The 72,089-nt window shown below is 41.0% G+C and overlaps 2 protein-coding genes across 2 annotated transcripts; both read right to left on the reverse strand.

Moving 5' to 3' along the window:
• Nucleotides 1-10,954: 10,954 nt before the first annotated feature.
• Nucleotides 10,955-11,635, reverse strand: LOC147447145 (uncharacterized). Its single transcript, XM_086524255.1, has one exon. The coding sequence runs from the start codon at nucleotides 11,633-11,635 to the stop codon at nucleotides 11,294-11,296; it is 342 nt and encodes a 113-aa protein (XP_086380381.1). The 3' UTR covers nucleotides 10,955-11,293.
• An 8-nt stretch (nucleotides 11,636-11,643) lies between these two features.
• Nucleotides 11,644-13,681, reverse strand: LOC147447146 (uncharacterized). The gene is made up of 5 exons (XM_086524256.1): nucleotides 12,445-13,681; nucleotides 12,321-12,361; nucleotides 12,161-12,243; nucleotides 11,901-12,020; nucleotides 11,644-11,779 (listed from the first exon to the last, which is right to left on the reverse strand). Exons 1-5 carry the CDS (start codon nucleotides 12,552-12,554, stop codon nucleotides 11,654-11,656), a joined length of 480 nt encoding a protein of 159 aa, XP_086380382.1. The 5' UTR covers nucleotides 12,555-13,681; the 3' UTR covers nucleotides 11,644-11,653.
• Between the last annotated feature and the right edge of the window lie 58,408 nt (nucleotides 13,682-72,089).

Here is a 72,089-nt window from a genome sequence, read left to right on the forward strand (position 1 = left end):
CTGTAAGCGGTTTTCAGGCCCTAAAATCGCTTCACAACCCTAATTGGAAAATTGGCAAGCCATAGAACTTTCCGACATTGCATATGCATTGTGGACAATTTGTATGGCTTGTTGTTTTGCCAAACGCCTCACCATTGTGTTGTTTTTATGTTAGGCTAGGCTAGGTTAGGTTTAGGTTATAGGTTAGGTTAGAGCTAGTGACAAATTAATAGTAGAAAAAATGCAAACGGACTTCGAAGATGACTTGTGTACTTCTAAAAATGCAAACGGACTTTGGTTAGTTTAGGTTTAGGTTATAAGTTAGGTTACATTAAGTTAGGTTAGGTTTAGGTTATAGGTTAGGTTAGATTATAGGTTTTGCAAATTGTGCATGGTGATGTTTGTGGGCCTATAAAAACTCCATCCTTAGGAAATTACCTGTACTTCGTGACTTTCATTGATGATTACTCCAAACATGCATGGGCATATTCGTTTAAAGCTAAGTTTGAAGTTTGTATTTGCTTCAAGCAATTTTTGGCTATGGTAAAAGAACTATGAATACCCTCTATTCAGATTGAGGGGGGTAGTATACATCTCATGAGTTTAATGCAATTCTCACTAGTCGTGGGATAAAACTCCAATGTAGAAGAGTGCCATATACACCTCAACAGAGTGGTGTTGTGGAAAGGAAAACTAGGTCTCTTACGGAGATGACATGATGTATGGTCAAGGGTCAAGCTTTGCCACATTTTTTTGGCTTGACGCTATCATGTGTGCTACTTATGTACTTAACATGTGTCCTATGAAATCTTTCAATCTATGACTCCTTATAAAGAATGGCATAGAACTAAAAAATTCTCTAATTGTCTGCAGTCTTTTACTGTATTTTGTAGAGAAAAGGTTCAAAATTAGCTGGAGAGGGAAGGGAGAGGGGGGTGCATTTCAAATATTACCGTGACTATTACGGTGATAGTTACCTCTATTATTACAACGTTTATTCTCAAAGTGCAATTTAGAGCCTAAACATTCAAATTTTGGCTTAAATATCCTCCCCCCCCCCCCCCCCCCCCCCCCCCAATTTTTGGTGTTTCCCTCCTCTTAATAAAAATTAAAGAACATTATATGAAATTTTCAAGTGAAAAAAAAAGATATGAAAGTTAGCTATGTGGGATTACCCTTGGTTATAGCTAAACTAATCACTACAACTTGATTAACATAATTTAGCACGCTTCACCAAATTACAGAGAGGAAGAGGGGGGGGAGAGAGATGAATGCATGACACGACCAAAAAATTTCATAACTTAAAGTATAAAAAATGTTTATGAATCATCTTCCATGGCCAAAAGATCCCTACAAGTAGCATCATTCAATTCTAAGCCCATGGCTCCTAGATCAATAAAGAGAGAAATAGAATTGTCGTTTGTGGATGTGTTGGCTTCATCATTTTTGAATTCGTCATCCTTCATCTCATCATCTTCAAAGGATAGTTAATGAAGGATGACGTTGGTATAGTTAATGTTACAAGCAAATAAGAATAAAAAAGGTAGTCACTCACCTACTCACAATTGCATGGCAAAAATAAATTGTTATATCTACATGTGTGATGCACATTCCATGTAGAGGACATTCTCATGTTGTCTAGACACATTTGCAAACCACTTGCACTCAAAGATGAAGATATGAAAGGTTCTAAAATTAACCTTTAGTATCCTTTCAATAGTTCCACAATACTTGGCTTCAAAGTTGCCCATGATGCCACAATCCATGGTGGTTCTACGCTTGTCAATGTGGCCGTACAAAAGGGATGACCCTTTGACCACACAATGTTAAAGGAAAGAAACTACAAAATAGAAAAATATCTTCTATCAATTACAAAGATAAAATCAAGAAAAGGCTATACAATATGGTTTAGGTATATGAGACTCTACCTTTGGTATGCAGCCTCGTGCATATTCCCATTCTTTGTCGGTGGTCTTCTCCATGCGCTTTTGCTTCGGTCATTCTCTCATGAATCCACTCCACACTAATGAGATTTGGGAAACATGCAAGGTGTCTAGGCACTGAGGGTGCCCTCCTTCCTCCATGTACTTGTTTCCATGCTTCTCTCTCTTGTAAACGCCTTGCCTTTGCCATTGTCCACAAGTCCACCCACTTGGTCATAACCTTTGTATTGAGAAGACAAAAGTTATTGAACACTCGAGATAGATTCATATCCATGTTAAATAATTTTCCCTTTCCATTTATCAAGTGTGAAGTCATCCTTGCATCCTCCTCGTCTAAACACGTGAGGCATTGAAGGATCAACTTGTGCCAAATACTCTGAGATGTAAACAAATGCCTCTTGCATGATCCACCTTTTGGCCATACATGCCTCTGGTTGAGACCATAGCGGCACTACTCCACATATAGCGATCTCCTCCACCAGGTGAACCAAGAGGTGGATTTGACTAAGAAGGATCGATCAAGGAATAATGTATCCTCAATGGCACACACAGTTTTCTTTGCAAGTGTTTGAGCAGCAGGGATAGCATGTATTTCAATTTCCTTGGAGCTCACAAATCTGCAAGAAAAAACACAAGAATACACTAAGTGCTAGTCGACCTTGGGGTAAGAAACGATGGTTGTTTGAATAGATTACCTTGCGCAAGGCATCCGGCCTCTCTATCACCAATGATGGATTGCAAGTAGGGCGTGCATTGTGGATCGATGTGGACAACCCTGCATACATATCATATCATTAGAGAGAAGCTTCAAACTAAAGGGGGAGAGAATAGAGAGAGAAGGACATGAGAGATACCAAAAATCTCTCCAAGCCCAGGATAGTCGTACATAGTCCACATAAGTATTCCCCTAACAATGGCTTCTCTCCCCCCTTTGCAAGTGAGACATCTACAATAGGGATGCCTCTTCATAACTCCCCAAACTCCTTGATTAGGGGCTCAAGGTAGATGTCAATATTTGACACTTTGTACTTCCCTGGAACAAGCAAGGAAAGAAGTATATTTCCCTTCTCCCACAGTGAAATATTCTAGTTGACGATCACCACAGACCAAGTGCTCCATGAAGTAGACTTAGTGTCAAAGGGGTTGACATCATCACTTGCTAACCCAAGCCTCAAGTGTCGAGTCTCCAACCCAAACTCTAGCCATTGAGTTTTGATTTGCCTCCATGTAGGTGAATCGGCATGGCCAACCATCATTCCATCATTTGAGTGGTGGTTGGAGTGCCATGTGAGAAGCTCCACGGTAAACCTACTTTTAAACATGTGTTGAATGTGAGGGATTAATGGAAATTATCTCAATACCTTGTGGGGAGAGAGAGAGAGAGAGAGAGAGAGAGAGAGAGAGAGAGAGAGAAAGAGAGGGAGATAGAGGATTGAGAGAGAGAGAGAGAGAGAGAGAGAGAGAGAGAGAGAGAGAGAGAGAGAGAGAATTTTGTTTGCGTATGTGAGCTTGCAAGTAAGTAAAGAGCAATGATTGTAAGTGAAGCCACCGTTTTGTGGGGTGCGTCATGCGAGAGTGCCGAGGCTTCCGTAGAGTACATCCTCAAGATGGGGTTCAAAAATGACTTTATACGCTGTTCTCTCTGCCTTATCTATCTTTCCCTCACTCTTTGTCCCTCTCTTTCTCTCTACGGATATGGAATTAGGTTAGAAAGATTTCAGCGGCACAGTACCTCAGGATGGATGCAGGTAGTACCTTAGTAGCTACTATGAAGAGATCTTGCACAAGAAGCACAATAAAGAAGCTCTTCTTCAAAGCACTCTATAGAGAAAGAAGCACTCTTGCACTGCGGCACAACACAAAACGATGGCTACATTTACAACACTAGCTCTTTATCTGTACTCAAAATGATGGCTACATTTACGTAATTGTATATACTTAAATTATACTTAATTGTAGAGAGTATGTAAAAGTTGTATATACTTAAAATATAAGGGGGGTATATGTATATATTTGTTTACGCATGTATGTAGGAATGACGTGTAGGAGCATAGCATCTGAAGGTTAGACGCTTGGTCTAAAAATACACTTTTTTGGAATTATATAAAATCCATTTATGTCTTCTACAATACATTACAAGTACTTTTGGTCAGAAAAATTCACATTTGCATGCATACATCACTAAAGAGATAATAATCTCTTCTTTACTCAGATGTTAAAATTTTCTTCAAAAGATTTTTCTTTTTTTTTTGGGTCTCTTGAGTTCACCTTACAAGTGTTGAACTTAAAAACTCTCACATTTCTTAAATCAATTCACTAATGATAATTCAAAGGGTGAGATAGATTGGAAATCCACCTTGGTATCTACTTATACTATTCCTAGTCAAATCAACAAAAGGTAGTGGAAAGTGTCCATAGACAATGTTTTTTTTTCTTTTCTCTTAAAAAGAAATGATTTTTTTTCTTTTCTCTTAAAAAGAAATGACTATCAACTCTCAGGCTCTCACATAGCTTAAATCACCATCCAGTCAAAAAGAACCTAATCTAATCTTAAAAGATCCATGATAAGTATGACTACTCCCGAGGAACATCCACACAGTTGAAGTCACAAAATACCTCAACAATGTCGTTTCTAAAAGATAATGTTTGACTCTAGGTGAATCTACAAAAAGTTTTGGATAATAATACCTGTGTACTAAGGTTTTGTTAGTTTAGGTCACCTTGTCCTAAAAAAGGATGCCAAAATGTAAGCTCATTGGTTGGTGAGCCTCGCTATCTTATTGTAAATATAGTGAGAACGACATACATAAATTTCATGCCGTGGGATGGAATTGACGCGACTCGTGAGAACCACGTACATAAATGTCATACCGTGGGATGAAACTAGTGCATGGAGGCTATAAGATATCAAGCTCTTGGAAAACATGCTTGATCTTTATCTACCCAAATGTACACATGTCAGGCAGCAAAAACTAGCCAAAACATGTGCATAAAAAAAGTCTCATTGATTATCCAAGCATACAAAGTCCAAACAAAACCAAACTTATAGAACGAATATAAAATGACTAAAGACACATGCCTATGGCCTCAAATTTTTCTTTTGACCACTTTCAAAATCACGCTTATTATCTACAAGGTAGATTTGACCTAACTATTTTCTATCTTGAATGTAGTCTATAGCTTAGCAATGTTGTCCTTATAACCCTTAAATGCATAAAATGCAATTAGATGTGTAAAACTTGAGTTATAAGAAAATTAAGAAGATGATTAGATAGAAAAAAATTATAGATTTATCACAAGAAAATTACAATGCCACGTAAAGCTTTCACCTATAAACACAATGGAACAGACGATGCTCCAAATAGACCATTTGTGAGAGAGTTAAGAGCTTGATAATAAATAGGAGAGTGCACGTTGCTTAGTAATCACTTTTAATGATTACTATCCAAATTTTCTTCTATACCATGGCCGTAAGGTTTTAAAATGTGAAATCTGCTCAAATTTGGGTAAGTAGAAGCTAGAGATATCATGGAATAAGTACAAACTAGAATCTCTTGGCCTCACCTCCCAATTTTACATTCTCAAAATCATAAGCAAAATCAAAACTCTAGACATGATGGGATTTTTTATAGAAAAATGATAGCAGTTACAAAATTGGGCTCAAAAAATGCTCAAAAATGTGTTACCTGGTTAGCCTACTACTAACATGACGAGATTGTTGTCTTTTGTCAAATAAATCTAGGTCACACGTGTGTCAAATTTTGTTGTGGTGGTTGGCAAAGGTCCAGCTGGATACAACAATATTGTCGACTCATTTCATGATAATGTGATGTCACACTATACAAGGGTTTTGATTGCAAACTCTCATTTATTTTCAGCCAAAGTTTGTGCTTGTCGTATAGTTGACATGTAATCCATTTGATTCTAATTTCATCAAAGCACAATTGTATGGAGTAACCTCAAACTAGAATATGCATTAAAAAAATATTGTGGGTTCTCTGCATGGTCATGGTTATGATGGAGATACTCAATGAAGAAAGTTGTTGAGAGAGAAGATTATACTTCTCAATAGGTAGTCGATTATCCATTCCTTGTAAGGGGAATATCTCAAGATTGCATAATTCAAAATTTTATTCAAAATGGGAAAAAGCTGATCAATCCTCTAAATAATGGTTATACAAGACTTGTCTTAGGCAATGATATTACCACTTTGAATCATGTCTATCTCTTTTGTATATGGGTTGTAGGAAGGAGGTGTGGAGAGAGAGGACAAATAGAATTGGAGATCCGCACAAAGATTAGCTAGATGGAAGTTGCAAACATATTTGAAGGAAGTGCACATTGAAAAAGGATGCCAACAAGAAATAACACTTGAAACATAGGTGTTGTTATTTGAGAAAATGAAATTTGTCAGCAAGGTTTTCTTCTTTTTCAAGTATTCATGGTTCTAAGACAAGATATCTTTTAATTAAAATGTTTCTTATGAAATGATCTACATGAAGCATCTTTTGTTGTATTCTTGGGATATTGTGCATATGGATTATGAAGGGAGCAACAGAAACTCTGAAATGATAACTTTATGAGCAAAGAAGCCTTTGACAATATACAACTCTCTTGCCAATTTACAACCCTCCCTGTAAGGCGTTGACAAAGGAGTTATTTTAAAATTTCTTTTTTCTTCAACTGTGTGAGACACTTGTGGGACCTTCTTTAGCAAGGCTAGTTGTATGACTAGGAATGAGAGAAGTTATGATGGAGGTGATGTTTTGAGTAGTGAAAAGACACTAAATAGAATTTCACAACTCTAGTCCACCAACTCATTGCTTGGTTTACTAACAACTCACTCTAAGCAAGAAAGCATATGGTGGTGATTTGTTGAGTAGTGCAAAGGCGCTTAATAAAATTGCACAGATCCAACCCAACTCATTGTTTCTTTTGACAGCAACTCATTTTAATCAAGGAAGCAAGTGGACTATCATGAACCATGCACATGGAATTCTAGTAGCTAACCTTGGTGGACTATCATGAACCATGCACATGGAATCCTAGTAGCTAACCTTGGTGACTACGAGTCCATGGCTAGTGATGAGGAAATAATAAGAGGTTTAAGAGATGTCTTTAGTGCAAGGACAACCCATCATCCTAGTGTTTTCCTCCTCAGATGTTTTGGTTCTGTGATCAATAGGCAAGACTCCTTGCTCCCTCCGACTATAACAACATCTCTTCTCTCTCTCTCTCTCTCTCTCTCTCTCTCTCTCCTTGTTTACTTAAATGCTAGATGCTTGATGTCAATCTATACATGTTGTGTTTTGTTCTTTAGATGCTCAATAGCAATGCCCACCAAGCAAGGCTAGTTTTTTCCTAGATGTCAACTGAGGCACAACGTGAGAACGATAGCTCTTGACAAAAAAAACAAAGTCGGTTTGGGGTTTCTCTTGCTCATCAACTTTCTAATCACCAAAGCTCATCTCTCTACAGATCACCAACCAATGTGCTTCTTCAATTGTTGACCCTCCTACTTTTTCTCTTTTATCTCCTGCAGGTGGACTCGCCAATCTTCTCCTTTAGTGGCCCTCTTTGTTCTCCAATTAGCCTGTGTGGTGCTTCTATTTTCTCAATTGTTATGCTCCTATGTCCCTTACTTCTACAATTAGCTCCTGAATCCTCAACTTCGCTCGCTCTATGCACTGGCAAATAGGACTTCAAGTCCTAAAATGTTGGTCCCTTCTTAACTGTACGTCCTCCCCTCCTCCTTTGGTCACCGTTTTTTTCAACAATGCTACCCTCTTTTCTTGTAACAGGGCTTCTTTCTCCTCTTCTTCTTCAAAACGCTGCCCTTTTGTTGGCACTTCCTACTTGCAAGGAGTGATATAGGGGTGGTGCCTATGAAATGTTGTACACAACTTTTAGGCTTTTTGAAGCTATTTCAAGATGCTATTTTTCAACATTTCTTTGGAGCCATGCTTGAAATGAAAATAGCGCTAGGAGTTCAATGTATGCTTCTCTCTCTCTCTCTCTCTCTCTCTCTCTCTCTCTCTCTCTCTCTCTCTCTCTCTCTCTCTCTCTCTCTCTCTCTCTCTCTCTCTCTCTCTCTCTCTCTCTCTCTCTCTCTCTCTCTCTGATCAAGCAGTGCCGCCGTCTGCGAATTAGTGACGGCCTGTTTTTGGTTGCTACCCTCTTTTCTTGTAACAGGGCTTCTTTCTCCTCTTCTTCTTCAAAACGCTACCCTTTTGTTGGCACTGCCTACTTGCAGGGAGTGATATAGGTGTGGTGCCTATGAAATGTTGTACACAACTTGTAGGCTGTTTGAAGCTATTTCAAGATGATATTTTTCAAATTTCTTTGGAGCCATGCTTGCAATAAAAATAGCGCTAGGAGTTCAAGGTATGATGCTCTCTCTCTCTCTCTCTCTCTCTCTGATCAGGCAGTGCCGCCGTCCGCGAGTTAGTGACGGCCTTGTTTTTGGTTAGCGCCTCTTTTCTTCATTCCTCCTATCTTTGCACCGCCTCAACCCTCAGCACTGTCCATCGCCTCCTTGCTTGCAGATGGCGCTCTTTTTAACCTGTAGCTCATCGCCTTTCTTTCAGTTCTGTCAAGGCTCTTTTATCTTGGTAGCGCTACCTTAATTTTATTTTTAGCTCGATAGCTTAAGCAACCATTCACATGCCACCCAATTTAGCATACATTTTGACCAATGACATTGTTGAGCATGTTCTTACAATCAATATACTCCAAGACTTAACAATTGGAGCCTCCAACTCATCAAGCACCTATTTTTCTTTCTACAATGTTGTTAAATTGACTTACATATCAACCAAAGCATTTCCAAGCACATATTGGCCGAAGCATCCGAGCATATATTGGCTGGCCATTTATTGAGTAAACGATTTCTAATTCAAAAAAATCCTTACCACTTATGTGCTGCTTCATATGCCTACCCAAGATTTGACAAATAAGTAAAATAGATACCTAAAGCCAAAATAAATATTGGGATCACATTAGGCTATTCACTTGAGATGCTATAACTTTAACAAGGTGGTTCGAGAAGAAAGGCGAAAGGCCAAGCTCTCCTACTCGTACACCTTGCTTTCACTCTCCATAAAATCCTGTCCCTTTTGGGCACATGCTCCCCTTTGATCTCAACTTCTCTTTTCACTACCCGATGTTTTGAGCTCCCAATGAGTCCTCCCCCTTCTAGGGGAGGCAACATGAATCTCCTAGATGCATTGCTCAATGAGCTGGTCATGTTTTCTAGGCCTACTAGTTTTGGTTTGCTAGTCCCTAACCCCCAGCAATAGATGTAGAGCAATAGTCCCTTGATGCGAGGTTCTAACCCTAGACAAATTGCCTTTTCAACTTGATGCATAATAGCAACATGAAAACTCTATTGTTACAAGGCCTATTTTCTATGCCAATGCAATTTAGTCCACACCTCCAAAGCACACTGGATTGATGGGGGACTCCTATTATTGGAAAGCGAAGTGAAGACCAATTTAATCCTCAAGCTCAGATCATGTCTAGAAATATTTAAATTTTATGAGTGTGACGTGAGCTAAAAGGGAACAAGAGGGGGCACTCATAGTATAGGCTTTGATAAATCATGCTCAAACAGGGTATAAAGTATCAAATGGAGTTTTTCTTGTAGTTATTACTGAAGTTGGATGTAAGCCTATTGAAAATGGCTAAATTTTCATATTGTTAAGTATGGGCTTCATTGTTTTCTTCAATCAAATATGGAATTGGATTTTGCACAAATTTGGCAAAAAGGCTCTATACTTGGCAAAATCATCCATTTGAAAGAGCATAAAGCCTCGAGAGATCTATCATCATCTGAAATTTTGGTTTCTAATGCTAATGTTGTTCCAAAGGGTTTTGATCTTATTTGGAGGCTTTGGAATGCTTGGAACATAAAAAAAGCTTCAGGATCTCCTTTCACTCTGAGCTTTTGGTTGCAAGACTCTATATTGTTTGGATGCCACACCCAATTCAGGGTCTGGGCCCTCTCACAAGGAGATCCCACATGTGTTAGAAAGAAAGTATCAAAACCTGGTAGGATGTGTATAAAATTTGAGATTGACGTACTCACTAAACCAGAGCTTTAATGGCTCTACTAGGTTACACAAAGTTGTGTTGACTTTGTCGTAGAGAAAATTGATCTCATGAAACCTACATTGCAAAGATGTTTCAAAGGTAATTTTTCTCCCTTGACAAACTGTCCAAATACAACTCTGAACAATGACCATACATGTTTAAATGCATATGGGCTTATCCTCTATCAAACAATCTAGCTATCTTATGTGGCTAATAGACTATAGTTCAAGGGAATCTAGACAGGTCGAAAGGCCAAGTAGATTGGAGTATGTAATGGAATGCGTTGCATATGGTAATTTTAAGAAGAAATTACATTACCTCATCTCCGTTTTACAGCTCAATGTAAAAAGAAGCTTCAAAAAGCCTTGCTTGTAATTCTTTATAGATTTCTCAAGGGAATTTATTGCTTGGTGGATGCAAATTTATGGATATCCCTCTCTGGATTGCTGTCAGAGGAGCATACTTGTGGAATGTTTGACGTGAGAGGTAATTGGTCTGCCTCACTCAACTAATGCTCATGTCTCCCTTAGCTTCGTTATTCTAATGAGAGAAGTAAAGGATCTTGTTAAAGATGCTATAGAAGGAGATATAAAGGAAATCCAAAATCTTCAAGACGACAAAGATGGAGACTAATTATCGTGGCTTTGTATAAAGCCACTAGACTATCTATCATCAAGATCTCCGCAGATAGTCTAATCAACGCAGCTTTTCTATTTAAAAAGAACTTTCCATGTGGCATTAACATAGGTGAATTTTGAAATTTGTTTTCCTAGTGGGTTCCTAATTATGATAATTTTTGTAGGCCATTGCGACTTTCACCATGTTAACAAGCAAATTCATTGTACGCACACGCACAAATTTCTTCATAACTTTAAAACATTTGTACGTACTGTAATGTACATTAAATTCATTATAACATGAGGCAACCACCTGTAAAACTAGATCCACTCTTGATATTTAGCTGGCAAAAGTGAGTTGCATACAAATTTAGTTGGCTCTCTCTCTCTCTCTCTCTCTCTCTCCCAAATGCAGTTTTTCCCCAATGAACCCTAGCTTGTCTCCTTGTTTACCACCACGTGACTTACAATTAGATCACTAAAACAGTCGCACCAAAATTTCGAATGGGTGATCACAATGCGAGAAGGAAAATGGCCACAAGGAATGCTTAACAATACTTTGTTTCGATTGCCTGGTGATTCGATGTCTGGCTTTGATAGCGCTTTTCAGCGTACTGTAATTCATCCCACTGTTTCAAAACATTCAAACAAATCGTACCATTGCTAGCTCCTTCGCTCCATGAATTCTCTCCGCTCCTCAGCATACCTTTCGTATAAAGGATCATACCGCAGAAGCGATGGTCCAGCAGAGAACTCTAACCTCATCCGTCTTTCTGCCTCTTCTATATCCCGCATTCGCCGAAAGTATGGCCCCATTTCGTCTCGCGACCATGGTGCTGACGGCTGACGAAGATGATATCGATCTTCATGTGCATGCGTTAGCAGGTAGCGAGCTCCGGGCGCAGAATACAACTCCCTTAAAGGATATTCAGGTGCTGGGGGACGACGCTGAGGAGATTCCATCGTAAAGTCCCAATTCTCACGCTCATCCTCGTCCTCCTCCATCTCCTGATCTTCGTCTTCCTATTGTGCAGCTCTACTCCAGTGTCGATCAGCTGTCCTCCTCCTGTAAGGGATGTTCCTCGGTTGACGTCTCCGTGGAAGATCTCTAGAACCAACAGGGCAAAATATACCCTCCAACGTGGCAACCTACTCAATATAATATAAGCACAGACAGCAACAACACGAAGTTAAAAGCAGGTCCGGCCCATTCGGAGAATGATTGCAATCAAAGGGCGGCAGCTTATTCATGAGCAGTATATTGATCGACCTGCTCAGCAGACAAATCGTTCCTGAATTCATGACGTCGCGTGGTGTAGTTCTCTTCGATTGCATGTCTGAATTCATTTTGTTGCAATGGAATACACGCCTTGTGAACTTCAAACAGAACCTGGACATACGGGAAAAGAAACATAAATGCATTGTTTCAACTATAAATTGCTCACCCAATTCACTAGCTGCGCGTGCATAATCTGGTCACAAAGGAAAATTGAACAGTACTGCAATTGACGCAAACCATAAATATTTCACCTGCGCTGGAAATTCACGTATGCTGCCTTGGAAAGCGTCAGGTACAAGATTCATGCCACCATCCGAGGTTGTCTTATAAATTCCTGAATTTATGCACGACTCGGCTGAAGCAGAAGTTCAACTCGCTGGTGTGATCTTTCTGTGCAACAATATATGCTACGTCCAAGCGGGACTGCTTTACGTATCATGTCTTCGGTTTGCCTGAGACAAAGAAAGGCGTAGTGGAGAAAGTGAGGAAAGGGATGAAACTTTTCTTGTATAACGTTGATCAGAAGCGCTTCCACCTGGCCCCAGAACGTTGCAGTCCACTGAGCCCTTTTATTGCTAATACTGCTTTGCCCTCTGCAGATTCTTCCTCATCTTCTTTCCTAATATCTGATTGCTCTATGGACATTCGATCAGCATCGTTAGCTGCAGAATGGTTTAAAAGCTCTTGATCACTATCAGCTTGCTCAAATGATGTAAAAGCTTGATCAGTCGCTCCTCAGACCTCGGCCTCAGCTTTTTTGCGTTCCACCATATCTGAGTGTAAGCGATGGAAAAACGGGTGGGGATTGTGAGAAGGTAGTGCTCACTGAGAAGGTGAGAGAGTGAGAGAGAGAGAGAGAGAGAGAGAGAAGGGACAGAGAGATACGCAAAGCGTGGCCAAGGCGATGATTGTATTCAAGAGAAGGTGTAGTTATATACACGTGAATACAGCTACAGCGTTCGTGTGATTCTGGAGTTGCACGCCTCTTGGCATCTCATGACGTGTATGATGACTATGATGTGGATTATTATTTCCCACACGCCCCCCGTAAGACCCATCATCTATACAGAGGCATGCATATGTAAAGTGTGAGATTCAATCTACATGCTTTGGAAAAATACAATATGCATATGCAATTATTCTTGGTGTGACTTCCGAGGTCTTCAACCTGGATCAAGGTCCGACTTCGTAATGAAGAAGACTAGCAGCTCTGATTGCTACTTTGGTCGAGCTTTGAAGTACTTTAACAGGTACGTAGCATGAATGATTTCACGAGCTTGGACATTGCACATTCGCTCTGATACCATGTGAGAAGGTAGTGCTCAATGAGAAGGTGAGAGAGAGAGAGAGAAGGGACAGAGAGATATGCAGAGCGTGGCCAAGGCGATGATTGTATTCAAGAGAAGGTGTAGTTATATACACGTGAATACAGTTACAACGTTCGTGTGATTCTTGGAGTTGCACGCCTCTTGGCATCTCATGACGTGTATGATGACTATGATGATGATGTGGATTATTATTTCCCACAGGGATGTCAGTTAGATTTATCAGATTAGTCATCGACACACAATGACGTTGCAGGAATTATACACAGTAATTGCAACTTATACTTTGGAAGAGAAAGCACTAATTAATGTACTACAGACAAGAAACTACTGCATAGCAACGTTTATACAAATTTTAACGGCATTCCTCCCATTTGAATCAACAGCATGGATTACTGATTAAGGCATAGCAATTATTTGACTTAATTGTACGCTTCAACAAAAATAAATAAGCCGTATTCGTCTTCAGTAGGCAAAACCTGTAGCTACTAGAATGCCGTTGCAGTAATGTCTTCATTAACCTATATATTACTGCAGTTGGGATTTGTATAGGAGTAGACGAAACTCTCATGCATTGAATTTAGCTAGCAGCGCCTGCAGATCATAACCTGGAGCGAAAGTTCTGACATCATTATGATGAAATTAATTTAGCAGGGTTATTATAACGGCTGCAGATCATAACCTGGAGCGAAAGCTCTCCAGCGTTCTGATCAGTTGTCAGCAAATTTGCACTGGCAGAGGGGGTCATGTAGACGGGGTTGAGAGAGAAATGGCTAAGGCATGAGTCGAGTTGGCAAAACAGAAAAATGGCTATGGCAGAGAAATTAGCAACCGAAGATTATTTGAGAACAATGTGTACCTGCAGTACGTCGATCAGCGATACCGAATAACAGATGGTAACGTCAAGACAGCAGTGGCAGAGCGGAGAAATCTTAAGTGCTCCTCCCGCTCGAGTTTGAAGGAAGAACTGACACGTCAGCCTTTATAGGCTTTCTACACTCTACCACTCTTTCTTCCCTTTACCAGGGTTTGCAACTGGCTAATGATACCGGCTTAAAGTTAAGCTGAGGCTAACCTTTCCCAAACACTACTTGTACCTACTTCTTGTGCCACGGGGTGCAAACCATGGAATCAATGACCCATACTCAAATCAGGGTTGTCGCTAAATCTCCATCGTGGATCTGTGAAAACTAATCTCAAGGTGTGGATATCAACGTGAGAAAAAACTAATCTCGAGATGCAATGCTTAATCTCAAGATGCGCGGGGAAATCCAAACACCGAGCAACTTTTTTCGAGCAATGCAAAGACCGAGCAAGATATAGGCTGCTATCCAAACTAACATCATTGAGCCAACAATGTCTTTGATTAATTGGAGTATTTGTTAATAGAACCATATATAGTTTTTTGACAACTTATACCTACTCATTAGGTACTTACCATATACATGTTCAAGGAAAAAGTTGATTTGAGGATGTGGAAAGACAGATTGCATTGCATTAAGTAGTTCTAGAAATGAATTTAAGCTAAACACATCATTGAATGAAGGAACTTGGGAGTGAGCTTCTAACATTTATTTTTGAGTGATGAGGTTTACTCAAAGCTCTATCTCACCTTGTTTTCTTTGATTTTGTAATATTGACAATTATACATAACTCAAAGACAAAGTGAAGTATCTTAAAGATAGTATACATTTAATGAAGTTGAATATGATCCAAAGCATTCTTTGAAGTATTTGAAGAGTTAACCAAATCATTCCATTGAGCCTTTGAGGTTATCTTTGTATGTAACAGGAGTGATGTACCTCCTTACAAGCGGCTAGAGGGGTTTGAAGCAACATAAGCATGGGGAGTCCCGGTCTCACCTAGTGGTTATAAAACATGGAGGGGGATAATAGAGGTGCTCTAGTCCCTCCAAACGGGTGCCCAATTCCCAAATTGTATTTCAGAAACATCACACAACAGGTTGTTGCACGTCAAAGCTGCTTAAAATAGGATTGGGGAAATATTGCAAGCGGTGGATCATCTTAGTATAACGGATGGCTCCCTTTTTTCTTATGAGAGTGAGGGGCTCCCTCCAACCCCCCAATACACTCATTGGGACGGGGCTCTCATTTCTAGAGATCATAGGCTTGGTTTGAATGTGATGGACAACCACATAAAGAAATGCGGGTTCCTATTTCAAGGCAAGAGTCTCTAGGACAAATTACATGTGCCTCTTATTAGCCTTGCCCAATAGCTTGCAATTTGTGACAAAAGCTTCAACGTCTTGCCAGGTCTAAGAAGGCCCAAAACATTGAATCATGCCTTTCAAAAAAGATATAATAAAAAAAAAGTCACTTTCTTTTAATGTTGCAACCAAATTTTTCCACATTAATTTTGTCTAAGCCTTTCCATCTCCACAATTCATGGAAAAAATTCCTTGTAACAACCCGCGGCGGCGCAGACTGTTTGAACGAGTGGAGATGCGAACATCGTCTCTAATGGTTAATCTCCAAAAAAAAATCCCTATAACAACCCGTGGGAACGGTGTCGTAGTGTTTAAGGGATTTTTTTAATCTCCCTAATTTGGCAAACATGGAGATGCGAGCGTCGCCTAATAGAGAAGCTTGGGCACAGTTAATTGGAAGTAATGATCTGGAAATCTGTCAACCTTGGATTATTCACCAGTCTTACCATTCTAAAGCAAGAACCTATTCTGCGCATGGGCATGGAAGTTTGATGTCCACCAGAATGTGTTTGTAGCAGTGGCCGAGCTCTTGATCAGACCAATATAATCGCTGTCCAGAATGAGGAGATTTTGGGGCAAGCTTGCGCAAAGGCCATTGATTGGGTGCACCTTCTCCAGTTCCTTGCTTAACACAATGCACCCTACTTCCTCAATGTATACCCATCCTTTGCCTAGACGTCTGTCAGCATGCAACAGATACAGTCTCTTCCAATATGTTAAGCAAGCTTCTTCTTTTATCATATTCATCGGCTAGTTTCATGGCTAAGCGCACCACTCAACTTCATAACGTGCAGGAGATTGAGTGATCATTGATCATGAGACTGGGTGGTCATCCAAAAATATTGCAGTAGCTGTGGGCCAAGAACTTGTTGCGTTATACCATAAACACCTCAGCAAAGAACTCTCTTCTCCCCCACAAGGCCTGATCTGACCTGATCTCCCCATGAAACTGCTTGTAGCCATCCACGCCGGCATGGATGGCCACAGGAAATTGCGTTTCTGTCTTGCGAAGCATCTAGTAGATATTGGCTTTAGTGTGATTCTTAGAATATACTTGCAGGACTCAATCTGATGATCAGTTATATTCGTGCGATCATGTGTGTCTGTGGTGAGAGAGAGTGTGTGTAGCTATGGTATTAATTGAAAGGAGCGAGGTATTAAAAGCAGCAGTAGTAACCCGTATTGAAAGGCGACTGAGTCCCTTGGCCATCGCATGTGCATATACATCACAACTGCATCCCTTCGTGCTTCCATGCTCAATGATTTTGTGACCACGTTCTCAGCGCAGACACAAAGAAAGAAAGAGAGAGAGATGACAGAGCTAAGAGACAGTAGCTATGGTATTAATTGGAAGGAGAGAGGTATTAAAGGCAGCAGCAGTAACCACCATATAAGAGTTGCAGTTGAAGCAGAAGCAGGTTAGAGATGGTGCGTATTGGAAGGTTACTGAGTGGCTTGGCCATCACGTGTGCATATACATCACAGCAGGTAAAAACATCACAGCTGCATCCCTTCGTGCTTCCATGCTCAATGATTTTGTGACCACGTTCTCAGGGCAGATAGAGAGAGAGAGAGAGAGAGAGAGAGAGAGAGAGAGAGAGAGAGAGAGAGAGAGAGAGAGAGAGAGAGAGAGAGAGAGAGAGAGAGAGAGAGAGAGAGAAAGAGAGAGAGATTTATCTACCTTTGAACCACATGTAGCCATCCATGCCGCCGAGGATGGCTACAAATAGTACCTGAACCCTTAGAAACTTACTTGATTTGATAGTAATTGAATTGCATGTAGCCATCCGCGCCGGCGCGGATGGCTACAGATAGTAACTCAACCTCACAAGCTTACTTAATTATTATGAATTTGTTATCTCTTCGGATTTGATTTTTCCTTGGGTGTTAAAACCTTTTCTAATATGTATTGGGCATGCCTCTTCGCCTGAAGAAATTAACAAGGAAACTGGAGTAACGTTTGTATCACCCAAGTGTAATCGATTGCTATCTAAATTTCCTCTTGCATCACATATCTTGAGTTCAGGTTTTTTAATATATCTTTTGGGTCTCTTGGGATTGTTCCTCCAACATAAAAACTTCTCTTCTCATGATGTGCACACAGAGAGAGAGAGAGAGAGAGAGAGAGAGAGAGAGAGAGAGAGAGAGAGAGAGAGAGAGAGAGAGAGAGAGAGAGAGAGAGAGAGAGAGAGAGAGAGAGAGAGAGAGAGAGAGAGAGAGAGAGGTATAATTTTTATTCAAATGCCCTCTTGAATAGCAAGTCTTCACAACTCTTCAATAGATCCTTAGTCTCTTGACTCGAGTATTCCTACTACTCTTGGGAGAGCTCACAAATCTTTGGGTAGATCTTTAAGGTCAGTTCAAATAGACCTTTGGAATTGTTTCTACTACATCAACTTCTTAATTTCTCATGTGTGTGTGTGTGTGTGTGTGTGTGTGTGTGAGAGAGAGAGAGAGAGAGAGAGAGAGAGAGAGAGAGAGAGAGAGAGAGAGAGAGAGAGAGAGAGAGAGAGAGAGAAGAGGAAACTATAGTAATATGTGTATCAGCCAAGTATATATGGTATCTCTTGAGTTTCTTTCTTGTGATATAGATCTTTTGAGTCTCTTGGGATTGTTCCTATGGAGTTTCTATGTCATTAAAACTTCTCTTCTCACATGTTTGTGTTTGAAGAAAAGAAAAGGACAACTAAATAGCTTTCGTATCACTCAAGTGCGGCAAATTTGTTATCCAATGCCCTCTTGAATAAATAGTCTTGAGTTGAAGACTCCTTAAATGGAACATTGAGGTCTCTTGGAAACTTTTGTATAGGTGTTAATCTCTCTCTCTCTCTCCAAAATTAATATGCCATTTTCTATGATGTTACCTTTTAGTGTTGCAAATATTAGCATGTCATGTTTTTGGGAGCACATTCTGCATGTTTCTCCTTTAGATTATTCCTACAGAGTTGAACTTGGGTCTTTATGCACCCACTTAAACACTCACAATGATCAAGCTACTAGCTCTTTATGCACCGACTTAAACATTCACACTACCACTTTATGTTGAACTTGGGTCTTTATGCATCCACTTAGACACTCACACTGATCAGGCTAGACCTTTTACTGTAATAGCCCTATCTTCTAAAATGTCAATCAAATTCTTTGCAGCTAGTGCACAGTTACTATGCAAAGCATACTTCACTTCAATGCCTCTACATGGAAGACCTTCTACCTTGACAAGTTTTTCCTTAATTTGGATAGGAATTTGCTTATGTTTTATACAATTTACATAGGCATGCTTTTACTCTTGTTTTGGAATGGATCGAGACTATGCATCAAAAAATGTTGGCTGCAAGGTGCTTTGTGGATATAGCATAGAGTTTTCTGTTGTTCTGAGGTGTCACTACGTACTTACAATCAAGTAAGGGTTCATGTATACTTGACGTGGTTCTTTTATGTAAGTTGATGACATGATAGCATGTGTGCCTATGGAATTTGTCGTATCACCAGCTCTTTTATATCTTACTTCATGTCTCTCTCCTCAATGTGTGTGATCTCAAGCCATGCACACTTTATCTCTCCCCCTCTTTTTCTTTCTTTGTAGCAAGGCATAATAGTTCAAAAACTCCATTGTGTGTGTGTGTGTGTGAAACACACACACACACACACACACACACACACACACACACACACACACACACACACACACACACACACACACACACACACACACACACACACACACACACACACACACATAGCTCTATGTTTGAAAGAAAGTCGCTCGTTTTTTTCCTTGCTCGAAAATATTTGCTCGCCATTTGGTAAGACTCAAGATGAGCCACCCCATCGGATCCATAATTTGAACCCTTGCCAATGGGGTGCAAGCCCAATGCCCTTTCAGGGCTGTCATAATAACTAATATCTAATTTCCCTAAATGATTTCTCATGTTAAACTGATCATTTAATATGGGGAAGTGCCAGGGGAGAAAACACTAGAATATTGGTTATGCTGGCAGACCGGCCACAATAGGGATCCAAAGGAGGGAAAATAGGGATCCAAGGGGGGGGGGGGGGGGGGGGGGGGAGGGGGGGGCATCTGCAAAAGGGCAATGTGCAACAATGGGCTTTAAAGACCCTAAGGTTCAGCCCATTAAGACTTCCAAAATGCTAGGGTTCCAAAATTCAAAGGTTGTGTCCAATGGTCAAGCTTAATAAAATTGGATGCTTTGTGAGTGTGCCAAAAAGTCTTCAAGACTCCTACATAGGAGGGGGCGAGCCCTGTAAGTAGGGGATGAGAGAGAAACACACACACACACACACACACACACACACACACACACACACACACACACACACACACACAATCACTCACAGGCTCCCTTTACACAAAGGGAATAGGGGACACATGTAAGCTCCCTAGGCCAATTGCCACAAGGTGCACTCAAATCCTATTGGATGGGCATGGAGGTGGACCAAATGAGAATTAGGCTAGAGTAAATCTAGTTTAATTCATCTAAAAACACTTAATAAAAGAACCAATAAGAATTAATCTCTCTAGAAGATTATTGGACAGTCTCCCAAGGGATCCAATGAGCATTCAGAAGCCCAAAGGCTTGCCTGATTCCTATTGGCTAGAAGACAAAGGGGTCCAATGAGAGTTTAGTTGCATTATTTAATTACCCAAAGCTCTCACAAAAGGGGAAAGGGGGACACATGTCACAAGGCTATCACTTATGCCTCTCAATTTTCATTGGCTAAGCTTGGAGAGGTCCAATGAGGTGCCAGCAAGAGGGGTCGACCAAGAGAGAGAGGGGGCTGATTTTGGCAAGGCATTATCACACACACACTCACACAATCTCATGTGTGAAGCAAGAAGACTCTCTCTCTCTCTCTCTCTCTCTCTCTCTCTCTCTCTCTCTCTCTCTCTCTCTCTCTCCTTCTCAAGCTTTAATGGAAAGCTCATCATCTACTCCAAGCTTGTGAGAAGGGAGGTCTACACCAACAACTCTTGGCTTTGTGATGCAAAGCCAACCAAGATCCAAGATTCAATGCATGCTCACATCCTCTACCATGCTAATTAATAAGCTATGTCTAGCTTTTATGAGTGATTATGTGAGGAGATATACTTCTTTCTCGTAAGACTACTCCTTCTTCCTCTCAATCTACTCTCATACCCCGCTAGCTCTCACCATCTTTGAAGGTGTGTGAGGTCTTGGATTTGAGACATTGAGGGAATTGATGTTGTGTTTTATGAGTGTTTGCTTAGTGCTTGAAGCTTCCCTCTTCATTGCACTAGCTAGTTTCGAAGGAACACAAAGGATTGTATTGTAAAATGTCTCCCTTGATGGGGGGAACCTATAATACAAAGCCTTTTGGAGGGGGGACCGGCTCCATGTAAATCCGGTCCTCAACTATTGTCAATAGCTTAATTTCTCTCTCTTTTGAAGTATTGTTCATGCCTATCTAACTAGGTATTGTTATGCTTTTTGTTGCTCTCTCCACACAAGCACTCTTGTGATGCTCATTAGAAATCTATTCTAATGAAATGCTCACTATGTTCATGCTACGTTTCCACTACACACAAGTTACAAGGCCATTAAATGTTACATTGGTATCAGAGCACAAGGTTTCTCTTTTCTTGCTCAAGAAAGGAGGTCCTCAAGCTAGCTATAAATGGTTGGTATTATTAATTACAATTGAGTAAGTAGAATAGGGATTTTTTAGCCTTGCAGTCCATCTGCCTTTGTACAGATAATGGGGCATCATTGTCGAGAGCTATGGTCTTAATATTGGACTCCTATGGGGCTTGCCTACGGCTTAACCACTATTGAGCTATTAGAAGCTTGAAAGGAGCCGGTGCTGTTTTGGTGTTGAAAGACCCTCTCTTCTATTCCTTGCTATTAATGGTATTTGAGCCACGGGTACAGTAGCTTGAGTGATTTTTGAAAGGGGTGAAGAGGAGTAGCAACTAGGGCTTGAAGTGCCAAAGTACACCTAAAAAAAATTTATACCTAAAAGTTGTTAGAGTGGCTGACAATAGTAAAGAGAATGAAATTAATGTTGATAGCTTTGATTTTGCTAATGAGCAGGCTACTAATGATGCCCCTATGCTTGTAAACTACCTTGTTTATAGGCTTCAACAAGCTAAGGGCAACCCATCCCTCCAAATTGAAGTGCAACGACAGCTTCGTGCTCATGGGATTCTCCAAGCTCCCCACCATGATGAGAGAGTACCTAGGAAGACTCCTTGTGAGACTTCCAAAAGAGGCCTCTCTCCGATTCGGAACGAAGAAGAGAATCTATACGAAGGGCTCAAAAATTTGCTTCTTGATGACGCATCTCCTTCCCAAACGAGAACTCAAGAGCTCCTACCAAAGGAACAAGAAAGAAGCAAGTCTCCTGCCACCTCGGTGAAGATGGCTCCACGAAGACGGCAGGCAAAATGCTCTCCATCACCTCCTAAACGGAGAAGACCATCACACATTTCTCCAAACCATAATTCAAAGAGGGATGACAGAAAACAAGAGAAGAAAAAGGTGAGAAAGAGGTCACCCTCTTCTCCATCTTCTTCATCCTCTTCCTCTTATGAATAAAGTGATGGTGTAGACAAAGAGGATCAAGGCAAGAAAAAGGCGAGAAAGAGGTCACCCTCTTCTCCATCTTCCTCAAATTCTTCATCTTCTGAAGAAAGCGATGGTGCAACTTTTGAACCATAAAAAAGAAGAGGCCATAGGAAATCCTATGCCGCATGGAAGAGGTCGTCCAAGCTCAAGAAGTTCAAAGAGAGAGGAAAGAGCATCTCTTTCCTTACCTACGATGGCACCTTTGGTGCTACAGACAAAGTCTTGGTCTTCATCCAACAATTCGATGTGGCGTTTGGAGATGAGGAATTCACGGAGTCCTCTAAGCTACACCGGTCATGTAGCTATGCACTTTCAAAAGTCCGCCAGGTAATGGTGGTCTAGCCTACGGGCTAACGGTAAAGCTCCACAAACATGGAAGGCTTTAAGAGATTCCATCATGAAGCAGCTAATGGCCACCGATGCCAAAGACAAAGTACTCACCGAATGGTGAAGCTTGAAGTTCTTTCCCTACGAATCCATTCACAAATATGTAGACAAGGACATACATCTCAAAGCCACTGTCTTCAAAAAGATGGATTTTGGAGAGCAAAAACAACAATTTTGTGCGGCCTTAACTGAAGAAATGGTGAATTATGTCAACTCCCAAAGGCCACGCACCATATCTGCAGTCATACGCCATACTATATTGGTGGCTTCTCGAATCAATTTCCAAAAAGGGACTAAGAGAAATCTTAATCCCACGGAAAACAAGGGTTCTAATGAGACTAAGGGAAAGGACAATGTCCAAAAGTCTACTAAGGGAAATTCCAATAGAAAAAAAGCTAAGGAGAAGGGATTCTACAAAGGCAAAAACAAACTCTCTCGTGAAGATCTTGAGCGTTATCGCAAGGATAACCGTTGTTTCAAGTGCGGTGAGCAAGGGCATGCGTACTGCGCTTACCCCCAAAAGAACACCCGCCATGAGCCTCCTAGAGCTACCTTGGTTGAAATTCAAGAAGAGGAAGCTCACCACAAAGAATCTCCTCTATGCCATGCTTGGGGAAATGTAAGAGAACATGATTCTTTTATTCTCTTTGACCCTGGTTCTACTCACAATTTCATATCCACAGAGTTGGCCACCAAGCTAGGCATCCAATCCTATGAGATGGGACCCGCAAATGGTGCTTTCAAGGGGCAAGAAGCTTCAGTAACTCCCTTGATTGGGAAATTGAGGCTCCATGTCCAAAGCTATGTGGACAAAGATGACTTCTTTATCTCTCCTCTCAAGCACGAGGATGTAATCCTAGGGGCACCATGTTTTGATCACATGTCTACCAATGTTAAATTTCCTGAAAGGAAAATCTACTTTAAGTACAGGGAAAAGATATGTACATAGATGCCAAAGAGATGGGTAACACCATACCCATTGTACATACACAAGCTTTCAATAAGTCAATAAAGAGCTCTATTTCCATGTACATGATTTTTGTTAAAGATTCTCAAAATGAACCTAATGCTTTAGCAAAAGAAAAATATATACAATCGCAAGGAACTAGAGTTATCCAATTTTCTCAAGGGATTTCAAGATGTTTTTATTGACGACATCCCTTGTGAACTACCTCCTAAACGAGGCAATGATGACCATGCAATTGAACTTCTTCCAGGAAGTTCACCGCCTAATAAACCTCCTTATAGAGTTTCTCAAGCTCAACAAGAGGAGATTATGCGGCAAGTGCATGAGTTAGTTGAGAAGGGCATGGTTAGGCCTAGCTCATCTCCATTTTGCTCACCCGTGTTATTAGTGCAAAAGAAAGACGGCACATATCGTATGTGTGTTGACTATAGAGCACTAAATAGGATCACTATCAAGAATAGGTTTCCCGTTCCACACATAGAAGACCTATTTGATAAGCTACAAGGGTCGACCTATTTCAATAGGATTGACCTAAAAAGTGGCTACCATCAAATAAGGATAGTTGATTAAGACATTGTAAAGACGGCCACATTTCGCACTATGTTTGTTCTTTACAAATACATTGTCATGCCTTTTGGCTTGACCAATGCACTAGCCACATTCAACCGCTTGATGGAGAAGCTATTCAGGCCTCACCGAACCTTTATTGGAGTGTTCCTTGATGATATTATCATCTACTCTAATTTACTAGACGAACACAAACAACACCTCCAGGTAATATTTCAAGTCTTAAGAGAGAATAAACTTTATGTTAATCGAAAGAAAAGTGAGCTTTTCTTACAAGAGATTCAGTATTTAGGTCACACTATCTCTCAAGATGGTATCCAAATGGATCCATCAAAGTTAGAGGTAATAAAAGGATGGCCTAAACCAAGTAATCTTCATGAACTAAGAAGCTTTATAGGTATGTGTGAATACTATAGGCACTTCATAGAAAAGTTCTCACAAATCACGGACCATTACATGACCTAACAAAGAAAAACGTTAGGTATACATGGTCTTCCAAGGAGAACAATGCTTTCAAAAGGCTTAAAGATAATCTTATCTCTCAAGCTGTACATACACGGTCGGATCTCTCAAAGCCATTTGAGGTCCAATGTGACACTTGTGGTGATTGCCTTCGAGTTGTTTTGCTCCAAGAAAGGCACGCCATAGCCTATGAAAGTCGAAGTCTCGACCCTGTTGAGCAAGCTCTAGGCATATATGAAAAGGAACTCCTCGCAGTTCTACATGCCTTAGACTCATGGAAGCACTATTTATTGGGGACTCCTTTCATTCTGCGGACGAATCGCCAAAGACTTAAGTACTTCATGACGCAGACCAAGCTCTCTGACAAACGAATGAGTTGGGCAAATTTCCTTTTGCAATTTCATTTTCATATTGCTCACATTACTGGAAAGCATAATCAAGTAGCTGATGCACTCTCAAGACGGCCGAGAGTGAATGCGGTTTCCATAGCAACTCACAATGATCTATCTTCTATGATAGATGAGTATGCTATTGATCCTGATTTTAGAGATGTGATTTCAGCCCTTGCACTAGGGAAAAAAGAGGAACCATTTACTTTACAAGATGGTTATCTTCTCTATGGCAATAGACTATGCGTTACTAACTCACTACGTGAGACAGTAATGTATGAATCTCATGCTGCTCCTTATGCGGGGCATAGAGGGATACAGTCTACCCTAAAAAAGATTGAAACATATTTCTATTGGCCTACCGTGAAAGCAACCATACAAGAGTATGTTTCTAAATGTGTGGTATGCCAAAAGGCGAAGTTTGATAGAGGGAAGCAATCTGGATTGCTTCAACCTTTTCTGATCCCTAATTCACCATGGGAGATCATATCCATGGATTTTATCTTTGGATTGCCTAAGTCTATCCATGGGAATACGGGAATATGGACGATAGTAGACAGGTTCAGCAAACAAGCTCATTTTATACCTGTCAAAAATACTATCAAAGCCCATCAAATGGCAACCCTCTTCATATCACAAATCTTCAAGTACCATGGCTTGCCAATGTCCATAGTGTCGGATAGAGATCCTAGAATGACCAGTAATTTCTGGAAGGGTCTCTTTGAGAATTTAGGGACAAGGCCAAACTTCTCTTCGGCCTATCATCTACAAACGGATGGCCAAAGTGAAATAGCTAACCTAACAATCCTTGATCTACTAAAAGCCTATGTAACGGGAGTAGATCAAAGATCCCAATGGGAGAAGTAACGACCCTTAGTGGAGTATGCCTACAATAACACTGTACATACTTTCACGAGAAAAGCACCCACTACAACATAACATGAAGATATCGACGCATCATATATCGACGGCCATGCCTTTCCACGCGTATATCGACGTAATTAGAGCACGTCGATATATGCGTCGATATACGTGTCGCAATGCGCATCGATATACGCGTGGAAAGGCATTATTTGCCATGCGTATATCGACGCATCTTGCGACACAAAAAAATTTGGGGGAAAAAAGGGAAACTCGCACGCGCGTAGGGGCCATTTTTGCCTGCTCAAATCTTGGCCGAAACCTGCTGCGCAGGTATTATGTCACTCCCCCCCCCCAACCCCTCTCCTCTCTCTCTCTCTCTCTCTACATCGTGTGTGTGTGTGTGTGTGTATAGGAAAGAGAGAGAGCGGTGTGTGTGTGTGTGTGTGTGTAGAGAGAGAGAGAGAGAGAGAGAGAGAGAGAGAGAGAGAGAGAGAGAGAGAGAGAGAGAGAGAGAGAGAGAGAGAGAATTAATGTATGCGTAGAAATTAAAATTAAAGAGAGAAATGAAATGAAATGTTATATTAACGTCTTCGAAAGGCCAAAGTGACCTATGAGACAAGAAAGTTACAATGTGGTGGATCTGATACAAAGTCAGAGTAAAAAGATGACAAAATGACAAAATAAAATATTATGGAATCCTAAACTACTGGGTGTGGACTAAACGGCTAAAACAGCTAGCTGGGATAGGTAGATCATAGGAGATCCAGCATTTGTCATTGGCGGATCTCATCAATCTCCTCCATGGTCAGTAGTCTGACCGGGCATTGTGCATGTTGAGCCAAAGTGACTTGGATCCTCTGATGCAGCCTCTGTCGATGTTGTGTAGTCCTCCGCAGTCGTGGGCGTCTAGATCTCCCTAGCTCAGTCGCTCATTCGATCAGTAGAGAGATAGGGAAGTAGAGAGAGAGAGAGAGAGAGAGAGAGAGAGAGAGAGAGAGAGAGAGAGAGAGAGAGATCGGCAATACTGGAGGGAGCTCAGATTTAAAAAAAATTCAATTTTCAATTTCCGTCGCGTATACCGATGCAGATACCGACCCGTATACAGCAATGTATACCGACACGTATACAGCAGCGTATACCGATGCCGACTGGTAAAAACAAAACCGCGGGGTTATTTTCTGCGTGTTTCCAAAAACTCATTCTCTCTCTCTCTTCGCACAACTCGCGGCCAGATCTGCACCTTTGGACTACTATGGGCTTGGGCAATGACCATCACATCTTCTCTACTTGTTGCAGGTAAGCCTTTTGTCCTTGTTTTTTGGTTATTTTTGTGTGTGTGTGTAACACAATGTGTGTGTGTGTGTTTTTTTGCAGATGTGGAAGCTACTCCGGAAGCTTTGTGCACACATACGAGTGTATGTGAGTGCACAATCTCATTGCTCACACACACACACACACACACACACACATTAATTTTAAGTTTGGTTTAATTTTATATTTAAATTTGTTATTTAATTTGAAAATTCAAATTGCTATTGTTGTTTAATTTTAATTTTTTTATTATTATATAATTTTATATTCAAATTTGTTATTGTTAATTGTATTTTAGGGTTTCTTGAAATTAATTTTAGGGTTCAAGTTAATTAGTTTTAGGGTTTTGTATATCCAAAAATAGAATAAAAAAGCTTTAAATACATTAACAAAAAGTTTGCATATTCCTGCATGACCAACGGAAACGTTTGCATCTTACTGTCATCATTCGACATTCTTAGTGACAGCATGTAAAGCACACACAATTTCTCTCTATCTGCACACACAATCTCTCTCTCTCTCTCTCTCTCTCTGTGTGTGTGTGTGTGTGTGTGTGTGTGTGTGTGTGTGTGTGTGTGTGTGTGTGTGTGTGTGTGTGTGTGTGTAACCAGCAGCCTGGGCGTACACACGCTCCGTCGGCGCCGCGGATAGTACGAGAGCAGAATAGAAGAAGAAAAGGGGAAGGGAGGAGCGACAAAACATAAAAGGCAAAGATGGTGGCTCATTGCTTGCTCAAAAAACCATCACAACGCTCCACAGAGCTTCTCTCTCACTCTCCTCTAGCATTTTTAATAACCGGCCGACATGTGGCACTCCTCTTGAGCTTCTTTGACTTCATTTGACCAGCTCAAAATACATTCGAAGCTCAACTCTCACCTTTACACATGAAAGCCCTCTAGGGAGCAACAACAGCGCCGTCGTTGCTCTTAGAGACAAGCTTCCTCTTCAAAAAAGGTTGGGCGGGGGCAAATAACAAGCCGTAGGTCAAACGGATAGAAGAAACGCCCAAAATACAAGCCGTTTTTGAAGTCCGGTTGGGTTTTTCTATGGAAAAATGCAAACGGACTTCATAAACGGCTTCTCCACCGTAGGTCAAATCCGGTTGCGTTTTTCTATGGAAAAACGCAAACGGACTTCGGAAATGGCTTCTATGCCTACTGAAACCATTCGTAGACGATTAGGTAGTCTTTAGGCAATGTCAAGAGCGCATATGGCAAGCCGTAGGTCAAACGGATAGAAGAAACGCCAAATACACAAGCCGTAGGTCAAATCCGGTTGCGTTTTTCTACGAAAAAACGCAAACGGACTTTGGAAATGGCTTCTACGCCTACCGAAACCATCCGTAGTCCATTAAGTAGTCTTAAAGCAATGTCAAGAGCGTGTATGGCAAGCCGTAGGTCAATGGGTTGGAATTAACGCCAAATACACAAGCTGTAGGTCAAATCCGGTTGCATTTTTCCACGGAAAAATGCAAATGGATTTCGAAAATGACTTCTATGCCTACCGAAACAATCCGTAGTCCATTAGGTAGTCTTTAGGCAATGTCAAGAGCGCGTATGGCAAGCCGTAGGTCAAACGGATAGAAGAAACGCCGTTTGATCTCCGTGTACCTCTAGACAAAGTGGAGATTTTAACCCACCCGGCATGAAGAGATTGTCTATTTTTCACGAACTACCGTACTGGAGTGATTTGCTTATTAATCATCTGCTCGACCCAATGCACATTTTTAAGAATGTAGGAGAAATCATATGGAAGACCATTACTGGAAAAAGGGAGAGCAAAGCTCAGAGAGATGACCTACAGGCTGTGGGTCGAATGCCAGAGATGTGGCCTCGACAAAAGTCCAATGGAGCGTATGCTATTCCAAAAGGTCCATGCGTTTTGAGTCGTGCTGAAGAGCAACAAGTGACGAAGACCATATATTCTTTCCAGACTCCTACTGGGTGCATGCGATGTTTGAAAACGGCCTTTACTAGACATGACAATCTTAGTGGTCTTAAGTCGCATGATTGGCACACATTTTTACAGTTTATCTTACCAATTGCCATAAAAGATTGTCTGACATATGACATCACATGTACCATTTATAAAATTAGTGAGCTAGTGCGTTGGATCTCATCAAAAGAGATAAGAAAAGACAGCATAGATGCAACTCACTTGAATGCAATCGAAGCAGTGTGTATGGTGGAGAAGTATTTTCCAACAAACATTCTTACCATCCAAATGCATTTGCTTGTGCTTGTGGTCGATGAAGTTGCAGTTGCTGGAACCATCAACAGCAGATGGATGTTCTTCTTGGAGAGATTCATGAAGACTTTAAAGGGGTTCGTTCGTCAAAGAACTCGTCATGAGGGTAGCATGGCTGAAGGATGGCTTGTTTATGGTTATGTTTAACTTTCTGGTTATGCTTATGGTTATTGTTTTATTTGTGGTTATGGTTATTTGCATTATGGTTTTGATCAATATGGTTATGGCCGGTTATGGTTTTAATTTGGTTATGGTTTTGCACAAATTAAGTTCGTTATGGTTATGGTTTTAAGTTGGTACGGTTATGGTTTTGCACAAAGTTCATTTCATTTCTTTCATTGGCCTTAAATCTCATGTGAGATCCTACATGGATAGCATGTAGGAGGCGTATACATGATATGGATTTTTTTGAAAAGTTTATGTAAAAACAAAGGCATCTTTGCCGAAATTTCTGCGTGTGGGAGCACAGTTGATTTTGGTGCTGCTCGCTTTCTTGGGCAGAGGGCAGGAAGTCTGGCTGTGGCTGTGTCCATCTTTTCACTAGGCACAGGCTAGGCTACCTACCCTCTGCCCAAGATTTTTTTTTCTGTTATGGTCGTCGATATATGCATCTATATTTCCGTCCATATCTGCGTCCATATCTGTGTCGCAAATAAAGCCTTTCCACGCAGATATCGGTGCAAGTAGCGACAGTTTTACAAGGACGCAGATATCGACGTAGTGCGTCGATATCTATGTCGATGACACCATTTTTTGTTGTAGTGACCTTTTGAGGTAATTGAGGGAAGATCAAAAAGTCCCTCACTACTTAAGGTACACGAGAAGATCTTCGCTGCAGATGAGTATAGCCGAGACCTACAAGAATCTTTCCACAAGATTAAGGATGCTATCTCTATCTCACAACAAAGGCAAAAGGTTGTTGTTGATAAACACAAAAGATCCCAAGCCTTTAAAGGAAATGATTGGGTCTTACTTAAATTTCCCAAGGCGCGATGAAGGCACTTGATGGGCAAGAATCCTACATACGGGACACCAAAAGTACTATGCTAAGTTAGCAAAAAGGTACTATGGTCCCTTCCAGATTCTTAGACCAATCAATGAGATGTCCTATCAACTCAAATTGCCCAATCATTGGCTCATACACGATGCTTTTCATGTGAGCATACTAAAGTCTTACAAAGGAGAGCCACCCCAAGAACCAACTATTGAAGACCCGTCAAAGATCGAGGACCAAGAAGAGGTGCTACAGCCCGAGTCCATTCTCTGACATGAAGACAAGGTATTAAGAGGCGATAAGACTATCCGATGGTATCTTATTAAGTTTAAGGATTATCCTTTTGAAGATGCTAGATGGATGCAAGGCATACAACTAAAGGATAAGCTAAACCTTGTCAATGCTTTTAGAGAGTAAGCAAATGTACAAATGTTCAAAATGAACAAATATTTTGTCTTATAAGACTCTCTTTTTCTTTAGTGTGCACAAATGTTAAGTAGTATGCATGCTTAGAATCAAGTTTGTGGAGACAACGTCTTCCAAACACCAAGTAGAGCTTGTCACTCTACTATGGAAGATTGATAGGACTCATGTGCCGACATGCTTGCGGTAGCTTAGGCTCTCAAGCGCCAAATGGATTAGTCATCCATTCTGGAACGATGTCATAGGGTAAGATAGGGATCCTCTACCCGCTAGCAAAAGGACTAATGAATAGGCTTTATCTTCTCTACCCCATAGTTGAGGACGACTATGATTTCAAGAGAGAGGTAATTTCATAGTAACTAATATCTAATTCTCCTAAATAATTTTCTTATGTTAAATTGATCATTTAATATCGGAAAGTGCCCGGGGAGAAAAAGCTAGAATATTGGTTATGCTGGCAGACCGGCCACAGTAGGGATCCAAAGGATGGAAATTAGGGATCCAAAGGGGGGGTTCATCTTCAAAAGAGCAATGTGCAACAATGGGTTTTAAAGACCCTAAGGTTCAGCCCATTAAGACTTCCAAAATGCTAGGGTTCCAAAATTCAAAGGTTGTGTCCAATGGTCAAGCTTAGTAGAATTAGATGCTTTGTGATTGTGCCAAAAAGTCTTCAAGATTCCTACATAGGAGGAGGAGACCCGTGTAAGTAGGGGATGAGAAAGAAACACACACACATACTCACAGGCTCCCTTTACACAAAGGGAATAGGGAACACATGTCAGCTCCCTAGGCCAATTGCCACAAGGTGCACTCAAATCCTATTGGATGGCCATGGAGGTGGACCAATGAGAATTAGGCTAGATTAAATCTAGTTTAATTCATTTAAAAACACTTAATAAAATAATCAATAAGAATTAATCTAGAATACTATTGTACAGTCTCCCAAGGGGTCCAATGAGCATTCAACAACCCAATGGCTTGCCTGATTCCTATTGGCCAGAACACAAAGGGGTCCAATGAGAGTTTAGCTACATTATTTAATTACCTAAAGCTCTCATAAAAGGGTAAAGGGTGACACATTTCACAAGGCTATCACTTATGCCTCTCAATTTTTATTCGCTAAGCTTGGAGAGGTCCAATGAGGTGCCATCAAGAGGATTTAGCAAGAGGGGTCGATCAAGAGAGAGAGGGGGACTGATTTTGGCAAGGCTTTATCACACACACACTCACACAATCTCATGTGTGAAGCAAGAAGACTCTCTCTCTCTCTCTCTCTCTCTCTCTCTCTCTCTCTCTCTCTCTCTCTCTCTCTCTCTCTCTCTCTCTCTCTCCTTCTCAAGCTTTAATGGAAAGCTCATCATCTACTCCAAGCTTGTGAGAAGGGAGGCCTACACCAACAACTCTTGGCTTTGTGATGCAAATCCAACCAAGATCCAAGCTTCGATGCATGCTCATCTCCTGTACCATGCTAATTACTAAGCTATGATTTAATCTTTTATAAGTGATTATATGAGGAGATATACTTCTTTCTCGTAAGACTACTCCTTCCTCTCAATCTACTCTCATACCCCGCTAGCTCTCACCATCTTCGAAGGTGTGTGAGGTCTTGGGTCTGAGACCGTGAGGGAATTGATGTTGTGTTTTGTAAGTGTTTTCTTAGTGCTTGAAGCTTCCATATTCATTGCACTAGCTAGTTATTGAAGGAACACAAAGAATTGTATCGTAAAATGTCTCCCTAGATGGGGGGAACCTATAATACAAAGCCTTTTGGACTAGGGGGATCGGCTCCATGTAAATCCGGTCCTCAACCGTTGTCAATAGCTTAATTTCTCTCTCTTTTGAAGTATTGTTCATGCCTATCTAGATAGATGTAATGCTTTTTATTGCTCTCTCCACCCAAGCACTCTTGTTATGCTCATTAGGAATCTATTCTAATTGCAAACGATCAACTATTTAAAAAAGTTTCAAATAAAATGAAAATAGTTGTATATACATTGTGCCACATTGGGACTTTATGAAAGTTTGGACAAATATGTTTCTATCTAATCCTCCTCCTCCTCATCGTCGTCCATAGGCACGTACATTTGATCACCTTGACTCCACATAAATCCAAACCAAATAAAACAAATATCAATAGGTCAAAACAATTGATACAAAATCCTTTGTTTAAACTTACCGCTTGTAGTGATCCAACCGCTGCATCGAATTGCTCTTGAGAGATGTGGTTGTTCTCGAGCAACCATTGCCAAGTTTCAAATTTTGTATGCTGCTCTTGAAACTTGACCATCTCTGGTCGGTCGACTAAGAGTGATATTTTCCTAAGTTAACAATAACAATAATAAATCATCAACTATACTCTTTAAAATCACCAATTTAGGTTGTAATTTAACCAATCTTACATATTTGTCTTTCCATGTTTCTTTGCCTCTCGGGTCATAGTGTGTGGGAGTTTGTCTAGCCCAAGCTTCACGTTTTTGTCTATAGGATGAGCCCATTGCAGCTTGATTGCTCATTTCTTGCATTGCACACTCCCACTCCGCATGTGCCATGTTGCCACCGCAATAGCTCCTGTCTGGATCTCTAACTTGGTTCGCCGTTGTGCTCCGTACACTATTGTTTTTCAAAAAAAAAAAAATGTAGCCCTCCAACTACTGTTTTGAATAATGCTGATTGGGGATAATTGAAAATCTATCATGCAACACATCCTCAATGTAGCGTGCATAATGATTGGGTAGTTGGTCTCTAAACTTTACAAAACAATTATTATATGTAGAATGAATAAAAATCTGAAGATGGCGTCAAAACGCCCTGCCCTGTGATGTATCAAAGTCCACCTCCCTCCCATATTTTACCCTATAGTAGCATCCATGCGTGTTTGGCAAGGGTGCTTTTCTATCCTCGTCCTCTGTGTCAGGGTGGCAGACTATGAAATAGAAGACTCCATTCCCCCCCACTACCAAAATAAGCAAAGCCACAAGATCCCCCACCACTAAGTCTCTCTCAGCGCTCGCTGCCTTGAGATGAGCATCGATGCGTACTGCTAGAAGAAGTGTGTTGACGATACTCTGGTGAAGCATGAGTGGAATGGAGTGGCATGGGACCCTGTGATGCCATGGGATTGGGACCCTATGATGGAAGGGGAGTCTAGGATGGTAAGAAGGAACCGTAGACTGAGGTGTCATCAGTGCGAGGCTCTGGATGTAAGGAGTCCCTCCCTGACTCCCCCATCGTGTAGCCTACAGAGAAATACCGCAGGTCACAAGCTGTTGTTGCAGAGTGTATGGGCCAAACAATGCATCCATCAAATGGAGGTACTGGTCCCGTAAAGAGATAGCCCGTTGTAGGTCTGGATCTACCACCGATAGAGGAATAGAGTAGGTGTAAGATGGCCATGCCTGCAATTAACAAAAATAATCCTATAACACTTATGGGTTAGGGTTAACTAGCCACAAATAATCTTAATTTCTTTGCTTGGTCTCACCACCTTAAGACTCGGGTTCACTGGAGACAATGTCCACCCCGAGTGGGAGCCCACCTGGATGTGAACCAACCAAACAAAGAACCAAATGGTTGCTCCCCACCAGGTGATCTCTAGTCTTACATCTACATTACAGAGAGAAATATGGGATGTAGCTTTCTTTCCCTACTCACTCATCTATATATATATATATACACAAGTATATATGCACATAAGCACATAGATATATATACATAATAGTATACCTAAGTAGGGGCTAGTAGTGCCAAAGGTCAAGTGACACCTCTTTAGATATCATCACAATTTCAATCGTGGTAAAACCAAAGGTACGTTGCGGTAATCCATGCATGAGTGGATCAATGACCACAGCTCCATGATTAAAAAATGTCGACTATACCCAAGAGGTATAGATAATACACATCTTTTTCTTGAGGCTTGAAATTGAAATTTTTGTGGATAAAGTATAAGAACTTATTTACAGCACCTAAAAGTTTTGATATCATTTGAGTATACATTTGAGTCGAAATAACTTTCACATTTGACCAATACTTACTTGGAGATAAGTGTACTCATAACTGAATAGGTCTTAAAATACCTTTTTTTAACTGTCTTAAATTTGATATTTTTTGTTATCTAGAGATTGCAAATTTGATATTTTTTTGGTTGTCAAGGTTAGTAGAACCATCATACAAATAGCGTGAAAATTTGGGAGTCATTTGAAAATTGTCTACTATTAGAAATTGGATTTTTAAGAACTTAAGTTGGCAAATTGGTCCTTTGACTACTTTAAAAAACTTGAGACTTCGAATTTTGGCTAGAATTCCTTGTACATATTTGAGATTAATAGAATAATTGTATACTTTTTATTGGAGAGGAGTGATTAAGATCAAGCTTTAGTCAATAGCCAATTTGAAACTCCAACATTGAAATGGATTGGTATTGATTCTAGTGGCCGTATTCAATTTCATTGAGAATTTTGAGTCTTTATGTACCTTATATCAGGCTGTGTCACAGAAATTTAGGGATTTTACATAGATACTGAGAGTAAAGTGTCAATTGAAGAGAGTTTTGTTGGGGTGGTAAAGCCCAATGTGCCGCACCTAAGAGTTGGGTGGCTAGAGACTAACCGGGAACTAACACGAACCATTCATTAAAATAATAAGGACTCATAATCCTAATACTATTATGTTTAGAGTCCACCCAAACCTGTGTCTCCTCTCTTCTTATCTCTTCTCCATTGCTGCACGCACACACACGCTCTCGCACGTGCACTTCAACTGGTATCAAAGCTTCGGGATTGGGAGCACCATTGGAAGCAACAACTGCAGCAGGTTTTTGCAGATCCGTTTTGGCCTATCAAAACGTCTTCATTCAAGCCCATTCTTGTGCTATTCAATCGGTTTTTTTTCCTCTTCAACTTTGCAAAAGAAATTTTTCTCAAAATCTTCATTAATTTTGAGATACGTCACTCAGACTGCCTGTAGGTCGTAACGTACAAGCTGTAAATTTTTACAGCTCTATTTTGACCTGTAACCGACAAAGGTAGACCACCCTACTGTCTGAACTGAATATCTTTCAAATCGTGCAAAATTTGTAGAAACTTCCTTCTGTAGAGTTGTAGACCATACAAAGACTATTGTTGAGGGTCGTGGCAAGGTTTTATTGAGCTGAGGGACTCTCAAATGTGGAGATCCTTTCGGTGATATAGGTTTTGGAGCTAGCCCCCGCCATCCCCATGGTTTCGACATCGACATAGGATGTATGTTTATGCGGTTAGTGCAATATTGGTGTGCATCTGTTGACCCGCCATTGTTGGCGTTGTTGCCATCTTTATGCGTATGCGGACAATGTTCACTTGGTCAGAGACACTCTTCTAGAGTTGGATGCACTGATAGTGACAATCCCTTGAGATTCTATCTTGTCATTTTAGCCACTTTGATCAGCATTTTAGTCATTGTAGACATTTGTTTTGGGTTCACAAGTCAGTTTTGTAGGGGAGACTCTGCCGAAATTTTCCAGGTTTTCTATCATCTTATTTAGTGCAGTGGATCTATCATTTTCATACCTTGTCGAGTGATGGATTTATCATCAAAAAATTCTTTGTTCAACGTTGAGATGTTAGATGGCACTAACTTCCCATTTTGGAAGGAACAAATTTACAATGTCTTAGTACAAAAGAAGCAGATCCGGTCGATAAAGATGAAGGGGATAAAGCCTGAGGATATGGATGAGTATGTTTGGTAGGATTTGGATGAGCTTGCCAGGTCCACCATCATGATGACTTTGTCAAATAATGTGTACTTCAATGTGAACATGGAAAAGACTAGCTATGAGCTGTGGCAGAAGTTATGTGACCTGTATGAGAAGCAAAGTACAGCATCACAGGTTTATAGGCAGAAAAAGTTTTCCTCTCAAGAATGCCTTATTATTCCTAATTTCCCCCAACCTCTTTAATTGAAGATACTACATAATGTTGATGATGATGCTATGTAAATTGTGTAACACTATAATCAATTTCTTATTTGTAAGCCCATCTTGTCTTTATTGTGAAGATCTATCTGACACTTTATTTGGTTTGTAACAAGGTATGTACACTATTGGTCTAGATCTTTTCAAATACAAAATGCTTCCTCGCTTCAACTTTCAATAGTAGACTTTTGGTAGCTAAATTAGAGACATTACAATCATCAGCACTATCTTGGATAATTTGACTTACTACTATAGTATCTTCACTAAGTTCATTAGTGCTCAACAGTTGGATGTAGCAAATTATACCATTATGGCAGGAGATGGAGCATGGTTCCTTTTCTATCGCATGTTTACCCTGGATCCCATGTCTTGACTACTGTCGTCGGAGGAATCCAAGGGGGCCCGGCGACAACTATCTAGGCCCCCCTTGGCGGGGGAGTTTGGGGGTAGCGCCCCTGACGGTCGAAAATAGATGCATTTTGGGACATGGCTTGGTATGTAGTTTTAGTCAAATTGGCTGATATTTCACCATATGGTTAGGAGTGTTTTTATACTCACATTTGTATGAAAGATTGACACACATTGAGTCTATGGTAAAAAATAAGCACTCTACTTTAGCAAGATTTCTCCATGAACTTAGCTTTCTTCTTTAGCACGGAGGATCCTTCTATAACCATCATGGATCAATTCAAGAACCATTTAGCAGCTTGTAAGATATTATAGTATAGCAATAAAAAGAAAATTTTCTTTCACACAATAAATTCATGATAGATATGGGAGCCAATTCCATGGATTTAAAAAAAAGGGACCTAGGACCATGCTAGGGCCCTAGGGACCTCAAAAAGAGTGGCCACAAGGGCACGTGAAACTGCCAAACAGGGGGTCCTGATTGGCAGTTTCACGTGCCCTTGTGGCATTAGAACATTTTTGAGGTCTTTTGGAGGGCCATTAAGTAGAGAGAGAAATAAACTTGCATTATCACATTTTCCATACGTATTGGCAGTTATACTCATAAAAATGTAGTTTTAGATTATTTTTTTTGCTAAAGGCATGCACACTAGGTGTTATGGGCCCCCTGTGTTTAGCAAAGGTCAATTTGGAATGGCATGCAACTTCATGAAATGAATAGCTTATGAACCATTTTGCACTTTATGTGCAGTATCTCTACGAGCTTAGTTGTGGATCTACCAATCATCAATAGAGTTGATGGCTCGATTTGAGTGTTGGTAGATAAGTGAATAAACTTTGTACAGTTAACCAAGTTGGTTCTACATACCATTGTTGATTACTCAACAATGTTGCAAGGAATTGTGACCCATGTTTATGAGTCATTTTGGAACGACTATCTATAAATGGTTGGGAAACACAACATAGTAATGTCAATCATCCAGAGGTGGATATGCAGTTTACAAGTATTCATCTTGTGTTAGAGGATATGCTAAGAGAATACAGGAGCACCAAGAAATCCAATTAGAAATATGATATCTTTGGGTTGGATTCTGCTTACCATAAGAAAAAGCATGTTGCAACTAAGTTTAGTCCCTTCATGTTTGAATCAGGTTCTCAACCTCGATGAACAGTTATGTGGTGGGCTTGTCTATTGATGAAGAATGATACCAAGTCAAGGACTTAAGTATTGCTGACGAGTTATGTCAGCAATTACTTTCATGGAAAGTGAGAAGAGGTCTTTTTTTACACGTCTTAGTTTTTATAACTCGTTTAGTATACTCAAGTGAGTTCTAAATGGAGTCTTAATTTATGCTATGTGGGATAGCCGCCAATCACACAAAATCATTGCAAAGGGACACATAGACTAAAGACTCCATTTAGATCTCACTTGAGTATACTAAACGAGTTATCAAAACTAAGAGGTATCGAAAGAAAAATACCTCTTCTTACTTTCCATGAAAGTAACTAATGACATAACTCATCTGCAATGCTCAAGTCCTTGACTTGGTATCATTCTTCATCAGTATAGACAACCCCACCATAAATGTTGATCGAGGTTGAGAACCCGATTTAGACATGAAGGGACTAAACTTAGTCGCACCATGATTTTTCTTATGGTAAGCAGACTCCAACTAGAGAGATAATCTTTCTAATTGGATTGCTTGGTGATAATGTACGCTATTAGCATATCCTTTAACACAAGATGAATACTTGTAAATTGCCTATCCACCTCTGGATGACTGACAGTAGTGAGTTATGTTTCCCAACCGTTTACAGATAGTCGTTCCAAAATGAGTGATAACCATGGGTCACAATTCCTTCCAACATTGTTGAGTAATCAACAATGTTATGCAGAACCAACTTGTTTAATTGGACAAAGTTTAGTCACTTATCTACCAACACCCAAACCGAGCCATGACTTCTATTGATGATTGGTAGACCCAAAACTAAGCTCATAGAGCTACTACACATAAGTGAAAAATGCTTCATAATCTATCCATTTCATGAAGTTGCATGCCGTTCCAAATCAGCTTTTGCTAAACATCAGGGCCAATAACACCTAGTGTACATACCTTTAGCAAAAACCAATCCAAACTTGCCTTTTCAGGAGTATAACTGCCCATAGCATAAATTAAAGAGAAGAGTAAACAATACTGAGAAGAAACTAAATACTTCCTACTGCAACCACTTGCAATCCTTGCTAAAACATTTGAACCATAATAGAATGTGAAACATAAATCACATCTAGGTACAGAAAATGGAACATTCTCGTTAACACATAGCCTTGCTATATGCTATGTGGGATATGGGCCGGCTACACAAAATGGTTGCAAAGAGACAACAATGTGGAAAGTCAGGATGCTATTCTTGATTTCATTGAACCTCCTGTTGAACCGTGTTCTGGTAAAATGGATAGTGGCATCCTTTTTCAACCATTTTTTGCAATTGGCCCATATCTAACATAGCGTATAGACTCTGTTTAGAACTCATTTGAGTATACTAAATGAGTTATCACAACGTGGAGATGTCGCTCTTCTCACTTTCCATGGAAGTATTATGCTGACGTAACTCATCAGCAAAGCTTAAATCCTTGACTTGTTATCTTATTGCATTAGTAAACAACCCCACCATAACTAGTGTTCAAGGTTGAGAACCTTACTTAAACATGAAGAGACTAAACCTAGTCGCAAACATGCTTTATCTTATGATAGTAAACTCCAAATAGAGCGATACATGCTTTCTAATTGGATTTCTTGGTGCTAACATACACGCTTTGCATATCCTTTAGCACAAGATTATGCTTGTAATCTGCCTATCCTCTTTGGATAAATGATAGTATTGAGGTGTGTTTCCCATTGTTTACAGACAGTCTTCCAAAATGACTGGTAAACAGGGATCATAGTGCCTTACAACATTTCAGAGGAATCAGCCATGTTAAGAATAACCATCTTGATTAACTTAAAATCTCCACAAGCACACAAAAAAATCCATGACCTCTATTGGGTATTGTTAGATCTATGTCATGAATGTGCATGCTGCTCCAAATTAGGCTTTGCTAAACACTAGGGCCAATAACATGTAGTGTGCATGCATTTAGCAAAAAATAGGTCTAAACCTACATATCCACGACCATACTTTCCAATACTTATGGATTCTAAAAAGACACTAAATACTTCCTCCTGCAATCATTTGCAAGCCTTGCTGCAACCTTTCAACCATAATAGAATGTGAAACATAAGTCACTTCTAGGTACAAACAATAAAAGATTTTCATAAACAACACATAGCCTTGCTATATGCATAAAAAACCATCTGTTAATGTTGTTTAGTAGCACATGTAACTTAGCAAGTCGTTCTTTCTCTTTCATGCTATTGCTTTCATATAACTCTTCATTAAGGTTTTTACCATTGAGAGACAAAACCTCATCATATGCAGCTGCTTAATCTGTGACTTAAGATCGACATCAATTGCTGCAATTATTGTCAATGAGAGAGGAGGTCTCATATGTAGCCCACAAAGAACCACTAAATTGATTTACATACGAAGCCATTTATCTTGCTTTAATAAATCAACTACCTTCCTCATATCCTACAAGTTTGTGCATGCAACCGCAATGCCCAAGCATGATGGAAGAGTGTCAATAAACAAGAATATCTCTCTTTTTTCATCCAAAACCATGTCCTCAAGCACCTCTAATGCTTGTTCGAGAGAGAAAAAACTCATGTAATGCATGTCCAACTCTTCTAACTTGCTTAGCTTCAACTGGTTTATCGCATCATTCATCCTAATCAATGCATCACTACGCTTAACCATGGCTGCAATTTTATGTATGTACCATCAATACTGAAGGTAACTTGAAGCAACTCCTCAGTGGCGGGCACCAAAACACTCTTGGGCAAAAGAAAAAGTGGGACACCTCTATAGATTTATAGTCCAAGAGCATTAAAACTTCAACCTAAGAACCAAAAATTATACAAAAACAACTCTTAGTAAACCCCAACCAAAAGGCCGATGCTCCCTTCGGAATTTACCAGCACACGCACACCCAAAGGACCATAACACATAGGAGCAAAACCCTGTCAAAGCACGGATTTACAGCACACGTCGACCAATAAATATGAAGACAAGGGCATGGATCCCCTTTTATGATTGAACATCACAGACCCATAATTTCAACATAAACTCCACAATTCATAGATACATGCACACAATTTGCCACTAGGCTGCCATAGCCTTAACCCTAGAGAGAACTAGTCATAACTTGAAGAGCACAACTTCAATCGGGGCACTTTAAATCTTGAAAAATGAATGGAGAGAAATATGAAGATGATAAAAATTAATTCTACACATCGCTATGTGCAAAATTGACGCGAGCAGAGAGCTGTCTCGATACGACTACATGTAGAAAAGGCAAGGTGAGGGCAAAAAACTGCATCCAAAAGCATCAAGGAGACACAACGAGCTAAAACCTAAAAATTTCTCAACTTTGGTTGAACTTATTTATGTTTTCACGTGAGTTTTAGATGTATACAAGTCTCACTTCAAAAAACTTACCACGAGCACTTACAGTAACCCGACAGCTGGCGCTACACTAGCGATTTGCCCTACAGATACATGTGCTTATAAAAGCAATCATAAAAATCCAAAAGAAAATTTCCAAACACTCTAATGAAATTCTATATCAAGCCCATATATACAATTTTTACAAAAAAACGGGGTTCTTAAAATTCAGGCAAGAGTGCCATGGATTTCATTCGGCTACCAATGCTTTTGTCGAGGAGGAAAACCTCCCCATCTCAGTTTGCTTCTCAAGCCTGAGGAGAGAGTACCTACTACTTGCCGCTTTTTTCTAGGATTGGTTGAGAGATTGGGACTGTCTTGGAGACACCTTGAATGACAGCTTTTGTCACTACCAAGGTGGCTAGCATATCTATAGTACGTGTTCTAGTTCGAGACACCCACACATTCTTGAAGGTCATTTTACTACCTCAGGTGAGTGGTTGTTGGCTCCATCAAAATGTGGAGTTTTTGGGACTCCCAAATTAGTGCTTCATTTATTGGCAGATGGGCCATCTAGCAAACACATGTCCATGGAGGAGGTCTAGACCTTCAATACAAACCCATACATAGGAATCTCAGGTAGGTTCTTCCTTCTAGCTTGGTGCCTAGGTAGAGGAGGGTTGGCAGCAGGCCCATGGTCAATGTTGTCAGGGACCACCATGCAAATTTGGCACCTTTAGTGGTCATCCTACACCAGGTGAGTAGCATTGGATTTCCACAAGGAACCATTTTGAGCCCTTATAGCAAGATTATTCCAAAGAGACCCCCTCCACCTCAGCTTTTCCACCAATAGCTCCTCCTACTCTCGCGTCACCCATCCCCCCTGTTAGAAGCTGGACACACCCTACGAAAAATGACGGCTCGACAGATTATCATTTTTTGTAATTATTCATTTATTGAGAAAACCCGACATTTCACCTTGTAAATATTAGGGCTTACAGAAGTTTCCAGATTGTATTCCAGTTTTGACATTTAGATTGAGTAGATGGTTAATTTGGAACTTTAGGGTTTGAGAATTGTAAGGTATTTATACCACTTTTTGACCTTAATGAAAAAAACCTTTTGTCATTTTAAAAAAGTTTGGAAGTCTCTGAGTGAGCGTACTGTATACGAGAGAGAGTGAGAGCTTCATCTTGACGCCACGCGCGTACCAGTGGTCGGAATCGAGTGCGGAGAAGTACAGCGTGTTGCCCCCGTCGAGAGCTACGTGCCGATACCTACATTGCGCGTGTACGGTCTGGTTTTGCGAGCTCCATCTACGAGCTTCACCTGGTGATTCGGTGAGCATACGTTGTCCGATTTTGCATTGCAGCATATCCACGTGCTTGCATTGAGTAGAGCTACACATTAGGCACTTTAGATTTTGAAAATGAAGACCTGTAAATTTTGTCCAGACATCCTACGTGATTTTTCACCGGGTGTTTTGGGTTGGGGTTTTGGTTTATAGACTTTAGGGAGAGCGACCCATTGGTGTTAGTAGGGTCTCCTTCAAGTTCTGTGGTGTTCCGAGATTGTTTGATGGGTGTTCGTCGGCTCTAGAAAGCGTTGTAGGAAGTTTTCTCTTATGCACTCTTGAAGGCTGTGACTTAGACATTGGGTAGAGACCTCTGTAGGAATTAGTTAGGAGTCGGTCGGGTGTAGGTTGACACCCTATGCTTGCTTCCACGCGCCTGCGGTTTGAGCTTTGTCCTTAGCTGACAAATCTTGTTAGGTGAGTTCTCGCTGTGCTGATGTTCGTCGCGGCGTATCCGTCCAACATTGGCGCCATTGTAGGGGACGAAAACCATAGGTAGGTGACCAAGACTAGTTCTTGATGATAGGGATTCTTTGGCTTGCCAAGAGTCTCGTTTTACATTTAGATAGGATCAGAGGGTGGAGGACTCTCTAGGTCTTAGAGGGAGTCTAGGGAGCGTGTGTCTGGCCTAGATCCTTCGACTTAGGTAGATTTAGGTAGACTGAGATAGTTTTAGATATTAGTTGAGTTCTTAAGTAGGAGTTGGAGTGGTAGAAGCGGTGAGAGGAGAGCATGAGAGTCCGGAGAGGCCAGGAAGCAACCAACACACCATTATCACCATTTCATATTATGAGTAGGAGTACAGTAAGTAGGCCATCATGATTCAGGATCTAGAGCATTTCATGCATGTATACTTGCTTGTTGGATTCCTCACAAGGTTGTAAAAGACGCAAAAAGACGCAAAAGTGTGTTTAAAAGCTGAAGTGAAGTCCAAAAGTTACTGTGAGTGTTTCCGATAGAGCTGCAGAGCATCAGGAGCATTTCTGTCAGGAAAAAAATTAATTTTAAGTCAGGAGACATCCTACGCGTAGGATGTCTACAGGCTAGGCTAATGTGGTGGGAATTTTGGAATTTTGAGTTGATCAGTGTGTTCAGAAGGTAGGTTTTACCCTATTTTCACCTGGAAAGTGGAAATTTGACCATACCTTGACAGGATAAGGCCAGATAGACTGAAATTGCCAGACATCCTACCCAAATTGTGCCAAGGCATTATTTTAAGACCAAAATCATAGGATGACTGCATGAGCATGATCTGCATGATATATTGAGTGACTGAGTAAGGTTTCATCTCATTTGGGTGAGAAAATTAGGTTTTAAGCAGACTTTAGCACTTTTGACTGAAAAAGGCTAGAACAGCTAAAATTGGGGACTTTTGAAATCCAAACCAAAATCTAAGCATACCACTGGGTTGCTAACATCAAGGGGAAGCTGTGGGTCAAGCCTGAGGTGAAACAGGCCAAAAAGACATCCTACGCGTAGGATGTCATCTGTGTGATTTTGCACTCCAAACTTAATTTTGAGCATACCAAAGTGATCAGCATCTCAAGGGGAGCCTGTGCTTTGCATTTGAAGCCATTCTGGGCAAAAATACATGCTACGTGTAGGATGTATAAAGCAAGAAATTGAAGCCAAATACTGACTGTGGGCATAGCAGGGGGTTGTATAGCCTGAGGCAAGCCTCCTAGTCAATTTTGGTCCAAATTGGAGTTGATTAGACTGATCAAGACTAACAACAGGCTGTCAGAACAGATTTCTGATCCATTGACCAGCTTATAGGTGTCCAAATCAAAAAGTAAAAACAATTGTGGACTCAACACATCAAGGGGAATCCATAGTGCAAGAATCCAGGAAAAACAGAGCAGGAGACATCATATGCGTAGGATGTCTACTGGGGCTTAGTGAAAGGAAAATTTGACTGGGCTGAGACAGTGAGGTTCCATTTGGCTTAAGGGTTCCAGAAATTCTTTCAAAAGTGAATTTGGACCTTGTTTGTCCATTTGATGGAGCAAAGACTAAATTCAGACCTTCCACGTAAATTGACCAACATCCGAGGGAAGTACAGTTCCAGATTAGTATACCTAATCCAGAACATCAGCAGTGTATAAGATACAATAGTGGTTGAGGTTAACTCTCCAGTTATACCAATCATTACTAAGATAACCTCTAGCGGCTAGGTGCTTTGATTCAATTGCCAAAATTAAACGCTTGTGTACAGGTATATTCAGCAGCAAAGCAAGAAGTTGTGCGGAGACTGATCCTTTGCTAGGTGAGTGGTTGGAATTGTAATAAGTTGCATTAATAAGTTTGATGAATTTAAGATCAGGAAGATACATTTTTAGAGACCAGAAGGTGGCAGGTGACCAAGGTAGCTTAGTGTCCACCGAGGAGAGTGTAACCCAGGCAAGGCTAGATCCACTAGCACCGATTATTGAGGAGGGTAGTGATACCGCAACTTCATCAGACAAATCCTTCTTCATGATGGGTAGTCAACAGCCAGGAGGATTCACCTATGACGGACCAATTCCAAGAGGAAGCACCTTCCTAAATCCCTTGAATGATCCCAAGTTCACTGTGATCTTCTTAGAAGGAACAAACTCGAGGGGAGCCCTAGTTTATTCTGACTATAGAGGATGCAAGTGCATTTGTATTGAAGAAAGACCAGCTTAGAGACTAGAGATAATTCGAGTCTATGATGATGGAGATAGATTCCGAGACGAAAAGGGGAACCACTATCTGATAGTTAGTAACCTTGAGGATTACAATAGATATGGAGATAACGTGGCGCAGGGGAAAATGGTTTCAGAAACTCAAGAACCGCCTCCAAACATTGATCGACCTGGAGCAATTTTTATGTATGATAAGAAAACAACCAGGGTTTTAACTTATAATGAGAACGTGAGAATCTACAAGCATGAGAGTGAGGGAATAGTCTCTTACTTTCACTGCAAAGAACCATACACAAACGAGTTAAGCAAAGACAAGGTTCTTTACTTATTCTCTTATGAAACTACAATGGGGAAGGATATCGTTTTTGTTGATAAATACGGGAGAGAATACCAACGTATTCTCCCAGAGCAGGTAGAAAAAGCAACAGTTCCAGGAGCATCAACATATGCCCCCGATGAAGTGCCAAGAGCCACCTACACCCCTAGCAAGTCAACAAATCCCTTCTCAGAGGAATATGACACGACCTCACATTTCACCAGACTGCATACATTCAACAACCAAAACCAACCAACAACTCAACCATCATTGCAGGCATGGCTTCGACAGAGTGCAACATTAGAGCAAGACTGAAACCGAGATGGTTATCAAGCTGCACGAGGGCTAAGGGATTTGAAAGAACCACCACTCTATTCAAGGTATCAAGGAGAGAGTAAGCCAAAAACTCAAGGTTCTACAGAGCCTGGAAGACCACCCATAGAACGAGTTTGAAGAGATGAACCATCTCTTGCAAGAACTGTTAGAAATTATGGCTTGGGAGCACCATTGGGAGAGGAACCAGCCTACTACAGAAGACCAGAGGAGGTATATAGATTGGGACGTGGAGATCCAATGATGAGATTTGTAGACCATCGTAGAATTAGACCTTCTCAAGTGCAAAAATGGGCAAACAAGAAATACACAGGAAACAGAGATCCAAGAGATCATGTAGCAGCCTTTGTGCGTGTAATTAGAGGGGAGAGGTGTTAGATTTCCCTACCCAATTTGCAGGCTTTGGACTAACCCTAGAGGATGACGCTGCTACTTGGTTTGACTCTGTGGAGCGTAGAGACTTTGAGTCTATGGAGGAGGTGTTTGACGAGTTTATCGAGGAATTCTCACAAAGGGGGATAGCTCATAATACCGTCTCACAAATCCATAAATTCAAACAGAAAGACGGGGAATCTGTGCGAAAGGCAGCCCTACGACTAAAAAGATATGTTAAGTTCTGCCCTATGGAAGAATTGCCAACTCAGTCCAGACTTATGCTTATATTTATCCAAGGCCTAAGGAATGCAGATCTCCAGAAGGACTTACGTATGAAGAGGAGCACGACGTTGAATGAGTTAACCAAGGAGTCTCTTTACCTTGTAGACAATTGTGCGGTCTACAAAGAGGGTGAGTTCAAGGATCTTGACGACGATTCATCTTCACAACAAAGTGGAAGCAAGTCTTCTAAGACAACACCAAAAGGAGAAGTAGTTGTAAGCCAGGAGCAACTTGTAGAGGAAGTGCTAAAAAAGATTAACTTGTACGCCAAACCCCAGAAGTGGTGTGCTATTGAACAAAAATGGACAAACCATGGGACGGAGGAATGTTATTATACCAAGGGATATGTGAGAGAGAGACCTTACGCTCCCCAAGCTCAGGTAGCTTCTCCTCAAATTTCACCGATGCCTAGGTATCAAGCAGGCAACCTACCAGGACCTGTAGGTGTAGAAATACCACAACCAGTGTTGGGGCAACAACCACCCCTACCAGGATTACGACCAGTCGGCATAAGATACACACCAACAGTAACCGAATCAGAAGAGAAGGCTTTGGTGCCTATGCACGCATATTATGAAGATCGCAGTGGATATGCGGAAAATCGTGTCTACTATCCACCAGAAGAACCCTCGACACCAGAGCCATGGAGCATGATGGGCGATGCAGGACCACCTACAGCTGCACAGGCAGCAAGAGAAGGAAGATATAGCTTAGATGAACAAACATTGTTGTTCATAGCCAAAGGAGTCATGGGCGGACAAAGACATGCATACCAACAAAGAGGAGCTCAAGGAGCACCTCAACAGCCTAAAGGACCCTGCTACAAGTGTGGTGGATACCATTGGCTAAGAGACTGTTGTCATGATGAAATCATTAGAGTCAACGCATATTGCACCGAGTGTGGAGTTAGATTGCCCTAAGAACCCGAGTAAAGGAGCAAAAACTACCTTGAACATGCTAGAAGCAGTGCCTTCCAGTGGAGGGTCAGAAAACGAGACAATCATACCTATTCAGGCAGTGACACGAGCCCAAGCTCAAAGAATGACAAACGAACCCATAATTGAAGAGCCAAAAACCGACGTCCCAAGTTCAGAAACGAAAAATCAGAGAAGCACTTGGAAAGCTAGAAAGGCGCGTATGAAAGCCAGGAAAGAACGAGAGCAAGCTGCTCTCTCCAAGGAGTTAAAACACACAAAGGATAGATTAGAGCTGTTAGAGGATCTTGCTAGCCTAAGCTCACACACTGCAGCAACCATAGCACCCAAGGAAATAGCAGAACCCAAAAGTGCAGGATCAGGAGGATCAATACTGGCAGACAAGGTAAATGAGCAGCTAGATGCACTTCTAAAAGCTTATGAAGCCAGACTAAAAAGAAACCAAACCCAAGAGCAAAGATAGATGACTTATCCATATGCTGAGATAGAAAAACAGAGGTTGGAAATGTGTAGAAAGATGATTGAAACAACTCAATCTTTGATAGAAAACCCGCTTCGTAAACCTGCAAATGGGCATGAAGTACCAGCTCCAACCCCTATCAAACCGACTTTAAAGGAACAAGTAGAAATGAAGGAAAGACTCAGGAATGCCTATGAGTCTAGGGGAGAGCCTATCATAGTGCCAAATACTACAGATGGAGCAAGTGACGGGTTCCAGCCTAAAACATTGGCAGAAATGGGTAAGGACTGTAACGGTCTAGATAATCTGTGGAAGCAAATCCGTGAGGCCAACGAAGCTAACAGGGAAAGTTCCCACATGAACAGCAAGGGAAAAGAGAAAAATGAGATCTTACCTCCTATTGAAGAATTTGAGGCAAGATCACAAATGAACTTTGATATACATTCACAAGGGGGAGACCAGGGATCAATTAGTTCGGGGCACAGCCAACAAAACTCGCTGAAAACTCTACCCACTTACCTAGGAGAGTATGAAGCCAAGTCGGAGGTGAGAGAAATTCCATCTCAAAGACTTTCTTCTAACAAAGTGATGGATTCACAAGGGTTGATTGAGTTATTGTCCACCCCGGTGGCATGCACAATCACATTAGCCGAACTCCTAAGGTTACGACCAAACATGTGGACCACAGTAGGCAAATGCCCAGAAAAATTTGGAGTGAAAGACCCCACCTCAAAGCTTTAGGAAGGGATCAGAGAATTAGACAGGCCTCAACTAAATACTAGGCCATTACCTTTAAACAAGGTTGGAGAGTATTGCGAGGGAGAAGATGGAAACACCACGCTACCAGTAGAATTTCAAGGAGTAGTTTCCAAAGCCATTCTTGACAGTGGCGCAGGGGTTGCTATAGCCACCAAGGAAATCTGGAAAAAATGGGGAAAACCAGCTTTGAGAGCTACCATAATGAAATTTCAATTAGCAGATGGGTTCATGGAGAAGCCTCTAGGACTCTTAGAAAAAGTGATTGTCACTTCATGCGGAATCGAGTATGATCATACATTTGCAATAGTCAATTTTGACTAAAAGAACAATTACGAGATCATTTTGGGAAGACCATTCATGAGACAATTCAAGATGGTCCAGGATTGGGGTTACGACCATATATACCTCAGACATGGCGAGACAACAACGAAAATACACCTAAAAGACCATAGTTACAAAGATGTGAACCAAACACCAGTGGAAGAGTTTGATTCATCTACAGTCGCAGGATCGGAACTCCCAGCATGGTTAGGGCAACAAAAAGAGCTATGGATGTGCGGAGCTTCACATTGTGGGAGCTTAAAAAGAGAGGAATGCGTCTTAGAAAGAGCAATTGAGGACAAGGATTATATTCCAGAACCTTTTCCTAAAGATGCCTTGGAACCTCTAGAATGGGAACACATACTAGCAACATTGGATTTTTGTACCATTACAGATAGTCCAACAACAAAATTTTGCGAGAAGGATGGCTATGATGTGCTACCCTATTACATGGTAAGCATTATACCAGGAGGAGATGAGATGGTAGAGCCACCAGAACAAGAAGAGTTTTATAACTCCTCTAAGCATCTGGAAGTAAATAATGATACAGATAATGAGTGTTCAGACAACTCAAGTGAGCGCGGGGAGAAAACAGAGAATATCAAGTTTTATGATTTTGCTAATCAGAACCCTAGACGCCAGGAACACTATAGGAGAAAACGAGCAGAAAACAAAGCGAGAGAAAACCTGATGCCCATGATAAAAGGTAAAACTCACTATCTGATGCTTGTAAAAGCAGGGGATTGTATAAAAGATCAAATATCAGGAAGATTCTCAAAAGTTTGAGGGGAAGGAACACGAGAGGAAATAAGACAAGTACGGAAAGCTAAAACAAAAACAAAATCACAAAAATCTCAAAAATAAAAAAAAGAAACAACGAAAGACCAAGAGTGGACCAAACTGGAGCGTAAACAGAAATACCAAGAACTGAAACGGTCTTTACGAGAGGAATGGACTACTGAGGGAGATAGTGATGGTAAAGGGGAGTCAGAAAAAGGAAACATGAATGTACCATCACACTATCGGAAATTCACCATCCATGACAAAAAAATCATAATGACACCACCAATCAGGGAAAGAACAAACCAGGAAGCTTACGATGGGCCGAAAAATGCAAAATGGATAGACCTCGCGAGACCAGGTGAGAAGCCTCAGCCGGTCTATATAGCAACGATTTAGAGCCTGAAGAAGAAGAACGGTTAACACAACTTCTCAAGAAGTATAAAGATGTGTTTGCATGGTCCTACAAAGACCTCAAAGGAGTTGATCCATCGATATGTCAACATACAATTCCTTTGAAATCATATGCAAAACCTAGCAAACAACGTCCTTATACATATAATGACACATTTGCTAAACGAATAAAAGAGGAGATTGACAAGCTGATGGATGCTGAATTCATCTATGAAATCGAACATACAGATTGGGTGTCACCCATTGTGGTAGTCCCCAAAAAGAACGGAAAACTGCGAGTGTATGTAAATCTCAAAAAGGTAAATGCAGCCACCATAAGAGATAATTATCCCTTGCCAATCACAGAACATGTACTTGAGAGGGTGGCCGAGAAACGGGCTTATTCCTTCTAGATGGGTTTTCAGGATACAACCAATTGGCAATTGCAATAGAGGATCAACACAAAACAGTGTTTACCACAGAATGGGAAATTTATGCGTATCGTGTTATGCCTTTTGGCTTAAGTAATGCCCCAGCTACCTTTCAAAGGTTAAGGACGCACGCGTTCAAAGAATACCTGAGAATATTCTTAGAAATATACATGGATGATCTTTGTGTACACTCTCTTCTACGAGAGGAACATATTGACCATTTGCAAAAGGTATTTGAAAAATGCAGGACATATTGAATCTGTCTTAACCCGGAAAAGTGCATTTTCATGGCTAGGCAAGGTCGCATCTTAGGACACATTGTCTCAAGAAATGGAATCACCACAGACCTAGACAAAATCAAGGTCATAGTAGACCTGTCGAGGCCTACTAATGCAAAACAAGTGCAATCCTTCATGGGACACTGCGGGTATTATCGAAGATTCATATATATGTATGCAGTCATCGCACAACCTCTGTATCGTTTGTTAGTCAGTTTTGACTGGACTGAGGAGTGTGAAACTTCATTCCAAAAGCTGAAACAAAACCTTGTATCAACACCTGTACTTAAAGTACCGGATTGGAAAAGGATATTCCATGTTCACATTGATGCTTCTGCATATGCAATCGAGAGTATTCTGGCTCAACCTGGAGACAGAACAATGGATTTTCCAGTTTGTTATGTAAGCCGATAATTAAATAGTGCGGAAAAGAACTACACAACCACCGAAAGGGAGGGGTTAGGAATGATTTATGCTGTAAAGAAATTTCGGTATAATTTGCTCGCAAACAAATTTGTGTTCTTCACGGATCATCAAGCTCTTTTGTATCTGGTAAATAAACCATGCAATACAGGGAGAATTGTACGCTGGTTTATTATATTGCTAGAGTTTGATTTCACAGTGGTAGTCAAAAAGGGTAAAAATCATCTACGGGCAGATCATTTTTCAAGGATACACAACGGGGAAACTCCTGAAGGAGTAGATGATGACATACCATACGCTTATCTTTTTAATATTGAAATGATACCCAAATGGTCTCAGGAAATTGTTAGCATTCTTTTCTTTGGAGGTAGGTTTGATAACATGGAAGACAGATCCAAACAACAAACAATTCGACAAACAAAAAACTTCCAGTTGATTGCAGGACGGCTGTATCATCTAGGAGCAGACCAAATTCTACGTATATGTATAAATCCAGAGGAATTCGAGTGTTATCTTGAAGAAGCACATGTCCAGGATTGTGCATTTCATTGTTCAACAGTGAAAACACACCAGAGACTGAAACAGTTAGGGGTTTATTGGCCAACTATGTACGCGGACACAAATGCTTACGTTACCAATTGTACTATATGTAGTGAAAAACGACCAGTAGATCACGCGACATTGTTCCAGGTAAACATTGCACCTGCACTGAGTCAATATATCATTTATTTCTTAACCACAAGGATGTTTCATGAAAACATAACAAGAGCACGAAAAAGGGCTATAGAGCTGGAGGCTCGTGACTTTCAGTTAATTGGGAACCAACTCTATAAGCGACAATCAACTTAGAATCTGTGCAAGTGAAAGTGAATACCTACTGATTCTAGAACATGCACATAGCGGAATAAGTGGAGGCCATTTTTCAGGCGATAAGACGGCAAAAATTGTCTTAACTGCAGGAATATGTTGGCCTACATTACATATGGATGCTGAAGAGTTTGTAAAGCGTTGTGACACATGTCAGCGCACCAAGGTGCCGATAGAGAGAGATGAGATGCCACTACGGCCAATGATGGGAGCAAGGGCATTTTCAAAATGGGGAATTGATTTTGTGGGACCTATTTCACCCCCTGCATATCACACCCATACCCAATATATCATTGTGGCTACGGACTATCTCACAAAATGGGCGGAAGCCAAGGCAACACAAAAAGCAGATGCACAAACCTCTGCACAATTTTTGTATGAGAATGTTTTTGTACGATACGGTTTACCAATAGAAATTGTCAGTGATCGTGGAATACATTTTCTTAATGAAGTCATTGAATATCTCCTAGAGGAATTCATGGTCATACATAGGACTCGGTGTGACAAATTTGATACACACTCTGTGGTCAATTGGTTGCCAAGTTCTTGGTGACACCTCCGATCACAGTAGGATGTAGACACATAGTGATACACTTTTTTGCTGACATGTAAAGTCCACCATGATATGTATATGTACATGAGGACTCTTGGATAGAGGAGGTAGCTCAACGGACGGCATTCTCTTCTTGGGCCTAGGTTGGATAGACTCTATAGTCATGACTATCTTGGGATTGCTCAAATGAAAATTACTCCCCATCCAAGCCGCGGCCTCAAGGTTCGCTATTTTTGTAGCATCGCTTTTCTCTCACTAACTCCATGAGGATTGTCTCATGGAATGTGCAAGGATTAGGTGGGCCCCATTTTCCATTTCAGCGGGGTCACTTGCATTACGAGCTTCACGATGCCTTGTGGGTGGTGTGATTGATATTCTTATGCTTCAAGGCATCCTCTTTGTGAGAGCCGCACTAGACAATGTGGTCATATTTTGTGTGGACCCTATGAGACATTCTGGTCAGTTGCATTTGGGCTTGGACGCATCCAAGGATAGATATATATGACTATTGTCAACTCATGGTAGCAGGCCATTATAAAGTTGAGCTGGACATTGGTTTGGTCAATATCTAGGCCAAGTATGGCACTTGGCAATGCCCTAGTCAGTAGTCGGGCCAAATATGGTGCATTGGCAATGATTTTATCGATATGTGCCCCAAATTTTATGTTGGGCAATGCCCTAGTCAATATGCATGCCAAATACGATGCTTTGGAACACCTTGATTGGTATGCATAACAAAGATTTGTAAAAACTTGGGTGGCAATAATTTAGATCGGTGGCAATGCTTTGGTGAATATGTATGCCGATTTTGATGCACTTCAGAGAGCAGAGTAAGTGTTAGAGGAGCTTCTCATCCGGGATGACATCACTTGGAATATGTTGATTGTGGAAATCCCGATGTGGCCATAGGAAAAGATGTTGTGCTTGACAATGATGTGGTAGATATGTATGCAGAATGAGGGAAACATTAGGTTTTTGACAACGCTTTGGCCGATACCTATGCCTAATATGGTGCTTCAGCATTGACTTGGTCAATATGTAATCAAATGTGGTGCCCCTACAAAAGCACATACAGTTCTTGATGAGCTTCCAATTCAAAATGCCGTCTATTGGAACACGTTTATTGCAAGGAGATACACCCAACCTAGTTGTGGCAAAGAAGATCTGGTGCTTTTAGCCAGCTGCAAAGAGAAAGGGTTTCTTCAAATGCTATCACTTTTTCTTGCCAAATGGCTTTGCAATGGCCACCCATGAGCTCAAGAGCCTGCCACCCAAATTGAATCCAATTTTAATGGGGTTATTGAGTGTGGATAGAAGGGGGGAAACAAAGGCACAGCGAGGTCAAACAACACAGAGGTAGCATGGAAGGGGGAAAATGAACTCGTGTTTAGAAGCAGAGGGCTCGAATGACGTCGAGCAAGAAGACAAAAATGATGAGCGGCCCATGGTGTCTCTTTTTGGCCCTCCTCTTGAACAACTCCATCCACTTGACTGTCACGTCATCAAGGTTTGTCATATTCCACTTTGTCGTGATTGATGGTGGGCAGAAGCAAAAGGGGGAGATAAGAGCCGGGTTTCACCACGGGTTAGTGGGGGCAAGAAGGCTAAAGCGTTGCACATGGTCACACACATAGTATGAGAGGAAAAGGGTTGAGCTCTCTATTTTCAAGGAGATCACCCGGGGGATTCACTGTGTATTTTCGTATGGTACCACATGAGTGTACAAGAGGCTTTTTTTTGGAGGTTGTACATAAGTGTATACAATAGGGGTGGCTGCCTATTATCTCCTGCTCATGCCGTATATGGGGGGGGGGGGGGGGGGGGGGGGTTGGGTTTATAAGGGGAGGGGTGTATAAGGGAAGGGGTATAAGCCTCATGCTCTCTTGGCTAACCACTTTTGCCAATGCTTGAGATTTTGTGTAGCCATCATCAGCATGGTGGGGTATTTTTTTTTCAAAATAAAGAACCATGTATGTATGTGCAAGTATGTCTAGATATTAATAAAAATGGGATCTCCAATTGTTTAAATGAAAAACCCTTGGGAATTTTAAGGGCTAGCCATCCAATTGCCCTTCAAAAATCGGCATCAAAATGAACTATAGATATTGTGACAATTTATACGGAAAAGTTGTGATGATTAATAGTTTAATAATAATTTTTAGGGAAATTACCAAAATACCCCTCTAATTTGTGAAAAATCCTAGAATACCCCTCAAATTTCAAAAAAAACCCCCATATTTTGTCATAAATTCCCAAAATGCCCTACAAATTTTCCCTAGCTGTGAAAGTAAATTTCTCCAAAGATTAAAAAAAAGTGTACCTTTTCATAAGAAGACTGATTGTCTATCAATATAAGATACTAAAACTAGAATATGAGCTGGTTATGTAGGCTTTGGAGATGAATTGCTTCATTATTTTAAGACATAAATACCTTTTTTTGGGAGGTAATTTGTTACAAATTACATGCTAAGTACTCAAAAACGAATCTTAACTGTCAAAAAAGAATAAAATTACAAAATTGTGAACAATCAAACCAAACTAGATACAAGGGTATTTTGGGAATTTTTGAAATTTGAAGGGTATTTTGGTAATTTCCCCTAATTTTTATTTCGTTATCAAGATTCATCATTCGAACTTTGAAGTTTGAAGTCTAGACGCTGGGCTTTGTCCATGACTCCATGGCCATTCAAAGTTTGAATGCATATACAACTCTTAGGGCCTAAAGTGCAAATACACTTTCGTTTTGACAAATTATCACTCTCTCTCTCTCTCAAGCTTCAGCCTACATCTCGTCAGTCATCACTAATAAGCAATGTGTCGTCGTCACTATGGCCTGCAGTGCTCTCAGCTCCGGAGTCCAAGCCCCGACCTGTTGGAGCTAGCGTGCATGTTTGAGTTCGTCTGTTGAGTTTGAGTCATGAGTCCTCACGACCTGGTTGAGAGCTGCGATGTCACACTCTACTTGACTCCAACCTGGTTGAAACTTGATCTGCGTTGCAGCCTGCTTCGGCCTATTGCGTCTCATGAGAGCTCAAGAGTCAGGACCTGCCGCCTCTTGAGATTTGGAGCCTTCTCCGTATGCTACAACCACAGAGCCTCTGGAGTTTGAAAGTCTTCAACTCAAACAAAGCCTAATTGTGAGTCTTTATATTTGTCATTGATATTTCAAAGACATACTGGTGAATGCATTGTTTCGAACTCTTTTGAATTATTACATAATTTTTGTATGTTTCTTTTTTGAAAATTTTATGTCAAATGTTTGTACGTTGCTTTTTGGAATTTCTATGACAATGCTAAAATTCTTAGTCAAACATGTCAAGGCTCAACATTTGCTTGGTGATCTTTAGGTGTAATCACTTTCATTTCCTGCAATCTATGCGTAAGATTTCTTCTAAGCAAAAACTTTGGATTGTAAAGTAGAGGTTGTTCTGTTAATATAGTAGGCTCCAAGACAAAGTTGATTTGTAAACTTGTGACATTGGTCATGTGTAAGTCTAAAAGAGGCCATTGGGAGTAGGATATAGACACTTATCCAAATTTATGACGTTTTAGTGCATGTGACTATGTAGAAAACATCTTGTATGTCCTCATTAGCTATTCTATTGAATGCGTTTGGATAGCAATTAGCAACAAAAGTTGATGTGCTTTATCACTCTACTCCAATTGCTTGTTTGTGGAAGCCTAGCAAGAAGTTGCATTATGCGCAACAATTTGAAGTTGGTGCAAGCATTAATTGCACTTTGTCCTACTACTCAATAGAGAAGGTGCACGCACATGAAGTAACCGTCCTTGCATTGGACCTCAACTTGCTTAGGATCCAACACCAAGAAAGCATGCCCCTTTTCCCCTCTTTGTCACCACCCCTCTCTAAACACAGCCTGAGCAAACATATTCTAAACAGACGACAAGGGTCGAAACTCATCAAATTTTTGATATTTCTAAGGCTATTTAAATAAATACATATTTATTGAATTTTATAAGGGATCCATATATGCTCATTGAAAATCTCTTACAAGTTGTTAGGGAGAGGTGGATCATGGATAGGTGCAAGGGGGAGGCTTCTTGAGACTAAGAGGAGCAATTGAAGCTTGTAGTAGAGTGGTTGTGTGGAGAGAGAGAGAGAGAGAGAGAGAGAGAGAGAGAGAGAGAGAGAGAGAGAGAGAGAGAGAGAGAGAGAGAGAGAGAGAGAGAGAGAGAGAGCATTGGGATACTAGTATATCCACAATAACAAAGCAGGATCATTTCTTGCAATCAACCCCTTCTCTCACACTCTTAGTCTCTTCATTTAGTCACTATGTTTCATCCATCAGTTGCAAGTCATGAGTCACAACGTTTTTGTAGAGACTCATCACACTTATCTATGCACCTTTCACTCTAAGACTGATCGCATCTTGATTGACAACTCGCAAGTGGAAAAATACACATGTGGATAGGACAACCCTACCAACTAAGATAGAGGCAATGGTAGTTTCCTAGTCTATGTTCGACATGATATTGTCATTTCCTTTTATACTAGTAGCAATAGTGCAATCTTTTTGGGTACATCGGTTTAGTATGTACTAGCTAGGAAGCGTGCTGCAATTGCATGTTGTAGTTGCTTACTTCTTTGCCACAATAGCCAGTAGCAGCCCAACATTTTCTCAGCCGGACAAGTCAAAAGAATAGCATTTTTACATGACATGACCTCGTCGTCGACAAGACCCATTAGTACCCCGTCGTCATCTTCATCGTCGTCAACATAGACTCACCAAGACCTCATCGTTTGTTCAACATTTGATAGTAGACATAAAGATATATCATTTAAGGTTGGTGCAGTAAGTGTAATGTTTTTTTTCAAAAAGTTTAATCTTTTAATGAGTTGTTTTGTGATGTGTTTTGATTTCATAAGTAAAGTTTTTCATTATTGTTTATGAGCATGCCATTATTTGCTATTTAGAGAACAATCCATTTTATATGTGCCTTAAATCCATGTGGGAAGCCTACTAAGTAGGTGGCTAGTATCATTTGTTTTGAGATTAAGACTTGTATCAATTTACAAGGGAAACGATGTCTCTTTTGTGACAAATTACATTGAATCAATTGGTTTATTTTAATACAACATTCATTTTATTTGTTGCTTTTTATGGTGGTTTGTTCTCTCAAATGAAAGCACACTACAATCTACACTTTTGTTCATTTGCAATTCAACATGTATTTTCACAAAAGCATGCGCTTCTAAAATTGTCATCTTACTGGTATGCATAAAATAGTGGGCCATTACATTCCATACAAAATCCGTATAAGGGGGGATGGTTCATTGCGAGAACGTTTATATCTTGCTCGTATGTAGGGGGGTAGGTTAGCGTGCTAGATACCGTACAAAAGGGGGGTTTCTCTAATTTGGATGCACGCAGGTGACATCCCCCTATTACGAATAGTGAATCCCTGGTCGGAGATCATGAGAGATATTGAATTGGAGATGGCTAGCCTATGCTTAAGGAGAGCCTTTCACTACCTAAATAATAGCTTATTCCCCTCCTTTTTCAAAGTGCTAGTAATTGGGTTTATAAACGTCTTCTATATTTGTGGAGGAAAACTTTTTTCATGTATTTAGTAAACACTAATCCTACTATCCCATGGTGCAGCCCAACTCTAAGAAAGGAGTAGCGAGTGAGAAAAAGGGGGTACAAAGCAAGTGGTGAGGAAAGAATAGAAAGCAATCTCTCTCGCTCTCTCTCTCTCAACATCGGAAAATCCAAGACTCGCCTTTGAGAAAGCTTTCTCTCCCTTGCGACTTAGCAAAGCAAAGGGGAGGAGGTGTGAAGGTTACGAAGGTGTGATGAGGAGGACATAAAGTCAGGGGAGGGGAGCACGATGGCAAGGGATATGGCTCTCTCTCTCTCTCTCTCTCTCTCTCTCTCTCTCTCTCTCTCGACTAAGCTTGTTTTCTCTCTCTTTTGACTCAGCTCCACTTGGAGCTTGTGCTCCCTCTCTCGACCGAAAGAAGCACAAGAAGGGATGATGAGGTGAAAGGGATTTGAGGCATAAGCTCTCTCTCTCTCTCTCTCTCTCTCTCTACTTCGGCACATGAGAGGCATAAGCTCTCTCTTTTACTCAGCTTTGGCAAAGAAGAGGCACATGCATGCGGCAAGTTTTGGCAAAATCTAAAAGGCAAGCGCGTTGAGAGCTTTGGTGACTTGACTCTTGATGATATGTATATGCATTGCAAGAACCTCTATGAGCAACCCAATGTTGATAGGATGGAGTGTTGTAGCTCCCTTCCGTTTATGTCTCCCTTCTTTACAATTGAAGATGTATGCCGCGCGCTTGAGAAACTTGCTACTCGCAAGGCAAGGGACCTTGAAGGTGTTAAGGCTGAAATGATTAAATGGACAAGCAAGAAAACACGATATTGGTTATGCGATATGTTTAACCTTGCACTTCAGCATGGCATGCCTCATGATTGGAGTGCAAATTGGATCAAACCTTTGCACAAAGGAGGAGATGTAAACAATGTGAACAACTATCGCACTATAATGGTTGGTTCTTTGATGGCAAAGTATGATTGGAGTGCAAATTGGATCAAACCTTTGCACAAAGGAGGAGATGTAAACAATGTGAACAACTATCGCACTATAATGGTTGGTTCTTTGATGGCAAAGTTATTTGCATGTATCATGGAGATGAAGATAAGTGAATGGGCTAAAAAGAATGGCAAACGTGTGCTTGGCCAAGCAGGTTTTTGAAAGCATCATAGCACTATTGATCACCTTGTCACTCTTTCAGTTCTTATGGAAGCGTCTCGATTGAAAGAAAAAAGGTTGTATTGTTGCTTTGTGGATTTCAAGAAAGCTTTTGACATGGTACCGCGAGGAAATCTTTGGAGACGTATGCAAAGCCTTCAAGTGCCGAGAGAATTTATGCATGTAGTCTTTCGCATCTACCAAAAAGTGATATGTCGATTACGTATGGGAGATGGAATTTCAGAATTTTTTGCGAGCACCGTTGGTGTCAAACAAGGATGCCCACTTTGCCCAACCCTCTTTGGGCTACTCATTGATGAATTGGAATGCATGGTTCTTGATTTTATGCAGCAAGAAGGCATAGAAGAGGTTAAAATCGGAAATGCGATGATCATGCGTTTGCTTTATGCCGATGATGTAGTGCTCTTGGCACATACCTTACAAGATGCACAAAAGCTTATGAGTGTCTTGGAATTCTTTTGCCTACATAGCGAGCTGATCGTGAATGGATCCAAAGCCAAGGTTATGCTTGTAAAGACCCTCAATGACGAAAATCCATACATTGTATACAACAATGAGCAACTTGAAGTGGTAGATCACTCCGAGTACCTTGGCCTTGAGGTTCCATCCAATCATAAATGGAAGGATTGTGCAATGCGTTGCTTGGAAGCCGGAAAGAGGGCTTATTATGCATTTGAGAACATGTGCAATGCTGGAGAGATCAAATGTTGGGCTCTCAAAAAGTACCTCTTTGACACATTGGTGACACCGGTGCTTCTTTATGGAGTGGAGGTGTGGGGTGGAAGCATCGGGAAGTCTACTTGGAAAGAGTTTGAGAATGTCTAAAAACGTTTTCTCACCAAATTTCTCCAAGTTAAGACACAAACACCCTACATGATCTTACTTCTTGAGTCCGGATCGCTTCCCATTGAGGTCTTGGGCATGCAAAGGTTTGTAGAGTACATGCTTAAGAGACAAAGTAGCCCCTTGCATCGACTTCCTAGAATCGCATATGAAGCAAGTCAAAAGGTCCAAAAGACATGCAAGAGCAAAATACTAAGTTCGGGGTGGATGCTTGACATCAAGAAATGGTTTGGAAGATGGGATGCATGTCAATTGGTCAAGGATGCATCAATCGACTCCCAAGTTAATGAGGCCTTCTTACGACACCAATGTATCATGGCTTGGGAGAAATCCGGAGGTTCTCGCTTCAGCCATTACACCACACATGTTGCCCCAAACTACAAATCTCTCTTCCTTCTCCGAACGAGGTAACCAAACCCATCTCTACATCCTTGAGCCCATCCCGTTGAGTGCGATCCGCACCATTGCCTCCATTCGTCTTAGCTTCCATTCTCTACGCTGCGAGACAGGACGTTGAGGCACTGGCGAGGAGTGTCATTGAATTTGCACCTTATGCCCTTGTCAAGTGCGAGATAGTGAGTACCACACACTACTTGAGCGCTCAGCTTTTGACCACATTAGGTCCCCTTTTACCCATATATTCAACCATGAGCTCTCCCTACATACCTTCCTCTCCCAACCAGGATGTGGACTCTCTATCGCGACGCTCATTTCAGCCATTCTTGAGCATCGAGAGTCACTTATGACCTCCACTCACACCACGTGACATGTTCATTTGGTCCCATAGGTCATATTTGACCTCCAAGGATGATAATAGAACTCTCTCTCTCTCTCTCTCTCTCTCTCTCTCTCTCTCTCTCTCTCTCTCTCTCTCTCTCTCTCCCCCCCCCCCCCCCCCCCCCCCCGCCCTTAGCAAAGGAGAGGATTAATCTCTTTCTCCCTCTCAACTAAGCAAGGCAAGAGGCTCGTTCTCTTGCTCTCTCGACTAAAAGAAGCAGGAGAAGGGAGGAGTATTGTGAGAAGGGGATGGGAGGGGGATTTAGAAGCAAAATCTCTCTCATGCGATCTCAAAAAAAGGGAGGAATTCTCTCTCTCTCTCTCTCTCTCTCTCTCTCTCTCTCTCTCTCTCTCTCTCTCTCTCTCTCTCTCTCTCTCTCTCTCTCTCTCTCTCTCTCTCGTGCAGCCGTTTTTTGACCTAGTAGACAACATTTCACTCTTTTGGTCATAACTTCTTGATCCGAACTCCAATTTCAGTGATCTACAGCCTCAATCAAAGAGCATGATGCCCTCTACATATTGATGTAAAGACAAAAAAAAAATAGAGTTATGGAAGGCATTTTTATAGCAGCATTTTTGAAGTAAACAGGTTCAAGAAAGTTGACTTTCACCGCTTATTTTACATACAATGTCTTCTGGCACTCACAAGGGTTTTTCATTTTTAACAAGGTCCACAACCATTGTGCAACAGAACCACTCAACCAACGACATTGGAAACTATGATCATGGCATACTTAGTGTTGTTGCAAGAGACCGTAAACAAATCAGGCGCAAACTTATGCGTACTTGCAATGGAGAATGGCACGCTAAGGGTACTTGTGGTTGAGAATGAGAATCTCAAGAGGACATTTCAGATGCAAACAAAAAGTTTGATGCAACTTGAAGAGGAAGTCAAGGAATGTAAATGCTCTCTTGTGGACTTGAATGCTTTGAAGGAGCACATGAGCAAATTAGAGCATGACCATGTATTGAAAGAGGATAAATTTGACACCATGAGCTGGGAGGTATGCGACATGACAAATGTATGCACAAACAAGTCTTGGGATGATGTGTGTGGTAACGATATGGTTCCTAATTCCTCACTCATGCAAGCTATGGCTCAAAAAAAGAATGTTGAGAATGTGGATGTGGAGGAGTTGAAGGAACGGGAGAGACATTCCAAGAACATTTTTATATATGGAATTCTCGAACGGAAGTTAGAGACACCTCCTTCTCTTACCATTGTTATCAAAGATTTCTTCAAAACCCACTTTGGCATGTCCGGAGTTATGGTTTATGGAGCACATAGAGTGGATAAGCAAGGAGCTCCTTCCTCGAGATAACGGCCAATTGTCTGCACCATTCCGGATGAGACCAAACAAAAGATTATCCTTGATAATAGTTGGATCTATGTGAGGGGTACAAAATGTTTTGTATCTGAAGATCGCACTATTAAGCAACAAAATATGCATCGCAAGGCATACGAGGAAAAGAATAAGAAATACAAGGAGATCTCTCATGAAGAAAATATGCCCAAGGAGGAGGCAAATCCCTGGAGGAAATAGGGATGTGCGACCTATGAGACCAAGTTACAATTTAAAATATTATTTTGGAATTGCAATGGATACCCATGGAATGCAGGGGTTGGCATTGATGAATTAACAAGAAAAGCCGATGTACGTTGGGAGCATGATACAAAAAGGATTAACGTCGTGGAGGATTACAATGTACATTCATTGATGTGGTCAAAGAATCTCAAGTAACAAAGAGGGTAAGGAGGGGTAGCATGTATGGTTAAGAAAGGATTGGAAGATTTTGTATCAATTGTGAAAGATGACAAGTACAACCCTTACGTATGGCTGAGAATTATGATGCCAAAAACAACACTCATTTTTGTGTCCAGTTGCTACATGATTCTCCCTTTTATGCTTGCATGGATAGAGATTAGCCATTTTTTGATTTAGAAGAGGACATTGCTTATTTCAAAAGCGAAGGTGATGTTATTGTATTTGGGGATATGAATGCTCACACAAAAACATTGCAACATGATACTCAACAATTTGATATGCCATACATTTCAAGGAAGTTGGAGGAAGTTCACTTATATGATCATATTTCAATGGATGAGAAAGAGCCGGATCACTATGGAAAGTTACTTTTACACATGTGTGATAGCGCGTGTATGCTCATTGCCAATGGTGTATCTTTGTGGAGTGGAACCAGCGGATTTACTTGTAGAAAACATAATGGGGATAGTGTGATTGACTATATGCCACTCTCCAAAGCCATCATGAATCGCATAAAGAGTTCTATGTTTAGCCAATGGACCCCAGAATCAGTCCATCGGACCTTATGTATTGACCTTGCATGTGGAGAAGCAACTAAGCATGATAATCTCAGCCAAAGGGAAGAGAATTTATCACTATGTATGGATTTCAAACGGGCACCAAGGTATCAAGCCGGAGATGATCAAATTGATGGGAGATTTTACCCATGAGTGGATGTGTGATATGTTCAACCTTGCGCTTCAACATGGTATGCCTTATGATTGGAGTACTAATTGGGTTAAGCCTTTGCATAAAGGAGGGGATGTAAAGAATTTAAACAACTACCGGACTATAATTGTTGGGTCTCTTATCACAAAGTTTTTTGGGAGCATAATGGATATGAAATTTAGTGATTGGGCTGAAGAGAATGACAAGCGTGCAAATGGACAAGCGGATTTTCATCGATTCCATAGCACCATTGATCATCTTGTCAGTCTTCATGTTCTCGTGGAGGAAAGTCGGTTGAAAGGCAAGCAATTATATTGTTGTTTTGTGGACTTTAAGAAAGCCATTGATATAATTTCACGTAACAATTTGTGGAGAAGGATGTAATAACTCCAAGTGCCAAGTAAGTTTATGCTTGCGGTTTCTTGGATCTATGACAAGGTGATGTGTCAATTGCACATGGAAAGAGGAATTTTAGAAATTTTTGTAAGCACTATTGGGGTTAAACAAGGATGTCCGTTCTCTTTGGTCTGATCATTTGGAACAAATGGTACTTGACTTTATGCAAGAAGAAGGCATTGAATAGGTCACTATTTTGCAATGCGGTAATCATGCTTTTGTTGTATGCAGATGATGTAGTGCTTCGTGAATGAATCCGAAACAAAGGTTATGCTTGTGAAAACCAACCATAAGGAGAAGCCATGCATTGTGTACAACAATGCGACACTTCAAGTTTTTGAGAGATTTAAGTACCTTGGCCTTGATGTTTCGTCCAATCACAAGTGGCATGGATGTGCTATGTGTCATTTGGAAGTGGAAAAGAGAGCATATTATGCATTTGAGAACATGTGTGATGTGGGAAACATCAAGTGTCGGGTTCTCAAGAAGTATCTTTTTTATGCATTGGTGACACCGGTTCTTCTTTATGGAGCTCAAGTGTGGGGAGGGAGCATCTCAAAGTCATAGCTATATGTACTCTTGCTCAGAGACAGATGTCATAGCAAAAGATAGTCGACCTTGTTGAGCCTTTACAGATAATTGACCTTGTCAAATATCTTCAACTAAACAACCATGTCAAATAGCACATCATATTGAGAATTATAAAAGTATTTATCTGGAGGATAAATTGATAGCGAGTGCACGAACACCTCTTTACGATGGTGCATGGTACTCGGTGCTTCAGGCATTGTTGGAAGTCCTCAACTTGCAAGCAAAATTCAGATGGAGCAATGCAAGTGTCGATGCACTCCTTGGGTAAGTATGAAATATGGCTTTTTATCTACTTTTCACTCGCTATTCCTTGCCGTCTTCTAGCAATTGTACTGATACACGGTTTGTTGTAGTTTGGTGGGCAAAATGTTTCCAAAAGATCACCACATGCCTCCAGATTGTCGACGAGCTAGATCGTTTGTCACTGTAGTTGGAATGGAGTATGAGCGCATCCATGCGTACGTCAACGATTGCATGCTATACCGCAATGAGCACGTACATGCTACCTCATGTCTCGTGTTTGGGGAAGCACGATACAAGACCGGAGTGAGCGGGGCACACCTACCTTGTAAGGTATTGAGGCATTTTTCATTAATTTCTCGCATTCAACACATGTTTAAAAGCAGTCTTATCATGGAGCTTCTCGTGTGGCACACCAACCACCGCTCAAATGATGGAATGATGCGTGTCCCTGCCAATTCACCTGCATGGAGGCACATCAAAACTCAATGGCTAGAGTTTGGGTTGGAGCCACGACACTTGAGTCTTGGGTTAGCTAGTGATGGTGTCAACCCCTTCGGCACTAAGTCTACTTCATGGAGCACTTGGCCTATGGTGATCGTCAACTACAATATTCCACCATGGGAGACAACCAAGAAGGGTAATATAATTCTTTCCTTGCTTGTGATAGGGAAGTACAAAGTGTCAAATATTGACGTCTACCTCGAGCCCCTCATTGAGGAGTTGGAGTTATGGAGAGGCATTACTGTTGTCGATGTCTCACTTGCAAAGGGGGGGAGAGAAGACATTGTGAGGGGAATCCTTATGTGGACTATGCACGACTATCCTGGGCTTGGCGAGATTTCTGGTAACCCGCTTTTCCTCTCGCTCCCTTTAGGTCACTCATCTCTCTAACAATATGATATGTATGCAGGGTTGTCCACATCGAGGCACAATGCATGTCCTACTTGTGAACCATTGTTGGTGACAGAGAAGCCCGATGTCTTGCGCAAGGTAATCTATCCAAACAACCATCATTTCTTACCCCAAGGGCATAGCAAGCACAAGGCTCCAGCAAATGGGAAGACCCCTCTGGAGCCCATGATGGCAGATTGGGCAACCATTTGGGAAGAGCACCACAACAACAATCCGGCTCCGTGTCCTCCACCAAAAGGTATGTCAAGGTATTCCATATTTTTAAAGGCTTTCATATTGTAAGGACTTAAAAATACAACACCTCTTGAATCCCATGCACATATTCAAGAATATAGCCCAAACACTATGGGACCACATTATTGGCAAGAAGGACTCTTTGGGTGCGAGGGAGGATTTGAAGCTTTTGAAATGTCTCCCCACCTCTGCTACTCCATGCCGTGCCCCCAATGGAAAGATTGTGCTTCCTAAAGCACCATGGATGCTAGCCAAAGAAGAATTAGACAAAGTGAAGGGTACCATTGCTTCTATTCGCACACCAACAGGATACATGAGGTCGTTAAAGGGATCTTTCACAAAAGCGAAGAAGGGTGGAAGCATTAAATTGTATGGGTTGAAGTCCCATGATTGGCACAAGATGCTTCAGGTAATGGCCCTATCCCTATTCTATCTATAGTTTGTGTGTATGACTTTCTCTCACTATCCCTTCCCCTATTTTACATTGTAGTTCATTCTTCCGGTGAGTATGTGTATATGTTGGGACAAGAAAGTCAAGGATGCTATTTTCAAACTTGGAGAGCTAGTAAGGTACACCACAAGACTCCACTCAACTACACCTTTCTTATGTCCACAATAATTTCAAACAAGCACTATATCTTTGTGTGTTTTCTTGCAGAGTTGTGAGCTCCAAGGAAATTGAAATCGATGTTGTCCCTACTACTCAAACACTTGCAACAGAAACTGTGTGTGCCATTGAGGATGCATTTACTCGATCAGTCCTTCTTAGTCAAATTCACCTCTTGGCTCACGTGGTGGAGGAGATCGCTATATGTGGAGTAGTGCACGCACCATGGATGTTCTTCTTAGAGAGTTTTTTAAAGGATCTCAAAAATTTTGTGCGGCTACGATCTCAACCAGAGGCATGTATGGCCAAAGGGTGGATCATGCAAGAGGCATTTGTTTATATATTAGAGTATTTGGCACAAGTTGATCCTTCAATGCCTCGCATGTGGTCAGACGAGGAAGATGCAAGGATGACTTCACACTTGCCAAGTAGAAAGGGAAAACTACTTAACATGGATATGAATCTATGCCAAGTGGTCAATAACTTTTGTATTCTCAATGCAAAGATTATGACCAAGTGGGTGGACTTGTGGACAGTGGCAAAGGCAAGGCATTTGCAAGAGAGAGAAGCATGGAAACAAGCACATGGAGGAAGGAGGGAACCCCAATGCCTAGACACCTTGCATGTTTCCCAGATCTCATTAGTGCGGAGTGGATTCATGAGAGAATGACCGAAGCAAAAAGCGCACGGAGAAGACATCAGCAACAAAGATTGGGAGTATGCACGAGGTTGCGTACCAAAGGTAGAGTACTCAATGCCTCGCATGTGGTCAGACGAGGAAGATGCAAGGATGACTTCACACTTGCCAAGTGGAAAGGGAAAACTACTTAACATGGATATGAATCTATGCCAAGTGGTCAATAACTTTTGTATTCTCAATGCAAGATTATGACCAAGTGGGTGGACTTGTGGACAGTGGCAAAGGCAAGGCGTTTGCAAGAGAGAGAAGCATGGAAACAAGCACATGGAGGAAGGAGGGAACCCCAATGCCTAGACACCTTGCATGTTTCCCAGATCTCATTAGTGCGGAGTGGATTCATGAGAGAATGACCGAAGCAAAAAGCGCACGGAGAAGACATCAGCAACAAAGATTGGGAGTATGCACGAGGTTGCGTACCAAAGGTAGAGTAATCATATACCTAAACCATATTGTAAATTATTTTGTGTGTTATCTTTAAGTTGTAATTGATAAAATATATTTTCCTATTTTGTACTTCCTTTCCTTTAACTCTATGTGGTCAAAGGGTCGTCACTTTCATACGCGCCACATTGATGAGCGTAGAACCACCATGGATTGTGCCATCATGGGCAACTTTGACACAGACAGTGATGAAGTACTACGGAACTATTGAAAAGATACTAAAGGTTAATTTTAGAACCTTTCATACCTTCATCTTTGAGTGCAAGTGGTTTGCAAATGTGTCCAAACAACATGAGAATCGCCTCTACATGGTGGACTCTAGTGTGCATCACACAGGGAGGTATGGCAATTTAGTTTTACCGTGAAATTGTGAGCAGGTGAGTGGCATGTATCTTTTTTATTTTTATTTGCTCGTAGCATTAATTATACCAATGTTACTCACTTTGAGCTTCTCTTTTTATAGGTCATCTATATCCCAGCAACCACCAACCAAAATTTTGGTTTGTAATTCCCGTAACACCTCAAGGGAGAACCATTTTTTCCACTAATGAATTGGAGAACATCTTCGACCCTCTTCCACCTCCGACTTTGGATGAGGTGGAGATAGAGGAGAGGGAGGTCAATGAATCAAGTCCGGAAGCGGGGCAAGTCTTAGAGAGGATGATTGTCAGGATGATGAAGATGATGAGATAGAGGATGAAGAATTTGAAGATGATAAATCCAACACATCCACAAACAACAATTCCGTTTCTCTCTTTATTGATTTAGGATCCATGGGCTTAGAATTGGATGATGTCTCATGTAGGGATCTTTTGGAAGACGACTCATAAACATTTTGCAATTGTGAAGTTTTTTGGTTGTGTAGTCCATTCATCTATCTCTTCCCCCTCTTCCTCTCTCTAATTTTGTGAACATGCTCAATTATGTTAATCAAACTGTAATCTTACTATCACCTCCCCCCACCCCCCGCCTCTCTCTCTCTCTCTCTCTCTCTCTCTCTCTCTCTCTCTCTCTCTCTCTCTCTCTCCCTCTTTCTCTTTCTCTTTCTCTTTTGTCATAATAATCAATATCTAATTCTCCTAAATGATTTTCTCATATTAAACTGATCATTTAATGTGGGGAAGTGCCAGGGGAGAAAAGGCTAGAATATTGGTTAAGCTAGCAGACCGGCCACAGTAGGGATCCAAAGGAGGGAAAATAGGGATCCAAAGGGGGGGCCATCTGCAAAAGATCCATGTGCAACAATGGGCTAAAAAGACCCTAAGGTTTAGCCCATTAAGACTTCCAAAATGCTAAGGTTCCAAAATTCAAAGGTTGTGTCCAAAGGGTTAAAGCTTAATTAGAGGGAATTGGATGCTTTGTGTGCTCTCCAAAGTCAATGCATATCCCTACATGGGAGGGGGCGAGCCCTTCTTCTAGGGGATGAGAGAGAAAGTCACACACACACACACACACACAGGCTCCCTTTACACAAAGGGAATGAGGGACACATGTCAGCTCCCTAGGCCAGATGCCCACAAGGTGTACCCAGTTTCTATTGGATGACCCTTGAAGTGGACCAATGAGAATTAAGCTAGAGTAAATCTAGTTTAATTAATTTAAAAACATTTAATAAAAGAAACCAATGAGAAATAAGTCTCTTAGAAGACTATTGGGCAGTCTCCCAAGGGGTCCAATGAGCATTCAGGAGCCCAATGGCTTGCCTCATTCCTATTGGCCAGGAGGCAAAGGGGTCCAATGAGAGTTTAGTTTAATTATTTAATTACCTAAAGCTCTCACAAAAGGGGAAAGGGGGACACATGTCAAAAGGCTATCACTTATGCTGCTTAATTGTGATTGGCTTGACTTGGGGAGGGCCAATGAGGCTGGAGGAAGAGCAAATAGCAAGGGGGCTCGCTCAAGAGAGAGAGGGGGCTGATTTTTGCAAGGCATTATCACACACACTCACACAAGCTCATGTGTGAAGAAAGAGAAGACTATCTCTTCCCAAGCTTTAATGGAGAACTCATCACCTACTCCAAGCTTGTGAGATAGAAGCCTACATTAACACTCTCTTGGCATGTGGACGCAAATCCAACCAAGAGACAAGCTTCAATGCATGCTCATCTCCTCTACCAAGCTAATTACTAAGCTAAGCTATGCTAATATGAGTGATTATGTGAGGAGATGTACATCTTTCTCGTAAGATACTCCTTCTTCCTCTCAATCTACTCTCATACCCTGCTAGCTCTCACCATCTTCGAAGGTGTGTGAGGTCTTGGGTTTGAGAAAGGGGATAATTCAAGTTGTGTTTGTTAAGTGTTTTGCTTAGTGCATGAAGCTTTCATCTTCATTGCACTAGCTAGTCTTGAAGGAACACAAAGAATTGTATTGTACAATGTCTCTCAGCTTGATGGGAGAAACCATAATACAAAGCCTTTTGGAGGGGGGACCGGCTCCATGCAAATCCGGTCCTCAAATGTTGTCATTAGCTTAATTTCTCTCTCTTTTGAAAGTATTGTTGATGCTATCTAACTAGGTGTTATGCTTTTTGTTGCGCTCTCTCCACCCAAGCACTCTTGTAATTCTCATTAAGAATCTATTCTAATGAAATGCCCACTATGTTCATGCTCATTTCCGCTACACACAAGTTATTAGGCCATTAAATGTTACATCTTTTCTTTTTCAGACATTGTAATTTTTAATGGGGAGGGAAACACCAAAATTTGGAAGGGGGAGGGGGGTTGTTTAAGCCAAAGACTTTGAAAGTTTAGACGCTAAATATTTTTGTCTGAATATAAGCAGTAAAAAATGAGGTAATAAACACAATAATTAACTTAAAAAAACTCACAGTAATAAATAGACCCCCCCCCCCCCCGCTCACCTCTCTCTTCCTTCTCCAGCTGAATTTGGAGCTTCTCTTTACAAAACGCGGTAAAACAACACGGTAAACACTTAGAGATTTTCATAGTGTTTGAGAGACTTCAGGGCAGCTCCGGCCGACCACATGTGGGAGCACAGAGAGGCTTTCCAGCGACTCTGGTGAACAAGTCTCAGCAAAAGTTCCACAGGTTGAAGAGTGTTTCTTTCAGAGGATACGAGTTGTGAGAATCTTTGGAAGTTTGTGTGTCATAGATCCTGACCTAGATCCTGACCCGACAAATTTTGAGACAAGCCACTGGTGACCTTGGGCTTGGGAGAGCTGCCCTCTAGCAAGTACATAGTGGCTTCTTGATAGCCTGTGTAGTTTGTGGCCATCCTTTGTAGATTCAACATCACTGTCTATGGGGATGCCCCATGGCACAATAGGTTCTTCTCTTTGGGTTCTTTGATTGATGCTAGTTCTTTGATTGATACTAGTTCTTTCCACAGCATGATAGTACACTTGGGGTATTGCAACCTAGTCAACTCTCATAGGCCTTGCACTTCATTTTGAGTTTCTTTCCACCAACACGATGATAGAGATCTAGGGGGGTCGACCTACTCCCCAGCTTGCTACAAAGCTTACCCCCTAGGAGTGTTATAGTGAGAGAAAGGTGTGTTGGGAGTTCATCTATGTCCTGACACTCTAGTTCATCTAGCAGGCCTACTGCTTCCACATCTTTGAGGCTCACCCTATCCCACCGATAGAGGTTGTTTGTGACTTTTTGTTGGAGCTAACTCATACTCTCACGGGTCACTTTGTTAGACTTTAGTGCAGCTCCGACATGTGGGAGTGCAGAGAAGCTTTCCAACAGTTCTGGTGCCTAGTTCCTTTCTTCACCATGGTCTCGGGTGTGGCTAGATGGCATTACCGGCCACCAGTGTGGTTTCTTCCTCCTCCCATCTTTTGATTTAACTCTTATTCTATATACTTTGTTTACTCAATGGGAGAGTCTCCTCATTCTTTCGATGTACCCCTCTTAAGTAGAGGTGGTTTGTGGCCCTGTGAGAATTTTTATTAACTAGTGAAAGGATCTTTTCCCTAGGAAAAGAAATAGTACACTAATATTATAGTTTGTTGGCTTTGTTTATGATTTAGGGTGGAAAATTTTAAGATTATTTTAGTT

Source organism: Adiantum capillus-veneris, chromosome 11 (assembly GCF_014529385.1).
Source record: "Adiantum capillus-veneris isolate H3 chromosome 11, ASM1452938v2, whole genome shotgun sequence".
Classification (NCBI taxonomy): Eukaryota; Viridiplantae; Streptophyta; class Polypodiopsida; order Polypodiales; family Pteridaceae; genus Adiantum; species Adiantum capillus-veneris.

What these genes read in the sequence shown, in the direction of transcription:
- LOC147447145 (XM_086524255.1), bottom strand. Translation starts at nt 11,635, where the DNA reads ATGGAGGAGGACGAGGATGAGCGTGAGAATTGGGACTTTACGATGGAA.
- LOC147447146 (XM_086524256.1), bottom strand. Translation starts at nt 12,554, where the DNA reads ATGTCCATAGAGCAATCAGATATTAGGAAAGAAGATGAGGAAGAATCT. An exon ending in TACGTGAATTTCCAGCGCAG is followed by an intron (nt 12,021 to 12,160) that starts GTGAAATATTTA and finishes CCGTATGTCCAG; the next exon opens with GTTCTGTTTGAAGTTCACAA. An exon ending in ACGATTTGTCTGCTGAGCAG is followed by an intron (nt 11,780 to 11,900) that starts GTCGATCAATAT and finishes TATATTGAGTAG; the next exon opens with GTTGCCACGTTGGAGGGTAT.